Raw genomic sequence first — 72,089 nt, forward strand, 5'->3', positions numbered from 1 at the left:
TTGCTGTAAGGAAAGTGCTAAATAAACCTGAAAGTACCACATAAATGTGATTTATTTTTAGTAGTATAATGCTTCACATACAGACAGTAAGTTTGAAAGAATGATGGACTTCAGAAAGCAATATTAAGCATGCTTCCTCAACCATGCCTTCTCTGACCTTCTAACCAGTCTGTTAAAAGGGGAGGAACCCCCCTTACTTTCACTAGCTTTTGAGTCTACTGTACCCGAAATAAGTTGGGAATCAGCTCTTATTTGATCTTTAAGCATTGGGCATTGAGAACCTAAAAAGTTAAATCCCACAAAACAAATGATGGGAAGTACCAAGTACATGTACTCTTATGTGAAACAAACTACATAACAAATGAATCGCCGAGAACATGAATTTAGTCAACAAGAAACATACAAATTTATCAAACTGACTCCTATGTAATGAAAATAGCAGTGATCCTAACTAAGCATTTAAGCATGCAATTATTCCAGTTGAGAGTATTATAATGGAATTCAATAAATATCTATTCCAAGTTCAGGTTAGGCATAGGTTAGGCATGTCTGCCAAGACATGAAGCCATGCAGGCTTCCTAGCACCTATCAGAGAGAGGGAGCAGAGACAGACAGACAGAGAGGCAGAGAGAGAGAGACAGAGAGAGAGACAGAGACAGAGAGAGAGAGAGAGAGGAAAGATTCAAAGAAGTGGCAAAGTCAGGCCTCTGTTCCTGGCCTCAATTATAGGTTGAAGCAGATTCAGGGTAGTAAGCAAGATCAGGGTGTTATTACTCCTTTATGGTGGTCCATAAGGCAAGAGAGGCCCAAAGAACTAGCCAGAAAAGAGGAATTATTTTGGAATGAAGAGAAACTAAACCCCATTAAATCAACAAAAATCTGCCTCCCCTGTTCTGGTCAACAAGGTTCATTGGTGACCACAGTATTGAAGCAGGAAGGTAGCACCCCATATTATAGTAAAAAGTCACTGCCTTAAACCCTAGACCCATTTGGGGAACATTTCTGGGCTGGCCAGCGACTAATTTCATAGATATGATAGATTTGGAGCCAGAAAAGACCTCAGAGACTAATCCAACTACCTCATTTTATAGCTAAAGAAACAAAGGCCCAAGAAGGTCATCAAGTCCCAAGGTCACAAAGGCAAAAAGCATCAATGGCCGGATTTGAATATAGGTCGCCTAACTCCAAAGCCAGAAGGACCGTGTTAATCTACTGTTCCCTTCCCAAGCCTAATAGTTCGTGCAATTTGCCAGGGGTAGCTAGAGCACAGTGCTAGCCCTGGAATCAGGAAAATTCACCTTCCTGAGTTCAAATCTGGTCTCAGACACTTACTAGCTGTGAGACCCTGGGCAAGTCACTTAACCCTGTTTGCCTCAGTTTCCTCATCTGTAAAATGAGCTGGAGAAGGAAATGGTAAACTACTCCAGTATCTTTGCCAAGAAAACCCCAAATGCAGTCACAATGAGTTGGCCACGACTGAAATGACTAAACAACAAAAAAAGTTGCCAACTATTATACTACCAAGGAAGTAATGGGGAGTAACTCCTAACAAGTCAAAGGAACAAAACACTAGAAAATGCATCAAACCCTTTCCTTTACTCCTCATCTAAACCAAGTGCCAGGAAACAAAAGGAAAATTGTATTTTCCCCCAGTGTCAGAACTCTGAGGACTTTCAAGAAGACCTAGCCCTTCATCTGCTATGTTCACCAGACACAGGCATGTTTGGAGCTCTGCCTTCCTCACCCTGCAAAGCAAGATACCCCTTCCAGTCCTGCTTGTCTGCACCAAGAATTTTAAAATACGGTAAATAGCTCCAGTCCTGGGATCCATTGTCATATCCTGGTTGTGTTGTTAAATGACCCCACCCCGCCCATACTGAACTCCCTTGCTGTTTCTGGTCTCCCAGTCCAGACCCTATTCTCCAATCTATCATCTTGTACTTATGTTGAACACTTTCTGCTGACCCTTGACTGAGCAATGAAGAGATTATGCTTCTGCTAGAACTCCCCTTCCTAGACCGAATCTCTGGATACTGACCACTACCAAACCTGTATACTCTGACTCTACTAGTGTATTTGGCTTCCTGTCCATTCTTGATCTCTGACCCTGAATTGCCTTTTCAGACTCTGTACCCTTCTGCTGGCCTGATAATCCAGGCTGTGATCTCAGCTTTGCCCTCTGCATTCAAGGAACTAAATTCTTCCTCTGCATTTATGAATGGACACTTTCTCTTGCTGTGCTAGTCAATTTCATCATTTTTCATTCAACTATTTCCCATGTCCACTGTGTACAGAACATTATTCTAGGCTCCATAAGAAAATAAAAGTTTAAATAAAACGCAGTCCCTGCCTTCATCTTGCTCACAGTTTAATAGATGAACAAGAATTATGCAAGGAAATAATATGAAATAAAGCAGAAAAGATAGGACTGTAAGATGTATAGTTCCAAAGGACTTTAGAGATTATCTAGACTAACCTCTTCATTTTACAGGTGAAGAAACTGAATTTCACATGAATCAAACAACTTGCCCAAGGTCACACAATGACATAACTGGTATTTGAACCCACCTTTTCCAAATACAGAACATTTTTCACTCTATTATTGAGTACTGTCAGATTGTGAGGAGTCTTAAAAGCTTGGAGAAAATGCATATATCAACAGTCTGGCTCAGTTCCAGGCTTCTCCTGAACTTGCCCCACTCCACTACTGATCATGACCTAGTGTCAACAATCTTCTTTCCCAGAGTATAACTGCACATTTGCCTGGTAAATTTGCCTGGTAAATGGCACTTTGGGGCAATGTGAATACTTGGGAGTAGGGTAGGAGTAGGAATAGAAATGACCTGCCAACCCTTAAAAACTTTGGTATCCTGGGAATTAGTTCAACTTATCTGGTAAAGCCAGGAGAGTGGAGATGATATATCCTGCCCTCCACTTTAGCTAGAACTAACCCTTACTTCTACTTACCTACCTCTCACAATATGTCTTATATCAGTCCTCTTCTCTCCTCTTCCACAATCAATCTGGTTCTGATTCTCTTCACTTGTCACCTAAACGATTACAATAGACTCCTGCTTGAGCTCCCAAATCCATTCTCTCCCTCCTCCCATCCATACTCCTCACAGCTACCAAAGTAATATTCCCAAATCACAGTCTTCATTATGCCACTTCACTGCTCAGAAAACAATAGAGGCTCAACTCCCTTCACTTCTAGAATAAAACACAATCTTCTCTTTTGGCATTTAAAGCATTTCACAATCTAGTTCCACCACTCTTTTCTAGTCATATTGCCATTACCTTCACATACTCTATATGCCAGCCAAGCTGATCTACCTGCTATTCCTCCTACACAATACATAATATTCTATCTCTTATGCCCATATCTACCATACCTGGAATGCTTTCCTTCCTCACTTAAACCTTGTAGAATCTCTCATTTCCTTGAAGGCTCAGCTCAGGTGTAATCTCTTACACAAGACCTATGCTCTTCCTCCCTAGAAGCTAGTGCTCTCATCCACCCTAGAAATTACTTTCTATTTACTTTGTAGATATTTTATATGTAAAGTATTTATCTATACACATGTTGTTTCCCTCAATAGAATGTAAGCTCCTTGAAGGAAAGGCTGTCTTTGTTTTCACCTGTGTATCCTACCACAATTTCCAGCACAAAGAACATGCTTAATAAATATTTGTTGAATGACTATGGAATGAATGAAAACCTTTCATACAAATGAACTCTCTTCCCCAGCCAGAAATACATTTCTTTCCATGACTAGCTTTCCCTCTATTCTAGCCTCTTTTCTTAGTCCATTCTGTGCTCTTGCTATTTATGACCTACTTCCTCCCATTCTATGTAACAAATATTTAAGTCCTGCTGTGACAAAACACTGTGCTGGAGAAGATAAGAAGTTTAGATAAGATAGGTATGGTCCCTGCTTCCATGGAGGTCACAGTCTAATGGGGTCCATGGCATGTATACAGATAACTATATTACAAAATAGTACAGAATGAGTGGGGAAATGGGGGAGTACACTTATTGCCAACTGAGGGATCAGCAAAGAATTTTAATTGAACTCTAAAATCCCATAAGTTCATCCAATCTGGACCAAAAACAGGCAGTCAGAGAAAACTTCTTCATTACCCTCTTGACAAAAATCCAAAGCTGCTCATGTTTTTGCAAGTGACGCAACCACTGGGCCAAGTAAGCAATTTATGTATCTTCTACATGCATCTTTTAACCTTGAACCAATAGCACTTAGGAGTTTTTGTTTTCTCAATGATGCCATGGTCGGGGTGGGGGAGTGATGGGAGATGACTCTATATCTATAGCTGTGGAGGGAATGTTCATAAGACAGAATGTCCCACAGTCAGGAGACAATCTCAAAACATAGGGACAAATCCAGATAGACCTTTTGTGGACACCAACTAATCCACATAGCTGAAATCCTTCCCTTGACATGAAAGAAGTGAAGTGCAAGCTTCAGAGAGAGTTCTTCATTGTTTTTTCTATAATTTCAAGTCTTTAGGATCAGACAAAATTAATTCCAAGCTATTTAAACATCTAGGAGATATGATCACAAAACTATTGTTGGTGATCTTGGAGGAGTCATGGAGAGGTGGCAAAATATGGGAAATGGGAAAGTTCTGTCTCCATTTTTTTGAAAAAGTAAAAAGGGTGGATTATAGAAACTACAAATCAGTGAGCTTGATATTCACATTTAGTAAAATTCCACAATGCCTTATTATGAAAAGCATTTATGAACCCTTAAAAAAGAAGAAGCCAACATGGGTTCACTATGAACAGTCCATGAAAAACTAACTTCATTTCTTTTTTTGATATAATAATTCAACTGGAAAGTCAATGAAATGCTTTAGATGTAATGTTTCTGGATTTTAACCAAGAATTTAACAAAGCCTCTTATGATAACCTTCTGGACAAGGTGGAGAAGTGTAATCTAGGTGATTGTACAATTAGATAAACTAGTAAGTGAATGACAAGACAAAATGAGGGTTGGTTAATGGATCAGTGTCATTCATCCTGGAAAGAGTTGTCATGCTACGAGCCACTATTCCTACTCCTGTTCTGCTTTTTTAAATCAATAACTTTTCTGAAGACATTTATGGCATGCTTAACAAATGCTTGGATATCCAGAAGCTCAGTGGGATGACTTATTGGATGAGAAAATCAGGTTCCCAAAAGACCTTAAGTATTAGTGTCACAGGCTATTATCTAATAAGATGAATTTGAATAAAGAGAAAAGTAAACTCAAGTTATGGGAAACATTTTGCAAGTAGAAAATAGAGTGGAGAGGTGGGGCCTTTCATTCTTGGATCAACAGTAGTTAGCATGAAAAAAGATCTAAAGGTTTTAGTTGATTAAAAGTTTAATATTATTCAATATTAAATATAACTGTCAAATATATACACATATAAAATCTTAGTGTGTCTTAATAGAGGTATAATATCAACCAGAACAAAGGAAATAATAGTCCCACTGTATTCTGTATTGCTCAGATCATAGTGGAACAATATTCAGTTCTGAAAATCACAATTTAAGAGAGACACTGACTAATTACAACGTCTCCATAGGAGATCAGCCAGGGCAGCGGTTGGTCCAGAAATAAAGTCATTTGATGAACAATTGAAGGAATTCTGAAAAAGGAAATACTAAGTAAGGAGCATAATAGCTACCTTCAAATATTCCAAGGACTTCCATATACAAGAGTGATTTCAAATTAAAACCAACTCACATCATTCAGATGCCTTCTCCCAATAGTTCCTCCTTCATTTGTTTTACATGAAGAGATGATCCTTCTCCTTGCCAAGACAAGCCCCTCAGCATACTTCCTTGATCCCTTCCCCTCCCATATTTTCCAGCAGATTTCCCCTACTTGCTATTCTTCACAAAGAGCAATCCATCTCCTTACTTTGTATATTTACACACGCTAATTTCTATGCCCAGAATGTTCTCCCTCCTCACCTCTTACTCCTAGCTTCTCTGGATTCCTTCAAAATTAATTTCAAACCTCACCTTCTGCAGGAGGTCCTTCTTGGCTCTCAACCTTTCCCTATAAGATTTCCTTCCATTTACATTGTATAGATCTTTATATACCTAGTTATTTACATGTTGTCTTCCCCCATTAAAATGTGAACTCCTCAAGAGCAGGGACCATGGTGGGAGAATGTCCTTTCTTTGTATTTGCTGTGCTGAGCACAGTACCCGGAACATAGCAAGTGCTCTGCTTGTTGACTGGTTGAATGACTGACACATAGAGGGATTGACCTTGGCAAGGAGAAGGGTTTCCTTTTGTTTCAGAAACTAGAAGGAAGGAGTAAAGAGTGTGAAATTATATCCAAAGGTTTTAAAATGAAGAGGATGGGAGAAAATGAAGTTCATGTCAAACAGCCTCAATTTTACTCAGTACAGTATGAACTAGTAAGTACCACACAGGGAAAAATGATATCCAATAATCTACCCCGAAAAAAGTGAACATCATAGCATTCTAAAATACACAAAAGCCTATGTTTTATTCTAGAGGGTTTGCCCAGACATGTAAGGCCTGTCAGTACCCTCATGCCAACACCACCCCTCTATTTTTATTCCTCCCTTTTTGCTATTAGGAGACACTCTATTTTCCAGAACTAAGTCCCAGCAAGCAAGCTATGCCTTGAGCTTAACACAACAACAATCTTTTGTGCTCACCCTCTGGATGATCTCAGCCACAGTAAAATCCCAGAATTGTTTCATACCAGCATCAGATGGTCTCTGAGCTCAGACAAGCACCTGTAGTACTGTGTTCTGGTCACGAAATCCTGCTATGAATCAAATTCATCTCATTGTTGCTGTTACCCTTCATTCAGGGCAATAGCTCACCGCATAGCCACTAGTACATGTATTGAGATTTGCCCACACTAAAGCCAGTCTCCTACTAGAGGGCTCCCTGGCACAAGTATCTAGTTTCCCTCTTTCAATGGAATAAAGAAAACTTTTTTGCTTATAACCACTGTTAGCTCTTTAACTTTATTTTGTTTTATTTTATTTTTAGACTTAACTGTGGTTTTAATAACCTGTATGAGTTCTCTGGCTTTTGTAGAGTTAACAGCAGTTGCAGAGCTGCTGTGGCTCTTTGGCTATTTGGTCAGGGTTGCCAGACATCAGCCACAGCTTATATAGAAAAAGCCACTGGGTTCTTCCACTTGGTAGGAAAACATAAGGACTAGATTCTGAAATTATTTTAAATGGATTTTTTTCCTATGAAAGAAACTTCTCTTCATGCCTTATAACCTATCTCCCTACTTCACAGCATGCTAAACGGATAAATTATTTATCTGAATGTTATTTATCCCTTCCTATGTCTAGTTTTGTGCCCTCCAAACTAGAAGCATTGCTTCTATAAACACTCTAGTTGTGTGGCAGAGACAGACCATTAGCAAATTAATTTATGAGCCACATTTGTATTTCTGTAAAAAATGATCTTTTGTTGGTTAAAATAAGACTTTATCTGTTGGTCACTAGACTCATTATTCTTCCCTGATATTCTGTCTTTGGCTTTGACTTTTACACATGCAAATATATTTTAATTCCCTCGTAGTTGTCCTAATGATTTCTTTCATGTATCTTTGTCTCTTTCCCTGCTTCTCTCAATCAGAATGGTTCTTCTAGAAGAGTAAGATATTTAGCAACTATGCTCCAAAATAGTTTCTTGACCTTTTGTTAGGAATACATCTTCATCTTTCACAAGCAGATCATATCTCAGCTTGGTATTTAAAGAATCATCAGATTGCAGAAGAGAGGACTGTCAAGGACAATAGGAGCTCACTAACTAAGAAGAAGATTCCAGCTGAGTAAGTACTTGCCACATGTGCTATAAACCTTCAAAATCTTCCTTTCTAATGACATCAGAGTTCCAGTGAAATATAATCTACTGGGCTCCCATATTCTTGATTTCAATCAACTAAATAACTAAACACCTACTATGTTCCCTCACTCTATCCAAGGTGCTAATTTAAGATTACCTTAGATTTCTTCATATTTCTCCAGAATATAGTATTTTGGATATTGCCAAAACCATGCCACCTTAAGCATGTCGTACTTTCTTTCTTACTCTTATAGCCAACCTTCCCTAGGTTTATTTGTAACAAATCTTATTGAAGTTCTCATTAGCACAATTAAAGACATCCAGCCAAGATGGCTGAAGAAACAGGAGGCAGGTCATCTGGTACCCATATACTTACTCTAGTAAAACCCTCAAGTTTGTACCAGACTGAATAATGATCAAGTAGTCCAATGAGGAGCCATAGTGATGACTTCAAAGCTGTAGTGATGACTTCAATCCCACAACTGAGCTAAAAGTTGGACAGGGCACCTGCAAAGCCAGAACAAGGGCTAGATAGTCTCCCAGTGTGGCCAGAGATGGCCAGGGACACACGTAGCCTGCAAGGCCACAGTTGTGTCTGAAGACAGCAAGAACAGAAGACTACTTTGAGAAAACTCCTGTGTGGGCTCCTTGGAAGCCCTGAGAATTAGCAGTAGGCAGTGCCTGCTATATGGTACTATACAATGTCACAGCATTCAAATTGGGATAGACCAGGCCCAGGGGATCCAAGGTCCCTAACACTTTGTCTTGACATGCTAGAGAGGACACTGAAGATTCAGAAAACTAGACTTCAAATATTCTAGAAGGAAATAAACCCCAGGAGATGAAGGTCAACATAAGAACCAAGATCCACAGCAAGCCTAAGTAGAGCTTGCCACCAACTACTCAAAAATATACTCCGAGGGAGAAGCTAGTCCTGGCAAAATGCTCCAATTCATGAACTAAATAAAATTGCACAAATAAGTAAATTTTTTAAAAAGACACCAACTACTATCAAAAATATTATAAATCTGACTCTATAACAACTATGAGAGAAGATTCAAGGAAGAAAAATAGATTTTCTATAAAGATTACTTGAATATCTAGACTATATTAAGCAAGGGCTTTAAAAAAACAAAATTAAAGCTCTTGAGGAAAGAATTGGAAGTAGAATGAGTAGTTTAGAAGAGATGGTAGTAAACCTGACCCAAGAAATGAAATCCCTAAAAAATAGAGTAGACCAAGCAGGAATCAATAAGTAACTCCACAAGACAGCAACAAATGGGAAAACAAAAACAAAAAGTTGAAAAAAATAGTAGAAGAAAATGTTTATATATATATATATATATAAACATATAATTCAGTTCTGTTTAGTATATATGTGTGTGTGTATACACACACACACACACACACACACACTCACTCATTTTATCCTCACAATAACCCTGGAAGGTAAGTGCTATTATTATATTCCTATTTTACAGATGAGGAAACTGAGGCAAACAGAAGTTAAGTGACTTGCCCAGAGTCACACAGCTAATAAATGTCTGAGGTTACACTTGAACTCAGGTCTTCCAGATTATAGGCCCAGCACTCTATCCACTGTGTCATCTAGCTGCCCCATTATTTATAATAATCATGTCACTATGTCATTTTGTGGTTTGCAAAGGACTTTCCTCATAATAGTCCTGAAATACATGGCAGTTCAAGTACTGTTTTACCATTGATGAAGTTCAGGTTCAGAGAGTTTGAGATTTATGCAATGTCACAAGGTTACCCTGTAGAAGAGCTAAGACTTGAACCCCATTTCTTGTCTCCTAATGAAGAGCTACTTCCACCACTGCTTGCTGCCTAACTGTTTCATTACCTCCCTCAGATCCAGGAAGGCTCCAACCACTCAAATTACATTAGGCTAGGGCTTTCTGTAAGTATGACAGAAGAGCTGGGAAGAATTTTGACCCATTTTATAGTGGAAATTAATAACAACAGCTAGCATTCATATAGTACTTTGCAAACACTTTACAAACATTGTGAAATTTTATCTTCACAACAACCCTGAGAAACAGATGCCCATTATTATCCCTATTTTATAGATGAGGAAATTGAGACAAATAGGAGTTAACTTACTTACAATCATAAGGCTAGTCAATGACTGAAGTGGGAGTCTTCCTGACTCCAGGTCCAGAGGATGTTCCAGTATCCCTGCACCACCTAGATCTCCAACTTTTCTTCAACTGGGCTGGCCCAGTATAACTTCTCTATCTTATCTAAAATATTGTAAAGTCCCAACATATCAAATACACACCAATAGATTCTTTAAATTTTTTTCAGTTGTCAAGCATTTACTACTTTTTTCTCTTTCCCATCTCCCTCTCCATATTGGATAAGAAAAAGGAAAAACAAAATCCTTGTAATAACTAAGTATAGCCAAGCAAAATAAATACCTATATTAGTCATGTTCAAAAGTGTGCGTGTATGTGTCTCGGTCTGCACAGTCATCCCTCATCACTCCGACAGGAGGTGGGTAGCAGTGCTCCATCATTGGTCCTCTGGAATCAGGCTTGATCATTACTCAACGAGTGTTTTCTTAAGCACCTTTTGCCAGGAGTTGGGGATGCAAAAGCAACAAGGAAAGAATCTCTGCCCTCAAGGCGTTTACCCATCTCCAAAATAAAATTACAACCTCCCTCCACCCGCCCCCCAACCAAACAGAAATGACTGGAGACCACTCACACCCGACCCCCTCTCGCGTCGCACAGATTAGTTGACTGGCAGCACTCTTTGCTGACGCTGCTAGATATAGACAAGGTATGTGTGTTAGGGGCAGAGGGGGGAGGGCGGGAATCATCCCCTCTCTTCACCCAAGAGGCTGATATCATTGGACAACACAAAATCGGTATGATTACACTGCACTAATTTTAGCTTAAGTCAGTGTCCTCCTAAAAGCATTGCTCAAGTCTTCCAGACCCTGCTGACCGAGCTAAAGTTCACTGTTTTGGAAAAGGAGGGGGAAGAGTCAGCAACCTTCTATCCCAGAGAAGGAGCCGCTCTCCGGGGGCCGCTGATTCATCAGCATCCAAAGCAAACCTAGGGTTGATCCTTTTTCCGATCCTGGCCCCCTCCCCCATCCCTCCTCTATTACCCCACCCTGACCCATTTCGTCTGCGTCCTTCCAGTGGAAGTAAAAATGAGCTTCTCTTTTATGTCCATAGTCCGATGGCTGCCCGGGCCACAGCTGGACGGTCATGCTCGCCTCCCCACCCACCCCCGTTCGCGCCATTCTCCAGCATCTGAGTGGGTGTTGTTCCCGCTGCGCGATCTGCTTTGAATTACCTTTACAGCCTGAAAAACTTGCTCTGATCTTGCAAGGGGGGGTGGAGGGAGAGGGCGGGAGCGGGAGGAGGAGGGGGAAAGAGACGGTTGCCTCAGCCGCAGCCCTTTCTGCAGTTGAAGCGGAGTGGCGTTCTCCAGCTGCTATTTCGGGCATTCTCAGAGTAGCTCCAGCTTTGATTTTAAGCTAACCCATTTGGCACTTTTCCATGTGCCCAACCCACGTTTGTTTGCTGCCAAATTGGAATTCTCTTCACTTCACCAGCGCCCCTAGTATCTGGATCTTCGAGCAGTTTATAAACATAAATTAAGCCTCCCAGCACCATACGTCACTAAGTTATTCTGCAGACTGTCCCTGGGACCTGGAAGTGTGACAATCAATTGCAGAACTCAGGACCTAAGTCGTGAACTTGCCCCTTCCCATCCCTTGATGAGAGCCACATTTCCTTGCCTTGGATAACGTAGCTAACAGAGGAGAGCAGAAGCACGGGATGGGGGGAGTGGGGATGCCAATGTCTGATTCAAATACCATGTTCTCACACACACACCCTCTCCGGTATTTTTTTGGCCACCATTCTAAAGCATTTAACTCATATCACTAATTCAAGGTAAGCAAGGACTTGGTGCTACTACTACCAATGGCAAATAGAGAAACTGAGGCTTGAAATTTGTCCCCTGATAATTCAGTACCAAAGGTATAGTAGGACTTTTAATTAAATTGATTCTAGCTGGTTTCTGAGTCAACAGATCCTAAAGAATTTATTAAGGACCTATTGTGTGCCCGACTATTATTAGATAATGTAAATGAAATAAGGGAAGGAAAAGAAAAGGAAGGAAACAAGTGAAACACTGCCCTCAACAAATGATTAAATGAGATGTATATAAAGTGCTTTACAAAATTCCAAATACCATATAAATGTAAGCTATTAAATTCTTATACCATTTTCTCATCTTTTTCAATGGAATTCAAATAGACCTGGGACAATTCAAGTTAACAAACATTTATTAAGTTATTTCATACTATTTGCCAGCCCCCAAGCTAAGCCCTGGGAATACAAATTGTTGTTGTTCTTCCTTCATTCTCAAAAAGGACCAATTAACATCAGGAAGGCAAAGTCTTGACTTGCAAATGAATTAGATTTAAGTAAAGCAGGGCTATGCAAAGCCATCAGCCTCTCTCTGATCCTTCCTCCAGAGTCATCAGAGGTCAGGATAACTGTCAATGACCTGGAATGCAATGGGAAACCTTGGCCTTTCCCAGGTCTCAGTTTGTCTGAGGCATCATCCATTCAGTGACTAAAAGATAGGGAAGAATTGAGGCAAAAGATGGCCTAGTTTGACTCTCCAAAATACTCAGAGTTTCTGGCCAGAAGAGAAACTGGGAATACAAATATAACCAAAAAAAAAAGAGGGTCCCTATCCTCAAGGAATTTACATTCTAATGGAGGAAGAGAACACATAAAAGAAAGCTGAAAGGAGGGAGAGGGTCATGGTGGAGAAAGAAGTCAATTCAGGAGCAGACAGGAGAAGAGTAATGCCACTCTCCTGTTATTCACATGTGTGTGCATGAGCCTGTGCATGTACCCATGTATATATACATATACACATTATGGTTATGTATGTATGTTTGTATGTGTGTGTGTATAATGTCTGCTTGTTCCAAAATTATTTCATCAGATTTCAGACCTTTTTATTACGTACTCTGAGAATATCTATCAATACTATTCCTTTTGGGGGATAAGGAAGTGATGATATTTCTATGGCTACCTTAAGGTAATGAACCTTGTGTTTCATTAATATTATATAGATTTGTATTGTGATACTTTCCATATGGTCCATTTTACAGTTGCAAAGGTCTACATTGAAACTGGTATTACATAGTTATTAATAACTTTAAACATGTTATTCCCATTCTGCTTTGATTTTTGGATGCCAGTAAGTCTCTTAACGTATCCAGCCTCAGCCTTTCCCATAATATCATTATACTGAGTATGTCTTGTCTGGAGGACATCAAGGTATTTGTAGGTGTCATGTTCATCCATTGGTTCAATGTGACCTCTGCATTTAACTTCATACCCTTCAATCACTGCCTTTTTTTTTTGACATGCATTAAGAATTTTACATTTATATAGACCAAATGATATTTTGCTATCTGTGGAGAAAGATTCCATGAAATGAAAAATCACTTGATTTGTTTTAGTGGAATCATATAGCTTGATGGCACCAATGTAAGCAATGTATTAAGCATATTATTGTATTAAGTATTAAATATCAATGTATTAAGTGACTAATAAAGTGTTTTGATTTTTGTAAGTTGAAAAACATACTTTGTTCTATTTGGGAGAGATTATAATGGTATTAAAGCTAGGAAGAACCATAATGGCCTTAAACTCTCTCCCTGAAAAATTGTCCTATTTTATATGTTTTTGACATTACTGTGTTGGTAACATTTTAAATGTAGAACAGTTTTCCATGTGGATGTCAAACATTCTAGCATTTTCACTGTACTTGAGTCTAGTTTTGAAATCACGGAATATCAATAAGCCATGAGTGCAAAACTGAGTTAAAGACTTCTTGACAATCAACAAAGACAGGATCTATGTTCCTGTGTATTAGAGCACCTTATTCAACCATTAGTCATTAATTACTTACTTTTGACATACCCTGGAACTTTGGGCAAACCGTTTTCACTCCTCAACCAATGTATTGATTTTTTTTTTTGGTAAGCATTTGTAAATTTTTTCAATTATTCGAGCACTAAATACTTTTTCTAATGTACATAAACACAGAATTAGCCTATATTTGATGAGCCACTAGTATTTTCATCTTTTGATGATAGAAACATGATACTTTCTATTACTAAAGGTTAACAAAGACATAAATCTGAAGTCTGAGAAGAAGCTAATAAAGCATTTTGCTGGTAATGCATGTGCTACTGTGTAGTGTTTGAGTCAGTGATTAGGGTTTTTATCCACCCCTTTCATTTTCCAGTTTTTTCAATGAAGCTAGAATTTTAGTCACCTCCCTTGATACAACTCTTCTGTCATTATTTTAATGGTGTTCAATCTTTCTGTTTTTTATTTAATCCAACTTGGATTTTAGTTGTGTATTTAATTATGTATTTCATGCAACCATACATACAACCAAAAATTTCCCACATTCTCCTTTTTTTTGGTGGGGAGCCTGTCTCTCTTGCCTTTAATTGCTTTACTTCTCAGACCTCTGTATGAATTGATGTTGTTTTGTTCTTAGTGCTGCTTTAACTCCTTATATCACATTAACTTTTAACCTTTACTTTAAGCTGCTGGTTAAAGGAACCTAGCATTTCTGACATGCTTGGCATAACAACAATGCTTTGTGTTCTGGATGATGTCACCATCTGGCAAAGTGTATTCCTTTGACCAGCGCCAGGTGCTCACTGCCCCCTATTTCTGAGGTACCTGAGAGCCATCCATCACACCTCTTGACATGCTAACAATTCCTGAATTCCTTTACTTGTGAACCGAACCAGGTACTGCAATCCTGTTGTGCCAGCTAATTCTGGTTCTGTTTGTGTCTGTGAGACAATCAACTTGGAGAAGATTCCCATGTGAACTGGGAATGCCTGCATTGTCCACACATAAGCCTGCCGTGGGAATGGCTAAGAACAATTATATCATGGTTCAGCCCACTTATGTAATAAAGCACTTCCTTGCCCCAACATGTTAAGCCCTCCTTCTCAGGAGGGGGTCTTCTACTTGCAAGCGTTTCCTCACTTTGAAATTAAACTTCTGTTTGTGTCCTGATACACCTGCCTCTGGTCTCCTCTGTTTGGCTCTGGCCATTCCCAGGTTAAAGGCTGGCTCTGGTCCAGTTGCCATCAACTTAGATTTCTCCAAGGCTCGGGTCAGCTGCTATCTCCTATAGCCTTTTCAAATTTTCTAGTTGTAAATACTCTCTGCCTCCTCAAATTACCTTGTGTTTACTTATCTTTGCATATTTTGTGCCTCCCAGTAGGAAAAACAGAATGCTTCTTGAGGATAGAAATCATTTAGTTTTTTTTGGCTTTGTACTCACCCCTCCACCCCCCACCACCTCCAATGCCTTATACATAGTAGAACTTTAATGAATGTTCATTTGATTAAATTGGATTGAATAGATATTTCAAACACTGGTTCCCAGCACTTATTTAGAATCAGGACATTCCTAAGATTTCCTTAAGTGGAGTAATGCATCAGAGAGATACTTTTTAGTAACACTCACAAAGTTATACCCAGTTTCTCGTATCAAGATAGTTGCTCTGAAGCCAAATTTAAATCTTCTTAAGAACAAGAGCTATCCAAAAATAAAATGGACTGCTTCCGGAGGTAATGGTTTCCCCTTCCTGCAGGTCTTCAAGTAAATACTGGATGACCACTTACTAGGGATCCCTTCCTCCTGAAATTGAAAGATACATTTATCCATTTTTCCCAAAACAAAGTTTACACCAATAAGCACATATTCTCTAAAATCTTATCAGTTCAATTATGCAGTAATGCATTTGAGTTATTACTGCAACAAAAATAATTGGACATCACTAAAATATTATTTGTATTTGACAATAAGTCAAGCTAGACAAGTCATCTTGGTATGTATTGTCTTCCAACTTTGGGATTGTGTGATTTATGAACCCTCTCATTTTTTCTTCCTCATATGAATAATAGGTGTAACAACCAGGGTTTTCACTGGGGGTGGGCAGTTGCTCAAGTTTTAGCACCTTTTCTGTCTGGAATGATCAGGGAAGGCTTTAAAGAGGAGGTAGCAATAAAGGTACACCTTAAAGAACAGGCAAGATTTTAGACAGAGAGGAAGATGGAGTCTGTAACATTCCAGGTGGAGGAAATGGTATGAGCAAAGGAGTAAAATCAGGGAGATGTAACATACCATCAGAGAAGAGTACAACAGTAATATTACACACACTTTCATGCAAACATCACCATTTCCTAGATCTATATTGCTAGATTTACCACTCCCAAGCTCATGAATAAGATCTCGTCAACTTCCAATCATACCATTAAACCTAATGGTGAAGTTAAAAGTTATTATAGAATGTCTTCATTGCACAAAATAACTTTGGAATGTTGGTCTTCAGTAGAATATTTATATAACATTTACATCATGGAAGAGAAAAACTTCATCAAAAATGTCTTCTTTTACAAACCAGTCAAGTTGTCCTGTTTAACAATTATCTTAGAAGTTACTGGGCCTTCTGCCAGACATTCTCTAGGTTAAAAAGGAATTTCTGTAGTTGTGCCTCAAGAGAGTTCACAAAAGTGTTCTTCACTTGCCTTGATGATTTTGTTTTTCGTTAGGTGGAGAAAATGGAAGAGATTGGCTATTGAAGCAGAAATAATCAGAATCTTGAGAGTAAAGAGTCACTCTATGCTAGAATTCATAACACAGGAAAGTAAAGGTGATCGTAGCTAACATATGCCCTAAATTTGGGGAGATTAACTTTCAAAAGATTCAGAGAAAATATTGGTAGTATCTCAAGGATTAAATTTCTACAAGAGAAACCACACGAAGAGGGGTGGGAGGCTCTCTGAGGCTTCTGATGAATACTGAGGATGATATCAGGATAACTAAACTCTGGAATATTCAGTAGCATGGATGTTGTAGAACCTTTTACCAACCTGTATGTAGCTAAGTGCTACTGAATCCAACAGTGCTTGGTGGAGGCAATCCATAAAGTGAAAAAGAGTTTGGGATTATTAAGCAATAAGGAACATGAGTGAGCAGAAAGTTAAGAAGAATGGGGAGATTGGGAGGGGAGATAATTAGCTCAGTTTTGGACATGTTGAGTTTAAGATGCCTATAGGACATCCAGTTTAAGATGTCCATTAGGCAGTTGGAGATGGAATTCTAGAGGCTAAAAGAAAGATTAGAGCTGGATAAGTAGATCCGAGAATAATCAACACAGAGACATTTGAATTCATGGGAGCTGATGAGACAAGTGAAACAATACAGAGAGAGAAGAGAAGACCTAGGATAGAGCCTTGGGAGACACCCACCATAATCATGGATGAAAATTCGGCAAAGGAGACTGAGAATTGGTCAGACAGGTAGGAAGAGAATCGGTATAGAGTAGTATCCTAGAAACTTAGAGAAAAGAGAATATCAAGAAGAGGGTGAGCAATAGCATCAAAAGGTTACAGAGAGGTCAACAAGGAGGAGAACTGAAAAATGGCCATTAGATTTAGCAATTAAGAGGTCATTGGTAACTTTGGAGAGAGCAGTTTCAACGATGAGGTCAGAAGCCAGTCTGTAGAAAGGTGAGAGTTCAAAGGAAGTGAAAGTATTGAGTGTAGACAGCCTTCTCAATTTAGCAATAAAAGAGAGGAGACACATAGAATGATATCTAGTGAAGATGGATGGATCAAGTGAGGGTTTCTTGAGACATGGGCATGCTTGTAAGCAATAAGGAAGCAGCTAGTAGATAAGGAAATAACTATTTGATCAACAGATTGAGATAAATGAGAATGGGGATGATAGAGGGGCCAATCTGCTGGAGAAGACAATTGTGCATGTAGAGAGGTTTGCATTGGCAAGAGAAGGGCTACCTCTTCATGTGAAGGAGGCGATAGTGGCAGAAGGATCTGGATGATTCTGGCTGAGTACTTTCTGGACTAATTTGACCAATCAAGAATTATGTCACCTGGATTGCAATGATACATTATTTTCCAGCAGCTAATTCACATATGACTGTTTTTAGGATTATTCAGACTGAAGAAAAGAAAACTCAGTGGGGACATGATAACTTTCTTCAAATATTTAAAGGGAAAACATGTAAAAGAAGGATTTGACTTCTTCTGTTTGGCCCCAGAGACTAGAACTAGGGAAAATGCATGGAAGTTACATACGGATTTCTATTCCACATGAAGAAAAATTTCCTATAAAGAGCCAGGACAGGAAGTAGCATAAGGCAGCCAGGATCTTGACCCAAGTGCCAACATCCAGTGGGGCATGTTTACTCCCCCTAACAGATCACAGCTTCCAAGTAACCTGCTTCCTTACCCAGCTCAGGGGCTGCCACTCCCCAGGGTTCTGTGACCATCACAACCAACTTCCATAATGCTCCTCCCTTGAGCCCATTTTCCCACTGAAGCAAAGTGTCTCCAATGAACCACCTGGCTTGGAAATTCTTGGGGATGCTGGGGATTAGGGACATCAGTGCAAAAAGGCAAACATTCTATAAACCATAGTAACTAGGCCTAACCCTTTATCCTCTGTCCTCTTCTGCCCTCCCAGACAATGCTAAAAGAAAGAATTGGCATACCTCTTGCTCCCCGTCAATTTCAATCCCTACCTCTGCCACTATCATTTGGGGTTATCTCTTCTCCGTTAAAGTCCATTCCATCTTGTCTATTCACCTTGTGACTATCATCTGTTTGCCCCCCATGTCACTTTCCTTTATCCCCAATAATATCAGTTCTAGATCACAATTTTCTGTTCCATGCCAACCTCATTGAAAATGGCTGCATATTCAAAATGGAGTTCAGTGGCCTGTAAAGACTGCAGAATTTGAAGAGCTGGGAACCTAGCAGATTAATACAGAACTGCACAAATTAGCAAATTAAAATATGCAGTTTTGCTGATTGTTTCCTATTGTGAGTGTGCATTTATGAATGTATGTATGTACATTCACCCCAATTAGATTTTAAGTTCCTCATGGGAAAAGACTGTCTAATTCTTCATTAATCTCTCTACAGCAGAACACATAGTAGTTTTTGAATAACTATTTGTTGATCAACTGTCCCAAAGCTTACGCTTCCCTGTCATCTATCTGTGTTCCCTTGAGTGACTTATACATAGAGGCCTATGAAGGGAGAAGACATTAGGACCTAGGTTCATTCTTTTGAACTATCTTTATTCGCAGGCAAACCAGAAAGCTGTTCAGCAGTGATGGGGAGTTTTCTAATTCTCAGATGTATGTAATATGGAAGAAAAAATTGCAGAAAATAAAATACTAAGGACGTCAGAGGAAAAGAAATATGGTGAACAGATGCTATGCCTTGTTCCTCTCCATGTTTTAGCTTTTAAAAATACATAAAACATGAGTAGTTGAAGAGAAATAGTTCCAGCTTTTGGTGAATTTAGAAGGGGGCCATTTTATAGTTTGGGCTGAATTCCTTGTATTTTAGTTGTTTTCATTAGTTGACAAAATTAGAGAAAATCATAAAATTCTAAAGCAGGAAAGAAAGGCAAGAGTTTCTTGTTCCAGAGTGCTGCCTTTAGGTTGGAGGATAAACCAGTTAGAACAAATCATTTTCTTTATTTTTCCTCTTAAAGATTTCTAAGGGACAAGACTCCCCAAGCTACTAAGTGAATAGCTAGGAGGTACAGCGGATAGATTGTTGGAGTCAGAGTCAGGAAGACTTGAATTTGAATTCTATATTAGATCCTTCCTAGCTTTGAGACCCTAGGCAAGTCATTTAACCTCTGTCATCCTCAGTTTCAAAATAGTAGTTACCTGATAGGGTTGCTATGAGGACCAAATGACATAATATAAGCAAAATGCTTTGCTATCCTTAAAACTCTTTATGAATGCTAGCTATTATTATTATTATCATCATTACCTTGGGAAACCATTCTGTAGTTGTACTGTATGGATAATAAAGAAGGTTTTCCTTAGGTCTGAATATTGTCAGGTAGACTTAAAATTCATTTTAGGCACAGAAACATTTAAGCCAATTGATCAGCAAATGAATGACAACTGCAGTATACAGGGTGCTATGTTACAGGATTTGGCTTCTGCCTTCAAGGACGTCAATCTACTTGAGAAGAGTCAAAAAGAAAAAGGGACATCATATGATAGTTATTTTTTTTTTTTTAGCTAGGCAATGGGGTTAAGGGGTCACACAGCTAGTAAATGTCTGAGTTCAGATTTGAACTCAGGTCTTCCTGAATCCAGGGCTGGTGCTCTATCCACTGTGCCACCTAGCTGTTCCTATTGTGTGATATTTCAAATAGTGGTATAGGCAGTCAAAAGTGTAGGTCTTGCTCAGAAAAAGGAGAGCTCTCTGGGGACTGGGATGGTCAAAGAAGGTAGAAATTGAACTAGGTGTTGAAGAATGAGTTCAGATTAAATAGATGGGAATAGGCAAGGTGAGCAAGACAGGGAAGAGACAGGGAAAACTCTAAGCTTGTCTGGGGCCTTTCAACTTAAGTTCTCATGGTTCCAATATCAGTTATTGTTATCGTCTTTCCAAATTCTTGCTTCAGTTATTTGTTGTTGTTATTGTTTGTCTTTCATTCTTGAAGAGGACCACGACATCAGGAAGGTGATGCCATGACTTGCAAGTGAATTGGAGTTAAGTGAGGCAGGGCTGTGCAAAGTCACCAGCCTCACTTTCTTCTCCAGTGCTATCTGGGTTTAGTGACAAGATATAGATCAGGATGACTGGAAATGGTCCCTTTGCTTCAGTTACTACCTGTGGGAGGAGCATATCCCTCAAATTCTTTCTTCCCTGATTCCTTCCCCAAAAGTACTTTCCCTTAACCAACACTCTTGATGACACCTTCCTATGCTCTGCTCCTCTTCTGTGAGTTTCAGATGCTGCCTTCCTCTCCTCCTAGTTCTGGTCATGAGCTGGTCTAATGATCCCATGGAGTGTAAGCACTCTGAGTACTTCTGGAATTCCATGAAAAACCTAGTACAATATCAGGAGCAGGCAGACCCCACCTCCCTTGCCCCAGCAACTACAAGCTAGTGACAATAAAGGCCTGTGTACAAAGAGATCCAATGAAGCCCTCTCCTATATTTCCTGGCATTTCTCTCCCAGTCTGCTATTATTTATGGCTTAGCTCTGTATTGGATTATTAGACAATATGAGGCCTACAAAGGACCCAGCTGTTGTCAGACAGGCACATGCACACATATGCATATATACACAAACCCACACACAGATTAAGTAAAGAATGAAACATTTCAGTTGTACTGTGTGAAGGAGGTGAAGTTCCACTTTAGTGTCCTCCTTTGTCCCTTTGGATCCCCCCTTCTCCTCCAAGGGTCAACTTTGTTCCTCCATGCACCCCAGACACCTGGCTCAGTTCAGCAACCTGTCAGGTAATCACCACTGAACGGCACCCAGCTTAGACAAGAGAAATGACATGAATTTAGGATTAGAAAGGATTAGAGATATTTTAATCCATGGGAGCTGATTGAGATCAAGTGAAACAGTATAGAGGGAGAAGAGACGAATGCTCAGGACAGAGCCCTGGCCTTCACTCCCCATTATCAAGAATGATCTGGATGAAGATTCAGCAAAGGAGATTGAGGAGTGGGCATGTGAGTAGGAGCATCGGTACAGGGTGAAATCGTGGAAACCTAGAAAAAAGAGAGTATCAAGAAGAGGGTCTTTGATTGAGATTCAAGAGAAATGGGTTCTAGTCTAAGTTCTGCCATTAATTAACTGTGTGACCCAGGGCAAGGCATATTACCTCCCTAAGCCTCAGCTTCTCCTTCTGAAAAACCTTCAGTTCTAACATTTTCTTCTTCCATACCTTTTTGTGTCCCTGAAAACAGTAACTCAGGTTACGGCTACCCCAAATTGCAAGCATGATAAAAACACTACTTTTTTCTCTTTTTTCCTTTTTTTTTTTTTTTGGTGAGGCAATTGGCATCAAGTGACTTGCCCAGGGTCACACAGCTAGTGTCAAGTGTCTGAGGCTGGGTTTGAATTCAGGTCCTCCTGACTCCAAGGCCAGAGCTCTTTCCACTGCACCACCTAGCCTCCCCTACACTTGACTTTTTTTGACCATCATAACAGTTGATCACCAAGGAATGGATCAGTTACCATCATTACTACAATAAATGGCCATTTCATAATAAGCAAGGTGTATACACTGGAAAGAGGCAGCTAGGTCACCCAGTGGATCAAATGTCTAGCCTGAAGTCAGGAAGATTCATCTTCCTGAGTTCAAATCTGGCCTCAGCAACATAATAGCTATGTAACCCTGGGCAAGTCATTTAACTCTGCTTGCCTTAGTTTTCTCATCTGTAAAACGAGCTGGAGAAGGAAATGGCAAACCGTTCCAGTATCTTTGCCAAGAAAACCTCAAATGGGGTCACAAAGAGTCAGATGCGGCTGAAAAAATGACTGAACAACAGCATGATGTTCTGGGACTTGACACAATTAACACAAAGTCATTCGCAAGCCATACACATTCTTAAAGGAAATCTCTCTTCCATTTGGATTCTACACTGTATATTTTCCAAAACAAAGGTTTTCGGAGAGTCTGGTCTTTGGGGGAGGTTTATTGATTTTGCTCCTAAGCTATTTTTTTCTTCTTCCAATTCCTTGCTCCAGAGCTTTTATTTTGTTTTTTATTTCTTGCTTCTTTTCTTCTATTTATTCATGTACTATTTGTGGAAAATCATTTATCCCCTTGAGTCTTTGCTTGCAGTTATTAGGGAATTACTTTCTCCTTGGCTGTATTTTAGGACATCTGTAGATCTATTATAATTTTTATACTGGTTTTTCCCCCTTTGGTTTACTTGTCTCTCCAATCTTAATTCCCACATTGAAGCTTTGTGCCAGGACCAGGTTCCACCCTCTGTTACACTTTTGGTGGGGGGTCAGTCCCACTAGATCTTGCCCTGAGTAACCTGGGCTCCTGCACTGCCCATCGCCTCCCAGGGTCAAACTTCCTCTCCCTCCCCCCCAATCTTTGAGGTCCAGAACACTTGATCTTCAGAATGCTCTATGGCACCTCAGGGCAGAGTGCTAAAACACTTGGAGCCTTCAGGCATCTGGATTGTTCCAGTCTGAGCATTGCCACACCTCATTGTTTCTTGCTACTCACTGGGGCTTCCAATATCTCCTATGGGTTTCTAACTACCTTGGGTCTTTCTCTAGGAGAGTTTCGCACTACAGCTTAGAGCCCTGAGGGTAGTATAAGCCTCTCTGGTCTTTCTCGGGATATATTTTGAGGTTACAAACTTGTTTGCTTATACTGACAAAAGCCAATTTCCTTCCACTCATGGGCTTCTAACTAACTTTTTGTGCAGTTCTGGATTGGAAGAAAAGATGACTTAATGTAGTTTTTATTGGATTTATTGATTATTATTCAGTATGGTCCAATTTCAGTTTTGGGCTAGATTGGCTATGTGAAAGCTGAGTGTTCTCTCTCCATCCTATGATGATGGTAAGCAACTTTAGTTAATTTATCACTCTCTCTTTTATGCATGATACTAATAATTAGAAGATCATAGAACAGTTTATCTTTATTGTTCCATCTTTCAAGGAATTTTGTGTGATTTTTATATGTGTAATGAGAGAAACTTTAAGCTGCCATTAGATCCATCAAATGAAATACATATCACCAAAAAACCAAGAACAATTAAGATCTTACATTCTCTAAACCTTTCAATTAAGTATGGGATAGTAAAGATGGGGTGTGTTATAGAATATCATGTGTGAAAGCTTGTGTGCTTCTTTGCCACGGCTTCATCAAGGATATTTCCATATGTGCATAGATTAGTCATATAAATATTTTGTAGAGATGGAAAAATAAGCGTATCAGTCCATATTTATTGTTGTATTCTCCATTACCTTTTTTGATAGTAATTATGACTATTATTTTTTCTAGGTACCTTGTATCTCACTATGAGAACGCATACATCAGTGCTCCCAAAATTGTGCTGCCTACCTCATGGACCTTCTCAGTACACACTTGATCTGATCCAGTTGCTCTTCTCATCTCTAATCTTTTTTCAGTGATATTTCTACTTACTCATGCAGCACACTGGGAACTATGGTGTTAGGATCTATGTGTGGTCGGTGCCAGTGACAGGCACAACAGTTTGTTTATTGAAATGTGACCATTTGGTTTTTTATCTGTTTGTTGTCTTCCTTCCAATTTAAGCCTGAAATTCTATCAACAATAACTATAATAACATATCTGCAGGGTACTAATATCACTTGCATTCCTTTAGCAATGAGAGAGAGAGAGGGAGGGAGGGAGGGAGAGAGAGAGAGAAAGAGAGAGAGAGAGCACTTTAAAAAAAAACTTTAAAAAATTAAAAAAAACTTTAAAACAAAAAAAATAGAAAAACTTTAAGACAACAGGGCTTAGTGCCTAATTAGCAAGATAATCAGCTAAAATAGGAAGCTCTTTGATGGCACATTGGGGTGAGCTCCTCCCTGACCCCAGCTGGCTTCCCATTCTGCATATGTCAGCCTCCTTGCACAAGTGTTCCTGGGCCTCTTGTCTCACCACACCAAAGCGTACTGTCACTCCCTAGGCCCCTCAACAGAAGATGTAATTGATTCCATTTCCGTTTCCCATTCCATTACCAGCAATTTCTGGTACTAGCCCTGGTCACACACACAAAAAAATTCCTAGTTATAATTCAAATGATCGTGGGTTCTTATTATGATATGGCTTAATTGGATCTTCCAACAAGCTTTCTATAAACTCGTTCCACTGCTTCTCACTGTTTTATGAGGTGAATTCATAATCTTCTGTTCTCAGGAAGGTTTTACGAATGAGTTCACATTCTGCATTGATTTTTGTTTGCTATGTCTCTCTACTTGTCAAGGTGGTCAAGAGTTTTAAGATCGTAAGATGATAAATCTAAAGCTGGAAGGAAACTCAGAGACCATCTAGTCCAACATCTTTATTTTAGAGATAAAGAAACTGTGGCTCAGGAAAGATTTGCCTGCAGTTATATAAGTAATAAGTATCCATGGCAGCTTCTAAGCTTCTTTGGCCTTCTTCTGGCGACTGACTTACATAGATTTCTTAACTTTGTTTCCTAACTTTGATAGTCAGTTTCAATATCTTTTATTTTATCCATTTCCCATTTTCCCTCATTAATAGAGTATTTAAATAGGTTGGGTTAGATCATTTTAATTGAGCACATTTTCATCTTCTCATTTTAATTCTTTCTTATAATTTGGTATTGATTTTGATCTTTGCTCTAACAAGGAAATGGTCTGAGAATACAGAGAATGATAACTTGGAAATGACTGTCACATCAATACCTACTTGTTTCTTGTCCATTGCAACATTTCATTTTGTGTGGTGTTAATTATGTAATCACAATGCTCCTGAATTTCTTCTTCAAAAAACTATTCATGATAAATGGACATGACTCTTTCATTTAATTGTTTTCTCTGTATCCCCCATGCTTAGCACAATGCCTGACACATAGTAGGCACTTAGTAAATGCACATTGAATGGACAAATAAATGAATGAAATATATGCATGTTCTACAAGCTTTTAGTCCTTTGAATTTCTTAATCTTGAGTCATATGTTCCAACACATCTTTCACCATTCTCCTCTATGCCTTCCTTTACAATTGAGTCCCTAAGTACAGAGAAGGTACTAATCTGCATTGGTAAAGGAATTTTTTCAATAAGAACTCTTTTCATTGATGAATCACAGATCCAGTCCCAAAAAAAAGTATCAAAGCATATGTTGATTTAATTTGAAGGGTCCTATCAGGTTTTTATTAAAATATTTCTACCTTATCATGCCCTGCAACAGATGTTGCAACTATCTTCATGAATATCTTTTTCTAAATGTTCATCATGAGTACTGCAATGCCAGATGACCAAGTATCCCATGAAATTGTTTCTTGTTTTTAGATGCACAACAAAACCAACTCCATCAGTTCTTTTTTTTTTTTTTTGACTCTCAAAATAAAGTTTATATACTGTCTTTCCATATGGCTCCTTTTGACTTCTGGTTTCATTTATAATGAGAATGTCAAGATTGAAGTTATTAAATTCCTCCAGTAATGTGACTACTTGCTGGTCACTGGGCAAAGATCTCACATTTAGTATGCCAATAATCAAGTTCAGGTTTATAGATCATCTTAAAACTGTGTGATTCTTAGTACCCTCAGCCTTCTTTTCTGCCATTCTGTGACTATTACTTCAAAAGTGGAAGGCAGTTAAACAAAAACAATATGAGGGTTTTTTTGTTTTGGTTGTTTAATGTGTATTTTGTATTTTCCTTATTTCAAGGTTATCTATAAGGTAGGAAATGAAACCACTATTGTTCAGTACCCTGGTGATGAGCTGTTTATTCATAACTAAGCTGAAGCTATTATTATAGCTCACACTGACACAGCATTTTGAGGTTTACACCTCCACTAATATGTTGATCCAACATGGAAATGACCTTGGGTGCTAGGTAGTGCAGTGTATAGAGTGCCAGACCTAGGTCAAAACTTAGGTCAAAAAGACCTAAGTTCAAATCCAGCCTCAAGCATTTACTAGCTATGTGACCCTGAACAAATCACTTACCGACTCTCTAACTCAATTTCCTCACCTGTAAAATGAGGACCATATTAGCACCTACCTCTCAAGGTTGTTGTGAGGATAAAATGAAATAACATTTGCAAAGTACTTTGTAAACCTTAAAACATTATATAAGTGCTAGCTATTACTATCAAAAGAAGACAGTCAAAATTCTGCTAAGTTCTAGCAAGCTAGAAAAGATTTGTGAGGTCGGGCTTGATGATATAATCTTTGTTGTCCAAGAAGACATCCAGCTAGGGTAGTAGAGCCTCTTTACCAGAGAATAATCAATACAATGGGCTACAGAAACTCATTCAATCATGTTGTAATAAACAACACACATATCTATAACTTTTTGACATTTACGAAGCACTTTCCTATTCACTACCCATGAGGTAGAAAGTGCAGATATTCTGATCCCTATTTTACAAAATAAGGAAAGGAAGTATCAGAGCAGAGGAATGATATCACCATTATTAGAAAGGATTCCCAGACAGATGAAAACAAAGTATTTAACAAAGTCTTTCTATACACCAATACCCTGAAGTTCATGAGTTCAAGAATTATTAACCCCTATCCATCAATTGGGGAAGGGCTAAACAAGTTATGGTATATGATTGTGGTGGAATACTATTGTGCTATAAGAAATTACAAATAAGATGGTTTCAGGAAAACCTAGGAAAACCTATATGAACTGATGTAAAGTGAAGTGAGTTGAAACAAGAGAACATTGTACATAGTAACAGCAATATTGTAACAAAGATCAATTTTGATTAATATAATGATCCACAACCTAGGAATCTTAGGGCTCATGATGAAAAATTCTATCCACCTCCAGAGAAAGAAATGATGAATTCTAAGTACAAATTAAAACATATTTTTCAATTTTTTTAAGTTTTCGTGCTTTTTTGCAACGTGGCTAAAATGGAAAAATGTTTTGCATGACTCCACATGTATAACAGGTATCATATTGCTTGCCTTCTCAATTGGGGGGGAGGAGGAAGCTAGAAGGAGGGAGAGATTTGGAGCTCAAAATAAAAAAGAACGTTAAAAATAAACATTTTAAATGTTTAAAACATTTTAAATTCTTTTAAAAAGAATCATTATCCCCATTTTACAGAAAAAAGAAACTGAGGCACTGAGAGATTGTGGACTTTTCCATAGCCATGCAGCTAATAATTGGAGAAGTAAGAATTTCTGGTTCCTCCAGAAGTCTGGACTACATATCCAGTGTTCTTTCTACAATGCCCAGAACCCAGGTGCCAGTTATCTAGAAAGCTGCCTCCATGACAGCAAATAGCTTAGAATACTAGTGCTTCAAGAGACCTAGGGTCACAGGATCATTGAATCATACATTTAAAGCTAAAAGGAAAATCAGACACTATCTAGTCCAACATCCTCATTTTACAGACGAGGAAACTAAGGCTCAGAAAAGTTAAGTGACTCGTCAGAATCAGGATTCAAATCCAAGTATCTGGATCCAAATCCTATACTCTTTCCAGTATATCATGCTTGTCCCACTCCTCTAGTCTGTCCTCATTTCAGGAATGTGGTGCCCATGTAGAAAGAACAAGGATGGGACAGCTAGGTGGTGCAATGAATAGAGCACCGGCCCTGAAGTCAGGAGGACCTGAGTTCAAATCTGGCCACAGACCAAACACTTGATATTTATTAGCTGTGTGATCCTGGGCAAGTCGTTTAACCCCAATTGCAAAAAAAAAAAAAAGGATTAGATCCCAGGTCTTTTATCACTCAGTCCAATCTTCATTCTGCTATACCCTGCTATGAATATCTCTCTGCCTGCAAGACCACAGTAATCAAAATTAGCTTCCATAATTGCTGTTTATGAGTAATATACCTAATTGATGTTAATGTTATATCATCTATATTGTTAATGTCAGTAAGCGAAGACAGCCTCATTAACCTCTTTATGGAATTCTAACAATTTGGCTGTTTGGGAAAGGAGAACTACACATACACAGCATCTCTCTGCCTTGAAAGACTGATGATCCCTTGGTAAACAACCATAAACAGCTTTGACTCTCGTCATTAACAGCAAATCACCCTCCAAAAGTGCCAGCTGAAAGCTCTGTAATCCAGCACTGATGGGAAAGTAAACCCTGCCAGAAAGGAATAATTAGGAAAAATATGGCTGGATTAGATGTCATCTGATGAGTTTACATTCTATAATAATTTAAACAGTCATTAGATCCCTAGAAACCGCCTTCCCAGGCTCCACAATATTTCACATTTTATGGCTGCTGCATAGTCGCACACCCTTCCACCCACAGTCAGGACCTGGGATTTGTTTGGATGAACTGGATTTCCCGGGAGTAATTTGAAATAAATTAACCTGTGGATAGTCCTCTTCCCACTGGCCACCCAGTGGGTCCTTTGCTGCAAGTTGTTTTGCTTGTGTTTTCGCTAAGCACTTAGAAGCACTTTACAGCAGCAACCAAAAAAAAACAAAAAAACAAAACAAAAAACAAAAAATACCACATTATCATCATTCATCCGCCTGACCTTGGATAGATGATGTAATTACCAGATTGCACCAAGTGATCCATTTGTGCTGCAAACAAATAAATAGAATGCTGTTGTCAAATATGCAAAAGCAGCTAGATCAGCTACAGGGCTGAACTGAAGAAGATTAAAGCAAGGAATCCTGGAAACAGCAAGATTTCGTTGCCACCTAAATAATTTCCTATGGCCCTTTTCAGATTGGCAGCTACCCAGAGTTCATGCAACATGGATTCATGGAATCCTTGTGCATTATCATAAATCTTAGATACATCCACATGATACTTGTATTTTTTTGGTATTATTGCTCCTTCCCTGGCACCAGCTCTTTTTCTACCCCGTCCCCATCTGAGGAAATAGGATCAAGGAGTAAATAAAAAGGAGTCATCAAAATAAATTCCACACAGGAGTTTGCTCTCTCAGAAATTAAAAGGAAGTGAGACAGAGATACCACAGAAGTCAGTCCTGGAGAGTACCCATCCTACCAGTTCATGTCCTGCTATAGGCACTATTGGTTTGTAGTAACATAACATGGAGCTGTCTTTCATCTTGCTCTTTGCAACAAGGTCCTCTTCTGAAAATGCAAGTCAAATATGCATTGTGCCAAATGTGACTTTTTGGATGCATCTAAGAGATTTTGTTACATTTTCCAATTAGCACTGGTATTTGGAATCAGACAATTTTATACCTGAAAACAGGGACTTGCTAGAGTCAATTCACATGTGCTCTTGAGAGCTGACTTAAATTTTCAGTATGTACGTTTACAACTTGAAAATCTTCGACTACTACAAATCAGAGTTTGATGTATTATTTTGTTGATTGTTTTGACTTAAGAATATGATAAAGACAATGTTAATGATTCAGATTAAAAGTATGAGACATCTTTATATATGTTTCTGTATATGAGTGTGTGTGTATATATATTCCAATGTTGTTGTTGTTCAGCCATTTTCAGTTGTGTCCAACTCTTCGTGACCCTATTTGGGGTTTTCTTGGCAAAGATGCTAGAGTGGTTTGTCATTTCCTTCTCCAATTCATTTGACAGATGAGGAAACTGAGGCAAATAGGGTTAAGTGACTTGCCCAGGGTCATACAGCTAGTAAGTGTCTGAGGACAGATTTGAATTTATTCCAGTTATCATGAAGGCAGCTAAAACAGGCACTGTGGAGCACTTAGATCTTGGTCAGACATCAAAGATGCCAAGGTCATCTACTTTATCCCAGGCTAACACCAGTCATCCTGACTTTTGTCTTGTCACTAGACTGTGATGACTCTGAAAGAGAGTGAGGCTGATGACTTTGTGCACCTCTTCCTCCCTTAAAATCCAATTCATGCACAGGTCAAGACTCTTTGAAAAAAAAAAAAAAGAACAATTGGGAGCAGCTAGGTGGCACCATGGATAGAGCACCGGCCCTGGATTCAGGAAGATCTGAGCTCAAATCCAGCCTCAGACACATAACACTTACTAGCTATATGACCCTGGGCAAGTCACTTAACCCCATTGCCTAGGCCCCCCCCCAAAAAAAGGAAAATAAAGAACAATCAACAGTTATTGGGAGATAAAAAAATAACCTATACAGATTGAGATTAATAAGAGAAGGTTTCTTGGAAGAGGTAAACAGAGCAATAAGCAGGATAAGGCTAATTGCTTTTGTCATTCCCAGGAGGGCCTCAAGCATGGAAGGAATGACCACTTGTTATAGTTAGAGTGGAGATTCCTTTGGGGCCTGGGTTGAACTAGATTATTACCCTTGAGGTCTGTTCCAAATCTAAATTCCATCATTCAGTGATTCCAGGATGCCAAATTTAGAAGAAATTTATTATCTGTCAGCAGTGTAGAAATTACCAAACTTAGCACATAGTTAGCAAGAGCTATTAGTTAATTTTGACTTGGTTGGTGTGTCCAGTTTTACTGGATTGTTTTTTTTCTTTTCTTTTTTATTCCATGTTGGAAAGATTGACTCTCCAAGTAGATGAGGGAGAAGTGATATATTTGAAAATATATGTACTATAAAAATGTTATTGATATCAACAACATGTTGAAGAATAATTAATTTACCTAAAGGAGGTCTATAAAATTGTGCATACCTTTTGATTCAGCAATACCTAGCAAATGCTAGGTCTATATCCCAAAGACATCCAAAAAAAGGGAAAATGACCTATTTGTACAAAAATATTTATAGCAGCTCCTTTTGTGGTGGCTAAGAAATGGAGATTAAAGAGATGCCCGTCAATTGAAGAATATATGATTGTATGATTATAATGGAATATTATTATGCTATAAGAAATGACAAGTAGGATTATTTCAGAAAAACCTGGAAACACTTACATGGACCTGTGCCTAGTGAAGTGAACAGAATCAAGAGAATGTTATACATGGTAATAGCAATATTATTTGGTGAACAATTCTTGAATGACTTAGCCTTTCTCAGCAATACAATGATCCAAGACAATCCCAAAGGACTAATGACTAAGCATGCTATCCACCTCCAAAGAAAGAACTGATATTGTTTGAATAAAGATTGAAGCATGCTATTTTTCACTTTTTTTCTTCCATTTTTTCTTTTATTCGAGTCTTCTTGTACAAAATGACTATTATGGAAATGTTTTACATAATTATACATGCATAATCTATATCTGATTGTTTACTATGGGGGGGAGGAAGGGAGAAGGGATAGAATTTGGAGCTCAAAACTTTTAAAAAAATGTTAAAAAAATTTTTAAAGAAATGTAAATACTTATGTTTATTTGGTTTTTCTCATATTCAAAGTTAAGTTCATAATAATTTAGCAAATAAATAATTACTGTATGAGGAAAAAAAGAATAATTAATTTAAATGGAAGTTACTGAAAAGCAGCACAACCAAGTGACGTGGCAGAGAGAGGACCAGTCTTGGAATCAGGAAGACCTGGGTTCAAGTCCAATGTCGGACATATCCTGACTGTGTGATAAGAGGCAAGCCATTTGATCTCTCAAAGCCCCAGGTAATACTCTAAGTTACAGATGAGTGGATGACTAGCTGTGTGACCCAGTGAAAGTCATTTAACCTCTGTTTGCCTTAATCTGCTGGAGAAGAAAATGACAAACCACTCTGGCATCTTTGCAAAAAAAAAAAAACAAAAAAAACCCACCATGGACAGTACTGGTGTGCTATGCTACATGGGTCACAGAGTCAGACACAACTGAATGGTTGAAGAATAACAATCAGTAGAGGGAGTTTCCACACCAAGAGTTCCCCAAATCCATGAAATCATAGGTTGGGACCAAAGGGGAAAAAAAGAGTAAACTACCAATTGGCAGACTGGGATGGGCTCCACGCTACCATGTGGCAAAAGCGTAACATTTGGTATCCTGATGTCTTTGCCTCACCTCACCCTCACCTGAGACTTTGCTTCATTCCAATGTGTTTGTAGTACTTTCCCAGAATGCAGGCATTTCTAGTTACAGCTCTTAAGACCAAACACATTCCAGCACTTAAAACCCAGCTCATAGTTTATAAGAACCTAAGGCCTGGGAATCTGGAGGAACTCGTGGCTGCGGTAGGTGGACAACATTCAAGAAGACACTTCCCCACACATCTTTAGAAAACAACAGAGCTGGGGACTTTTTAGCCTCTTGCTGGTGTTTATGGGTTCTTGGAGACATCACCATATAAGATTAAAATTTAGGAACTTGGCAGGCACAGGAAGAATGCCATAAATCCCTCAGCAGGGATGCATCCTCTGACTCGGTATCAACTTGGTGACTTCAGGAAGTTATGAAATGAGTTGGAGCATTTGGTGGGATGGGGGGGGATGCTCTAATCTTTCTGAAGTCATTTCCCAGGGATCTTCAAAGAAAGAAAGCAAATTCAAGAACAAACAAACTAGAGATTTCAGGTCAGTCAATAGTTGGTTTCTGGTGCAGAAAATCAGGACTGTTCTGCCATGGTTTAATAGTAAACACTCAGACTGTGTCTACATTGCACCACATTTGAAGGAGAGCTGTGAAAGAGAAGATCCCTCACCAGCTTCATGGGAAAGGAGTAGAGTCAGCAGTAGACTTATCCATTTCAGATTTCTTCACACACAAATATTTGGCAAGGAATTAAAGAATTCAGGTATAGATAGCAGCATTTCTAAATTTCTAAAATTGGTGTACCTTGCTTTCACAACACCTTTCTATCCAAAAATATCCCTCCTTTCCCTCATGAAAAAAAAACAAAAATAGAAATGAAAAAGGGTGGGAAAAGAGAAGTAATTTTGCATTACTAATCCTTTCCAAGTGACCTCCATAGAACATTACTCTATTCCATTATTTGGTGAAAGTACCTCACCCCAAGCGAACAGCAAAGCTATACCTGCCCTTACAATATGCACCCTCAAATTGACTTTGCTATTCGTGATATGAAAAAAAGATTTAAGACAAATATTATACATCAGCTTAGTAATCCTACCCATCCTCCATGCCTGCAGTCCAACAAAGTTTTAGTTAAGTAGGTTTTTCAATACTCTTGCACTATCAAGGTTTCAGGACTTTTATAATCTTGGATCTGAAGGAAGACTGCATATCACAGCATGACAAACAACATCCTTCTATCCCCAACCACCAAATAACATTACTCACTGCATTGGCACTAGTCTACTAGGGTGTTGAGTCAAGGGCCTTTATATCAAGTGTAAATCTGACTCCCCTCAACTTTTATCCATTGCTCCTAGATCTTTCTACAAGGCTACCCAGAATGGGTCTAATCTATTTTCTGCATGACAACCCTTGAAATACTTGAAGATAGCTACCATCCCCCTCCCTTGGTACCCACTCCCTACCAAGATCTGTTCTGCAAGCTAAATGTCCAAAATTCTTTTGGCTGATCTTTAAAAAATTTGCTCCCCAGTCTCTCCAGCATCACCATCCTTGTCTCTCTTCATTAGAATATAAGGGCTGTGAAGTCAGGGACTCTTTTCACTTTTGTATTTATATCTCAGTGCTTAGCACACAGTGATTGACACGCAGTAAACACTCAGTAAATGTTTTTCCTACTTTTTTTTAAATGTACCTCTTTCCCTCCCCCATTGCAGGAGTATCCTATTATTAAATCAAAAAAGAAATTTATTTACAAAGCATTGTGGGAAGTTAGAGTTCGAGTAAGTTATTAAAGATATATATATCTTTAAAATGTTAAAAAATTGTTTTTACATGTAACTGGGGAAAAATAAAATACTAAACAAATACCAAAAAAAGAAATATATATACATACATATATATATATATGTATATATCTTTAAAATGTACTTACCTGTGTACATGTTGTGTAACCAATAGAATATAGACTCCGCCAGGGCAGGGACCATTTCATTTTTGTTTGGCATCCCTAGCACCTAGCACAGAGCTTGGTACATTTAGCAAATGCTTATTAAATTGAATTGAATTGAATATAGAAGGAGAGCGCAATTGAGTTTGGAGTGGTCAAATAGGTTCCACAAAGGGGCTAGGAATGCATGGTGACTGGCTTGAACAAAGCCGTTGAAAGAGGATTTATCTAGAGAATGGTAAAGAACATTTCAAGGCACAGAGATTAGGGGAGTAGTGTGAGCAAAGGCTCATGAGCAAGAAACACAAAGTTTGTGTTGCAAGAACAGTGAGAAAACCAGACCAGCTAGAACAAAGGTTTCATGGATAACAGTAATCGGAAATTGGGCTAGGAAGGTAAATTGGGACCAGATTGTGAAAAGCCCTGAATGTCAAGCTATGGGACTTTATCATATAGGCAATGGAGAAAGAAGGGGGTGGTGACAAAGTAGAAGAGAATGACCTTGATACTAGAGATAATTTTATTTTGGAACTAACAAACTAATGAGGGCCCCTTCTTTTTTTAATTTATTTTATTTTCAATGCAAAGAACAAATCAAGCATTTCCATAACAGCACAATAAAAAAGATGATTGCACATGAAACTGCAAACAGTTTTTGTCCTGGGCCCAGAATTTAAACTTGCTGACTCTTAGGTCCCACTAACAGATCTGGAATCCCCTGTCTGTGGCCTATAAAGTAGTATCACCACCATACAACACTTTCCCGGATGTAACATGACTCAGATTCAGTCTCCTGGGCTGTATGATAATGAAGTTTCACTGTCAACTGAAAAGGGTTAGCGGAAAAAGGGAACAAGTCCCAGTCGGTACAGGACTAAATGCCCTAGTAGAGGAAGCACTGTCCCCATGAATACAACCAGCTGGGTGTCTGGACACTTCATAAAATTTTATTGTGAAATGCACAGATGATGAGCCCAGCTGCAAAACATCAGGAGTGTTTATCATGCTCTCCCCTAGAGTTCTGGGTGTGTTCCCCTTTGACACTATTTATGTAGGCTTAGCCTAAGCTGATTTAGATGAAGATGTCAAAATTGCTTCAAGGTGCAATCCATTGTGAGGGGAGCCATCAAATGGTCCCCTGATCCCATCTCTATGTGTCAAAATGGCATTCTTCTTTATAGGTGTAATGGGAGAGTCAGACCACTAATAACAAATGACTCCTATCTGACCTCATTTGCCCATAATGAACGAGGCAAAAGAGTTAGTATCATTAAGGCGAAACCCCAACATGTCAGAATCCCATGAGACTTATGCCTAGACAGACATTGCATGAGGAGGTGTGAATTTTGGAAGGACAGTCTACAGACAAGGAACTTCAGGAAGAAGCAACTGAGAGTCCTGAGGAGTTCTTGAGTTCAGGCAAAACGCCGAACAGGAGCAGTCTGATGTCAAGCTTTTTCTGAGCAGAAAGTGCAGATGCAGCAGCCTCTACTTGACATATTCAGCCTCTGGCAAGTGCAGAATATAGGAACCCAGGAGGCTGATACCATGTGGAAGGAGGTGGCAGCCCAGAGCCAAAGTCAAGGTAAATATAGTTCCAGGAGATTTCAGAGACCTACTTTTGACCAACTATTACAGGATTTTTTACAGGGAGATATTCCATTGCTAATTTTTTCCCATATGAATTACCTTGCGATTCTGCCAAATATTTTGCTATTTGATTGGTGGATTTTTCCTGGCCTATGAATAGTGAGCTGCACTAGTAGGGGCTCAAGCTACTGTTTGCATGATTGTTTACGGATACAGTCCACATTGAACCTCAGGAATTAGCAAAGTATTCTAGAGATAAAATATTTGTGGGAGGGTTATGGGGTACTCTTGTTGCATTGGCAGGACCAGTAAACCAGAAAAAAGTAACAAGTAAAATAGGGCCTCAAAGCATCACGTCATCCTTATTGCCCGTATCTTTTCCTTCTTTTGTATTTAGGCAGCAGGTAGCATAGCGGATAGAGTATTGGACCTGTAGTCAGGAAGATTTTAGTCCAAATCTGAGCTCAGATACTTCCTAGCTGTGTGACCCGGGCAAGTCATTTAACCTCTGTTTCCTCAACTGTAAAATGGGGATAATAATAACACTTACCTTAAATGGTTGTTGCAAAGATAAAATGAGATAGTACTTATAAAAAAAGGTTGAGCACAAAGCGGGCATTATCTAAATGTTTATTCCTGGTCATTATTTCCTTGTAAAGTAAAAACAGGGACAATCTTCTCTAAATTTTGTATCTCTCCCAATCCTAGGACAATTATCTGCATAGGGTAGGGACTTAATGTTTGTTTAATTGGATATCTACCATTCTACCCTTAGCAAGTCATTTCTTTGGAATAGATATTATTCTCTCCCTGAAATTCTCTTTTAAAGTGATATGGAGGATATAACATCTTAAAGTTGAAAGAAAGGGACCTTCGCCTTCCTCCTTCCTCCCTTAGTACACTTCCCTCACCCCCATGTGGATTCTGTTTGAGATAACCTTGCCATGCAGGAAGGAATTATAGAATGTGTCTTCCTGGGGCCTCCAGGGTATTTTTCCCAACTGTTACTAGGTCTGGGACAGTACAGCACCAAGCAACTAGGTGCACAGTAATGCATTCAGACCATCATCTGTTGTTTGAACTCCAGGGTTCCAAAGAATCAGCTGAGTTGCAGCAGTGCAAGGATTTAAGACATCTCCAAAGGTCTCATGATGGAAAATGCTATCCACATCCAAAGAAAGAACTATGGAGTTTGAATGCAGATCAAAGCATCCTGTTTGCTATTTTTTTCTTGTTTTGTTTTTTTTTTCTCTTTCTGGTAGTTCCTCCTATTGGTTGTAATTCTTCCTTACAACATCACTATTGTGAAAAGATGTTTAATAGGAATGTATATGTATAGCCTATATCAGATTGCTTACCGTCTTGGAGAGGGAAGTGGGGAGAGAGGGGGAGAAAAATTTAAAACTCAAAAGCTTATGGAAGTGATTGTTGATAAATCAAAATAAATTAATAAAAAAATGAAATGTTTTACATCAATAAAAGAAGAATCAGCTGAGTTGTTGGGTTATTTCCCCCAAATTAATTAGGGTTGGGGGGAGGGCTTTGTTTTATAATGAAAGGTAGCATGGTATGGTGAAAAGAGCCCTGGAGGTCAGAAAGGCATGGATCTGAGTCTTGATTCTCATACTTCCTTGCTGGGTGACCATGGGCAAGTCACTTTTCTTTGAGCCTCAGTTTCTTTATCTACAAAATGGAGATAATAATAGTTGTAGTACTCATCCCTAAGAGTTATTGAAAGCATCAAACCAGTAACATATATAAAATCTTTTACAAATGCTATCAAAATAAGCTATTTTTTATTTTGGGGAAAGGAGTGGCAATCTCACATAGAAAAGAAAAAAGAAAAAACCTGAGGCATCCTTGTGCTACAACACAAGACTGTATAAGATTAAAGGATCCTAAATTTAAACTGGAAGACAGATCGAAGGACAGCTAAGAATTAAGAATAAAAATAGAAACAAATAATATTTAAAGTTTATAAAGTGCTTTGCATATGTTATTTAATTTGATCCTTACAGCCACCCTGCGCAATAAATTTTATAATAATAAATTTTACAGTTAAGGAAACTGAGACTGAGAGAGGTTAAGTGATTGACTTGCCCAGGGTCTCATTGTGAATAAATGTCTGAGGCAGGATTGGAATTCAGTTCTCAGTGACTCCAACTCTAATCTCTATTTTCTCTACCCATGTAGTTAGCCCTTCATTTTATGGATGGGGAAATTAAGGTGCAGAGTGGTACAATGACTTAGGATCATCGATTTGTTCTCCAATCTAATCTCTTCATTTTACAGATGAGGAAACTGAAGGCCAGAGGGATCAAATTACTTGCCCAAGATCTGAAACCAAGTCCTCCTACTCCAAAACAAGTGCTCCTTCCACACTTCCACCCAGGTGAATAAAACATAATCCTTGCCCTGCAGGAGTGTACAATCTAATTGGACAAACAGGACCTATACACATGAAAAGTTAAATCAAGACAACAACAAAAAAGAAGTTAGAAAACGTTATGATACTGGGGGTGGGGAGTGATAGGGAGTGGGAGGAAGAGGTCCAGACCTGTGATTTATAGAGGGCTTACAATTTTTTAGGCAACTTCCATGTTTTCAACAGCAGCTATGCTTGGCTTGGACTCCATGGGATACAATTCTGCTTTCCCCGCCCTTTCCCCTCCCACTCCAGGAAAAAGCTGATCACCTCACATCCCTTCATCATGCAGATCAATTCAGGTTTTGATACTCAGCACCTTCTCAACTCTTCCTCAGTTGCTTGTCCTCTCTGATTGAAAGACTGGAGGGCAGAGCATTAACCCCCCCTCCAAAAAACTTTCCTCACAATTGTTCAGGTTACTGCATTTTCCAGCAGAGTTTCTCCTTGGCTTGACTCCATAGGAACAACGTATCCCCCTGATGGCCTGAGCACCAAGCCAGGGTGTGTCAGACAGAGGCCTTGATCTCAGCTCTTCCTGGCTACTAGGCTGACCCTCAAGCTGCTATGCCACGTGGATTTTTTTTGGTAGTTTTTTATTTTTATTTTTATTTTTTATTTTGTTCTTGATTTATTTATTTTTAGTTTTCAACATTCACTTCCACAAGATTTTGAGTTCCAAATTTTCTCCCCATCTCGTCCCTCCCACACCTCAAAGTGGCATGCATTCTGAATACCCCTTCCCCTAATCTGCCCTCCTTTCTATCTCTCCGCCCCTTCTCTTATCCTCTTCCCCTTCTATTTTCTTATAGGGCAGGATAGATTTCTATACCCCATTTCCTATATAATGCCACATGGATTTTCAAACATGACTGAGTATATATTTATCAAAGTAAGTGATATAAGCATTAAATGCTATTGGGTTCAAAGGGAAAGGGAGAGATCACAAAATCACAAAATCTAAGAACTGTGAGTGATCTCAGCAGCTTTCCAGTCTCACTCACACAGGAAAGAAATCTCCATTATAATATAACCAGAAAAGTGAACTCTACAGCCTAGAGTGTTACACTGAAGTGAGAATAGGAAAATGCATTTTTAATGCCAGAAAATTATGTTCTCTTCATCTTGAGTATGATAAGTCATCTATGTGCCAGTAAGGTTTCAATGCCTCCAGGGAAGGGCACAATTTTTGAATACAAGGAGGACAACTTTTCAAACACTGTCTGGAAGACAAAAGTCTTGTTCAAGCCCTGGCAGTCAGTTACTTTAAGCTTATCCTAGAAGTATGGGCAGTACCTAGATAAAAGAGAGTCTTGTGAGCAGAAGGGTTGATATTAGCAAAAGAACAGAGGCCAGAAGGAAGACCAGCAAAGAAATGCCTCCAGCTGGAGCAGAGGTTTGTATGGAAGGGATAAAGCTGGAGAGGGTTAGGGGCTGGATGCTAGAAAACTTATTAGTGGCAGGCTGAGGTGTTTGGATTTTCCTAATGTAGGAAATGGGGAGCCACTGAAGTCTTTCGAGGAGGAGAGTGACATGATCAAAGTAAACATCTACCAGCTCCCCCAAATACGGACATACTGGCACCATCAAAACATTGCACTATTGAATTTACCTGACTGCACCACATTATTTTCAGAGACAACATTGCCACTTCTTCAGAATGGCTCCAAAAACACCAAAACAGAGCCATCATGTAGATACCATCACAGAGAAGCAGCATCTATCTAACTTGTGAGATTGATTTGGCAGAGGAGACAGGGCTTCAGGGAAAGCTACCTCAGCCCATGACCTCTCAGGACTGTCCTGTGCTCATATATCTTAAAAGTAACGGTGATGTCTGGTCTTGCTTCCTCACATCAAGCCCAGGCTAGGTTGTCAAGGGCCAAGTTTTGGCCAACAGAGAAATTTTTGATGGTATTATCAACCACAGCTACTGAGAAGTTGGAGAAACAATAATATGGCATAGAAGTCCACTGGGAGGTAGCAGGAATCTCTGGTCCCCATGGAATCATCTTCACACCTGCCAAGCTAGACTCCAGAGAACTGTCAAAGAGAAACCAACTATGGAAAGGAGTGAGCATATCTGCAGTCCTGAGACAACTGTTCTAGCTAGAAACCTGGCCACATCAACCAAAGAAGGAGTATATTTATCTTCTTACAAAGGTTGTATGTACTATAACATTCATCAGAGGTGTAAAATCATTCCAGAAATATCTTTTTGGGGGGGAAGAGACTAGGCAATGAGGTTAAATGACTTGCCCAGGGTCACACATCTAGTAAGTATCAAGTGTCTGAGGCCAGATTTGAACTCAAGCCCTCCTGACTCCAAGGCTGGTGCTTTATCCACTGCACCACCTAGCTGTCCCCAGAAATATCTTTATTAAATGGAAACTCAATCATGGGTATTTGGGGACAAAGGGAGACATCAAGTGAATGGAGATGATGATGATGATGATGATGATGATAATGAGCAGCATTTATATAGCACTTGTAAAGTTAGTAAAGTTCTTTATATACATCATTTCATTTGATCCTAACAACAACCTAGTGAGGTAGATGTTCTTATCTCCATTTTACAGATGAATAAACTGAAGATGAGATACATTAAATGACGAACCCAGGGTCACACAGCTAGGAAGTACTGGGACAGGACTCCAATTCTCAGGTCTCCATGATTACAAGTTCAATACTCTAACCAATACATTCTATCCCCTCAGTGTTTTTACCTTGAGCCATGAAACAGAAGACTGTCTACCCCTATCACTCTCAAACTCTATGTGCCCCATCCCACCTCTGTATGTTCACTCCTACCATCCACCATGCCTGAACTGTTCCTCCTACTCATCTCTGCCTTTCAAAAATTTTCATCCTTCAGGGCTCAGCCCAAATGCCATCACCTCTACAAAGCCCTTCCTGATTCTCCACGAATGAAAAAGACACCTTTCCCCTCTCAAATTTCCCTAGATACCATTACCTAGACCTCTCCTTTACCCTATCCCACTCAGCTGGCTATTATCCTTATCTGTGGCATTGATGCCACTGCCATCCCCAAAGACCATAATCTCCTTAAGGATAGGAGTGATGTCATTTTTGGCATTTTTATCTTTGCATCCCTAGCACCTAGCACAGTTCTTGGCAAAGTGCTCCTTGAGGACAGGGACTGCTTTGTATCTGCCTTTGGATCCACCAGCACAGGGCCTGAGACATAAAGGGCACTTCATAAGTACTTTTGGACTGATTGATTGATTGATTGATATTGAATTTAATGAATGATTGTAGGATTCCGTTGCCTGTCACTACACCACAGATCTTCTTCAAAGCTCACTGTCTGGGAACTGGGATTATAAAGTCCAAGAGAACAAAGACCTTATCTCTGTCTCTCTCTGTCTCTCTCTGTCTCTCTCTGTCTCTGTCTCTCTCTGTCTCTGTCTCTGTCTCTGTCTCTCTCTCTCTCTCTCTCTCTCTGTCTCTCTCTCTCTCCAGTACTTGCTTTGTACATGGGAAGAAATGGAACTAAACCTGGGAATTTCAACAGAAAAGAAACTGCTGATGAAGAAATTCCATTTTCCTTTTATAAATTATCCTCTTTCATTAGAATGTAAGCTCCTAATTTTTTTTAATATTTTTTTAAAAAGTAAGCTCCTTGAAGACAGGGACTGACTTTCTTTTTGTGTATATTCATATACCCAGTTCTTAGCACAGTGGCTGCAACAGAGCTAGGTAACTAGCCTAGGATCACACAGGCAGGATGTGTCAGAAACAGGATTTGAACCTAGGTCTTCCCGGTTTTAAGGACAATTCTCTATCCACTATACTATGTTGACTGTCATATCTTTAATATGACTCTAAAATAAAAAGTTCTTAACCTGGGGTCCATAGACCCACGAGGGGATAGCTTTCAGGGGGTCCATGATTGTAAATGGGGAAAAAATGTTTTATTTCAATATTAACTCATTTCCTTTGTAATCTTATATATTTTACGTATTTAAAGACATTATTCTGAGGAGTCCATAGGCTTTACCATACTGACAAAAGGGTTCATGCAGAGGACTGTTGGGGTCATCTATAAGAGAGTCAATTGTTAAATTTTGAGTGTGAGTATTTACACCTTGGAAATCAATAAATGCTACAAAGCAAGACTTGATTTTATTGTTTTGTTGATTGTCTAGATTTAAGAAAGTGATGGAGAACATGCTAATAATGTAGATTAATCTTTAAAGTGTGTCCTGCATACATCTTTTCTTTAAAATCTGGTTGTTAAACATGTACCAGCATACCACTGGGTCCATATCACAAAAAAAAAAAAAAGGATTAAGAACTCCTGCACTAAAATAATAGGAAGCTCAGTGAAATGGAAAGAATGCTTAATTTGAAATCAGAAGATTGGGTTCAACCCCTCAGTTCTGTGATATGATAGCTATTATGACCTTGGGCAAGAAATTTGTCTCTGAACTGCTCAGTTTCCTCATCTATAAAGTGAAGGAGTTGAAATGGATTGTTTATTCCAACTCAACACTCTACAGTTCTATGATCCTAAGCATTCTCTTCCATTATAAATACTTAAAAAACAGAGACTATTATCTAAATCACTTTGTACAGTTTCTAGCAAAATGTCCTGTGTTTAATCATGGCCTTGCTTGGTGCTGGTGATACAACTACAGTCTCTAGCCCTCCACCTGTGCACACCATAGTTCTTTCCCGTTTCCTCACTGTGGAGGTCCCTTCTACCCCTACTTTCTCCATTCTTCCCCACCCTTTAGTTGATCCCAGATAACTCAGAGTCCAACCCAAGTCTAAATCTGAAGGATCTCTTCTCAGACTGTCATTTGTCAGTGTGAGTTCACCCCATGGGCACTTTTCATTAGATTCCAATTAGGTCAACAGCTCATTACCCTTCAGCTCACCAAACAGTTGCCATCAGATCCTGAGGTCAGGTAAAATGGTAGGCTTGAATAGGTGGCCATAAAAGTGAATAATTCAATATCTTCCTCAACAAAGGCCAAGTCAAATTACCTCCTCCAGAAAACCTTCCTGATTTTCCCCTCCAATGAATTCCTTTACTGTGCTATTTCTACGTCTTTCTCTATGTGGGTTGTATGCCAGTAATTGACACTTGTTTACACATAGTTTTATCAAAGATTTTGTTGTATTAATAAGTACTATATAACCACCCAACTAACTTGGAAACTCACTGAGGGCGGGAGTCATTATTTCTACTATTTTATATTTCCCATCCCATCCTCCATGATGCCTCATGGAGGACTTTCCTCAGTCGGTGTACCATGAATATTGTTGACTGACTAACCTTCCTCAAGCCACCAGTACCAACTCATCCAGGTCAAATTCTTGATATTTGCTTTTAGAAATGTTTGACCTTCCATCCCTAGTCACCTTTTATCTTGTAAGGAAAATCCTAAGTAGCAGGTGGTTGAGCTGTCAATTATGCCTGCAGATGGCAAAGCACTCAGCTAATTGCTTTTCAGGCTTCCAAAATCTAAATTGGTGTGGTAGCTCAGGTTCCAAACACTTCCCACCTCCCCTCCCCCTTCCCCTAGCCCTGCTCCTGAGGATGCCACCAAAAAGCCCCCTGGTCCCTAGAGAGAGAGATCAGCAGTTTGAGCTGTTAAAAATAAATTGTTTGGACCCTGGCCTGACATTTGTGGGGAAGCTAAAGAAACCATGTGTCTTTTTTGATTCCCACAAGTCCACTGTCATGAAAAAGAGGGAAATGTTTAATAGACAGGAACAGCATTAATTTTAAATTTACTTCTCATCATTAAAACTATCATCCTGATAATTTCCTGATTCAGGGTGAGGTAAAGGAATAACTTAAGAGGAGACAGGAAAATCTCAAGAACATTCAAAACACTGTTATTTATCTGTGGGGCAAAACTCTGTGTCAACTCACTGTTATGAGTTAACAAGGCTTTTAAAAATAAATGGGTGTATATCTATATAAAAATGTGGTATTTCTTTTTTCAAATAAATAAACAACTCCATCTCCCAGTGGCTCCAGAAACCATCTGGTTTTCTGAGTTCTCCCTCTCACAGATGTCCTTCCTGAGTCTTAAACCACGATATTGGCCCTGACTTCCTGTTAGGAAGTATTGGTAGGTAGCAATTCAAGGGAAATAACATCAAGGCATATTTTTAATTGCTGTTTTAAAAGCATGTGGCATGTGACACATGCCTCAAAACATGCATTTACAGGTTGACATTGCTGAAGGTTGTCCCACAATTTACTTCTTAGTGGCCCAAGAAAAAGGACCCTAGCTCTACCCATAATTCAAGAGAATTGCTTAAGCCTACAAAGTCATTCAAAACTCACGGTGACAGGAAGATGGCTCCTGAAAATTGGTGGCTTCTTGGTTCACTTCAGTGGCTTGTCAAATCAAGTCAGCAACATCTATTAAATGCTTACTATGTGCCAGGCACTGTGCTATGCCCTGGAAATACAACAAAGGCCTGTCAAAGTATTGCTGCTCAAAGAATGTTACATGATAGTTGGTTCTATAACATCCCTCAATATACCATAGATTCAGTTGTACTGAGGGCGCAGATCATATCCCCTGAAGATATTATGTACCCAGGTGTAGTGCACAGAGAGTTAAAGTTCAAGTCATAGGAAGCGCAAAGATGTCAAGAATTATATGGTAGCATAAAGAACTTTTATTGAAGGGGGAAAGCTCACAAGTCCAGTAGTAGCAAAGGAAAACCCTGGTAAAGACCCTGTAAAATGGAACGTGCAAGCATCACTGGCTCAATTCAGATGGAGCTTTCTACGAACCTGATTAAGGTGGTCCCTTTTATTCCAACCACCCCTGAGTATGAAACCTAGAAAATCAAGTAGGTCTCTTCACGTTCAGTCATTTTTCAGTTGTATCTGACTCCTCGTAACCCCATTTGGGACTTTCTTGGCAAAAATGCTGGAATGGTTTGTCATTTTCTTCTCCAACTCATTTTACAGATGAGGAAACTGAGGTAAACAGGGGTAAGTGATTTGCCCAAGGTCACACAGCTAGTAAGTATCTGAGGTCAGATTTGAACTCAGGAAGATGACTCTTCCTGTTTCTAAGCCCAGTACTCCATCCACTGTATCACCAAGTTGCACAAGTAGATCTCTAGGCAGTTATTAAATATAGTGAGCTCTAGAGGTCAACTGGATACAAGCTATTCTCTCTATGTGGTTGAGCAGTTACTGATAGTTTTGTTGCCTAGATTCAGGCAAAGTTATTATTAAAACTAAAACTGAGTGTTCTTTCAGTCACCCTGTCTGTCCATATAAAATCTACAAAATCCCTGTCTCTTATGTGCCTATACAATGAATGGCACTCCATCTCCCATCTCTGTGGTTTTACATTGGCAGTCCTCCATGGCCAGCATGTAATCTCCCTCCAAATCTACTTCACAGAAACCTTTTCTTTTCTTTCTTTTTTTTTTGGCAAGGCAATTGGGGTCAAGTGACTTGCCCAGGGTCACACAGCTAATAAGTATCAAGTGTCTGAGGCCAGATTTGAACTCAGGTCCTTCTGACTCCAGGGCTGGTGCTCTATCCACTGTGCCACCTAGTTGCCCCTTGAAAACCTTTTCTTCCTTCAAGACACTGCTCAGATGCCACTTTCTACATGAAGCCTTTCCCAATGCTCCCATCTGCTAATGCCATCCTTCCCTATCTTATACTTATTTGGATTTATTCCTCCTATATTTATTCTATAGATTCTTACAGATTCATTTCTTTTGCTCATTAGGATGCAAGTATCTTGATAGTAGGAATTATTTCATTCATTATATTTATATCCCTGGCACCAAGCCCAGTACCTTTCAAATAGCAGGCATTTAATACATTTGTGTGATTTGATTGGTTGATTTCTTGATACCAGTATTACAATAGCAACAAAATTTAGTAGTAGTAGTAGTACTTTGCTACTACTACTACTACTACTACCTACAAAAAAAGGTTACTAGAATGTAAGTTCCTTGAGGGAAGGAATTTTTATTTTCGTCCTTAGGTCCCAGCATATAGTAACCACTTAATAAATGTTGGTTGAATTGTCATCTGCTAAATTGAAGAAACTGTAAACTTATAAAACAAATTATTCACATTATAAAACCAGTCTTTGCTCTACCAAAGGACACCTAATTAACTATCCCCCTTGTCAAAATCTGGAGCTCATACATTCAGAGTCTTGGAGATTATGTAAGACCAACCCATTCATTAGACCCTCCTATTGCCAGTACTTGTAAATGTAGGTTTCCATATTACTAAATACTTAACAAGAAGAAGGAAGTTGCAATGAGGGGAAATATACAGTGCTGGAAACCTGTAGTCATTTATGATTGATGAGAAATGAATATAAAACATTTCTGCATAACCATGTAAATCAATAGGATCACAGATTTTAGAACTAGAAGGGAACTTAAAGGATATATTTTGGTCTAACCTTTTCATTTTACAGATGAGGAAATTGAAGCCCAGAAATGCTAAGGGACTCACCCAGAAAAACCAGGATTTGAATTCAAGCCAGAGGATCATAGAATAGTGGATTTCAAGGTGGACAGGAATTCAATGGCCGTCTAGTCCAAACCCTTCATTTTACGGATGAGGAAACTAAGGTCCAGAGAAATTAAATAGTTAGTCCATAATCAGGCAATAAGTAGCACAACTAGTATTTGAACTTGGTTCCTCTGACTGCAAAACCACTGCTCTTTTCCACTGTAATGTCCCCTATAAGGAAATGTGATCATAGAATGCATTCACCTATTCCATGATACTTCCTAAGGATCCTTCCACCTCAAGGATCCTTGCATGGTATGACCAACTTTTCTAAAAATGCTTCAAGTGCTCAAAATGATGTTTATTGGGATCTTATTATTGATAATCATCTTGGTGGTAGAATGCACACAATATATAGTTTTCCTTTTCTCCTCCTCATTTAAGTCCTGGTGCCACCCTTTTCTGAGCCAAAGCCTTCCTCTTCCTCCCTCCCAGATTCTTTACTACATGTCAGCATGCACAGAAGTACCAGCCATCTGCCACATTAACACACATTTATCCCAGTGCACAGCTCCAGGTGACAATTGGCAAAAGAGTACCTCCAGAGAACACCTGCTTCCTGACCCCTTCCCTGGATCTGAATCTTCCAAGACAGCAGGTCACAGTTGTGTTAGTCTCAGCACAATCACAGAATGAAAGTAACATTCTCCTTCCTTATTCCTGCCACAAGCAAGGTAAAATATTGCATTTTTCTTCAAGTATAATGATTAAGCCACTGACTCACCAGTAGCAGCAGTACATGAAGTGTGAATGTTTTTCCTAGTAACAGTGACAGAGTTACACTGAGAACGTAGCACATTCAATCCCTCTTGTATTTGACCAACAGCACATATGTGCAAGACAGCTGGCTGGGGTTAGGTAGACTATGGTGATAGATTGGGACAAAGCTAACTGATCCACAGGACTATTAGACTTTGAGCTCCTAGATGAATTAACTTCCTGCTCTGATTGACTGAATTAGTCATAAGCACACAGGTTCAATAACTATGGATAAATCCAGGGAACTGAGCAGTCAGGCAATCAGCCAACAAGCATTCGTTTGGTACTCACTACAAACCAGGCAGCTAGATGGCTCAGTGGATGAAGCACTGGGCCTGGAGTCAGAAAGACCTGAGTTCAAATCCAGCCTCAGATACTTACTAGAATGTGACTCTGAGCAAGTCATTTAACCTCTGTTTGCTTTAATTCACTGGAAAAGGAAATGGCAAACCATTCCAGTATCTTTGTCAACAAAACCCCATGAACAGTATGGTCCACAGACTCATGAAGAGTCAGACACAACTGAACAACAACATGGGCCAGGCACTGTGCTACGTACATAGGATACAAAGATAAAAATGAAACATCCTTTGCCTTCAAGGGGTTTACATTCTAATGGAAGAGGTAATATACAAACACGGAAGTATACACATAGTACATATAAAATGAATACAAGGTGGTTATGGGAAGTAGAGCATTAGTAGTAGAGGGATCAGGAAAAAAGGGCTTCATATAAAAACGCTGAGCCTTGTAAGAATCCAATGATTCCAAGAGGACGTAATACATTTCTTGTATGAAGAAGCAGGCAGTGCAAAGGAATAATAACAATAATAATGGCTAACATTTATATGTGCTTTAAAATTGACAAAGTATTTTACAAATACTATCTCGTTTAATGCTTACAATAACTCTGGGAGATAGATACTGTTACTATACCCACTTTACGGATTAGGAAAGTGAGGCAAAGAGAGATTGAGTGAGTTAGCATCCTATAGTAAGTGAGTATCAGAAGCAGGATCTGAACTCGGGTATATCCTGACTCTGGAGTCCAACACTCTAGCCATTACCTAGCTGAGTAGAGATGATGTAATGGTAGATGGAGTATTGTATTGTAAAACAGTGAGTTTTACAATGAGTTTTTACAGTGAGTTTCCAATATGATTGGAAGTAATATGTAAGAAAACTGAACAGGTAAGAAGAGGCCAGGTTATAAAGTGCTTTAAAGGCCAGAGTTTACATTTATTCCCGAAGGCAGTAGGAGCCATCAGAGTTTGTCAAGGCAGGGTTTGATAGGATCAGACCTGCATTTTCAGAAAATCACTTTGGCAGCTATGTGGAAAATGGATTAAAGTGGATCCAAGGAGGCAGATTAAATAGGAGACTAATGCAATAATCCATGTAAGAGACAATGAAGGCCTAAACTAGAGTAGTAGCTATGAATGAAAAGAAGAGGTCAGCTACAATTAATGTTGTGCATATATCAATCTAACTCCACTGTTCTCTGTTACACTCTAAAATCCAAGATGAAAGGAAAGGGTATAAGCATTTATCAAGCTCCTAATATTTGCTCAGGCTTTGAGCGAAGCACTTCACAAATATTTCATTTGATCCTCATAATAACCTTGAGAGGTAGGTGTTATTATTATTATTATTATCCTCATTTTACAGTTGAGAAAACTAAGGCAGACAGAGGTTAAGTGACTTGGCACAGGGTAACGTAGTCAATAAATATCTGAGGCCAGATTTGAAATCAGGTCTTCCTGACGATATGCACAAATATCTATCCCCTACATCACCTGGTTTCCTCTAAAGCCTTTGAATTAACCAGGCAAAAAGGTAGTACCTAAAGAGAATGGCTTCCTCTGAGGGCTGACTGCACCAGATATAGCCCCGTATTAGGAACTGCGAGAAATAAAAAGGGGAAAGAGGGTCTTCTCAGTGTTCAGTCTAACTGGGCAGGCACATTGATGGAAAGAAAGAAAGGCAGTAGGAGCAGAGGACAGAAACCATGATGGGGGAGACAAGAGGCAAATAAAGGAAAGGTGCAGAGAGTGGTTAGTGGTGGAAAGCTTCATGTCACTTTGAGATACTTCAAGGAGTGAAAAAGGAAATTAGAAAGCTTGAAAAGAAAACTATAAATAAATGTAGAGTAATCACAACTTTATTGGACTATGACTCAGGAATTAGTTACCTATAGCCTTGTATTTATTCTGCATATATTTATAATGTGTATATATATGTATACATATACATATATATATTATATATATATTTGTTGTTATTGTTGTTCAGGCATTGCAGTTGTATCCAACCTTCATTGGGACTCTCTTGGCAAAGACACTAGAGTGTTATTTCCTTCTCCAGCTCATTTTATAGATGAAGAAACTGAGGCAAACAAGGATAAGTGACTTGCCCAGAGTCACACAGCTGGTAAGTGTCTGAGGCTAGATTTGAACGCATAAAGATAAATCTTCCTGATGCCAAGCACAGCACTCTATCCACTGCACCACTTAGATATATGTACAAATGCATAGAAAAGTACTCTCCAGTGGCTATAGTTTCTGGCACTGTGTCAGTTTCATGGGGGAGATACTTGGAAAGAGGAAGGGAGATTTTCAAAACTGTCACTCAGACCACAGCACTAGACAATTGTTGACTCTAGAGTCAAAGGACTAGGTTTCAAATTCCATGTTTTTATGATTACTGCATGTGATATTGGGCAAACCACTTAAACATCTCATGCCTCAGTTTCCTTATCTGTAAAGTGAGGGTATTAGACTGGAAAATCTCTGAGGTCTCTTCCACCTCTAGGTCTATGAGCCCATGTGTAAGGCCTGCCATATTTAATTGGACCTCAACATTATCACAATTTTTCCTACTGAACCCTAAAAAATTATATTGTTCTCCCTAGGGAGAAAAGAGACAAGAAATATAGCTACTGATCAATAGGTATGTGTCCATATATATACAGACAGTATCTTTGCAATTCATTTATGAATGGCTTTCATGTTTTATAAAATTATTTCTACATCCTTCTATCCCTTGATCTCAGAATGTCGATCATTTCCAATTATAAATTGATAGAGGATAAGAGATGTCAGTGTAATTCTATTTTCACAGATTCTAGCAGAGTGCCTTACATTGCCTACCAAATAAAATCCCAATGCCTAGCATTCAAGACTTTCACAATTGGACTCCAAGGTACCTCTGTACTCATAGCTCACATTACTTCCCTAAGGTACTCTATACTCTGGCAAAAAGAGATTACTCCTTGCTTCTGAATATTCTCAGCACTTTCCCACCTCCACACCCATTCCTTTTGCCAAGAATTTCCACCCCTCCCTTTCAATATCTGAGTGCTGAAGTATCATCCATCTTTCAAGACCAAACTCAAATGTCATTTTTTCCTAGAGCCTTTGCTAATGTCAATTATCATTATCATCATCATCATCATCACCCCAGCAAGATGTGATCTCTCTATGTATGAATAATCACAGAACTTCACAGATATGCTTACTGTATCATGTTCTATTGTGGATTATAGTGATTTGTGTTATTAATTAGTGTCCCTCACTAAAATTCGACTCCCATCTCCTGGCATAGAGGTGATCCTGGATCCCTGAATGTTATATCAGCAGTGTATAAGCCTTGGTAGATACTAACTACCAAGCTGGAAGACCTCCAGCCTGGTAATGGACTTTATCTCTATCACTGAGATCTAGTAACACTGGCCTCCTTGCTATTCCTCACATAAGATCCTCCATTTCCCAATTCCTAGCATTTTCACTGACTGTCCCCATGCCTGGGAATCATCTCTTCCTCCTGGTTTCTCTGCCTTCCTTCAAGCCCCAGCTAAAATACCACCATCTACAGGAAGCTTTTCCCAATCCTCCTTATTTCTAAAGCCTTCCCTCTATTATTATCTTCAATTTGTCCCTTATAAATCTTATTTTGACATGTTTGTTTGCATGTTGTCTCTCCCATTAGACTGTGAGACCCTTAAGAGACTTTGTTGTATTCCCAGAACTTAGCACAGTGCCTGGCATGTAATAGACCTACTTTCTAGTATGATGCTGAATAGTAGCATTTGCTATGCTTCAAAAATATTTATCAGCTTATCGACTATAATCAGAGGACCAGACCAGACAATTCAGAGAGTTACAATGCCACATACAATGCCACGTTGGCTGTAGTGTGATTAAGAATCTGGGCAATGGCAACTCTTAAAGATAGTCCACTAAGAGATAGGGGTTATAGTGAGCATTAGTGACGTCACATCGTTGAAGTGCAGGGGAATGTTCAGGTTGAGGGAGGAGAGAATACAGAGGTAGAATAGGAAATAGAAATGTGCTAAAACACACACACACACACACACACACACACACACACATCCTAAAAGTATTGAAGGTAATCGCTCACATGTGGATCTTACCTCAGATTTCAAGCTCCTTGAGGTCAGTTATATCTTTGTATCTGAATTCATTCAACAAGCATTTGTTAATGTTTAAGGCTCTAGGGATACAATGACAAAAAGTAAAAATGTATTCTGCCTTTAAGTTCCATGTATTCTACTAAAGAGTTACAATACAATACACAAATAGCAAATAAAAAATTATTTGAGGAAGAGGGCACTGACAACTGGAGGGGTTCAAGGAAGTTTTCACAGAAAAGGTGGCACCTGAGCTGAATTTTGAAGAGAGCTTAAATGTTCCTAGTATAGCGTTGCACATTATGCAGTAGATATTCAATCATTGCTTCTAAAATGTTGAGTATGTAATGCTGAATGATGAGTGATAATTAAAAAGTACTATCTTTTCTTGTGCTGCCCATAGATGAAAAATGATCAAAAGCAAGCTTTGGGGTGGAGTGTAACTAAAAGAAAGATCTGGCTGGCCTCTCTTCTCACACTTTGTAAACCCAAGTGCTTTATCTAAAATAATAATCCCGCCCAGAGTGTAGTAAATCGCGGAATTTACCTCCACTGCCCCATGGCCACCCCCTCCAGAGGTCCCAATCAAGTGCTGTTTGTACTACTCCATCGCCTTTATTTGTTTAAGAGGCCAGACAAGGCAAACACTTGTGATGCCTTGTTTATCCTGTGGCTTTCACTAAAGCTTATTAAACTCATCGTTACTTCATATAAGCTACAGATATGTGGTTGGGCCCAGCTAGTGCTGACAGTAAGTAACAGACACCCTGCCACAAGGTAACATGTTTATATACTCGGTTGGATGCCTGGTGGATTTTGTCCCTGTAAAACCATCACAGATAATGAAGCTACTATCAGATAAGTGACTATAATAAATGACCACGATTAGGGTTCTGGCTGATGAAAACACTTGGTGGTCTCTCCAGATTGATTTGGACAAACCCCAGGCTCAGTTCACTTGGAACAAAAAAAAAAGTGGGAGAAAAACATTTAAAAATCATAATATAAGAGTTCCTTTCATAGGCTGCTATATTTCTAACTGGGCAAAGGAGGTCAATAGAGGCAGAAAAAAAACCTCTCCTTTTAATTTTCTAACCTTCCTCTCTACCACCCTAGAAAAATAACTTAACCTCCTAAATTCATGAGGAGCTATTTGTACCATTCTAAAGCTATTCAGCATATCACCTCTCTGAAAACTTTCTCTCCGCAATTCCAGAGCCAGAAGTCCAAATTCCCCCAAGAAGAGTGGGAGCAGAGATCTTTAAATCAGTGGAGCACCCTAGCTAGATATTTAAAAATAAGGTCATTACCTGACTTTCCAGGGGCTTCTCCAGGAGCCCACCTTATGTTTAAAGCAACTGTCCTTTTTTTTGGCTGGGGGGGGGGGGGGGGGGGGGGAGTGGGGAATGTCCTAATGGTTTATTGATACCTTTTTTCTATATAACCATCACTTCCCAAAGATCCACCCCCTCCCTGACCCCAGTAGAATCCTCCCCTGTAACAAAAAAAGTGCATTCAAGCAAATCAAACACACAGGCCACATCTGACAATGCATTCTGTAACCAGTCAGCCATTTCTGTGCCAGAGAGTTATTTTCAACATTAGTCATCTAAAGTCAAAATTGTTCATCAAATATCAGATTTCTAAATGTCTTTTGTTGTTGTTTTCCTTTACGTTATAATTGTCATTAAGTAAATTTTCTCTCATTTCCATTTATCTCACTCTGTATTACTTTGTATAACCTGGGACTCATCAACTTTTGATATATACATATATGTATAAATTTACATATATGTATATACATGTATATTTGCAAATATAGTTGTATATTTTCCACCAGACTGCACTCCTCTGAACTTCACCATCATACCCCAGAAACCTCTTCATCTTCAAAGAGGATGTCCTGGAAACCTCTTCAGCCCAGGAATTCACCCTGTGAAAGTACCCTTTACCCATAAGGCCCTTCCCTGGGATTAAAGGATTCCTCCCAAACCTCCATTTGAGGAAGGTGGCCAGGCCATCAGTCTCCTCATTTTCCACCAGATTGTATTCCTCTGGACTCCTCCATCTTAGTTCAAGGCAAGGGACTATGATGAAAAGTAACTTCTCATCAACTCCCCTCTCTCCCTACTCATTTGCTTGTTGTCTCCCCCATTAGACTGTGATATCCTTGAGACGAGGATCAGCTTCCTTTTTAATGTGTTGTCTTCCCCATCAGAATGTAAACTGCTTGAAGGCAGGCACTGTCTTTCTATTCACATATATTTATATTTCCAGAGTTTAGCACAGTGCCTGGCACAAAATAAGGGCTTAATATTTATTGACTGGCTAATGATTTGTAATCCTATTTATTTTATTTTATACACTTAAGAACACTAGTCTGAGAAAGGATCCACTAAGCCTCACCAGACTGCCAAAGGAGTGCATGACACAAAAATGGTTCAGAACCCTTAATGTCTTCCAAAGTTTCTCTGAATTCTTGACATTCACCATTTCTCACAGTGAAAGAATGTCCCATTATATTTATATGCCACAGTTTGTTCTGCCATTCATGAAAATGGCAATTTTCATTTCATGAAAATGACAATTGGCCATGAGGCAAAATGACTATTCCTCCACCCTAGGGAAAGGTCCAAAGTGCCATACATACCAAAATAATAGGCAGCATAGAGTAGGGTAAAGGTGGCTATCTCTGAAATCAGAGGTTCTGAGCTTAAAGTCTGCATCTCTCACTACCTCTGTTACTTATCTCTTGAGACCTCAGTTTCCTCACCTGTAAAATAAGGAGGTGTTGACTAGATGACTAGAAAGATCCTTTCTAGCTCTAAATTTTTAGGTTTCAGGATCTCCTGAAACTTGGGTCAGTTTTGCCACACTGATCAAGTCTGTTGTCAAAGACCGAAGTGGCAGCTCACAAAGCATTTCCATAATCACTTGTTAAGGGTTTCTGTTTATACCAGACAAGCTCTCATTACATGATGGAGAAATAATAGTACATCATTTAAGTACCTCACTGAAAAGGTCTTTAAAAGACATTTATTTCTTTGCATAGCATAGTTGTTTATGGGGTGACTTACAGATTTACAGTGGGATATATATTGATATATATATATATATACATACATACACATATAACTTGAGAATGTGCTGAAAGAGAGATTGCACTGACTTTTTAGAGACATTTAAAGATGATACTAGCAAAGCTGAAAATGACTGGCAGTAAAACATGTGCTGAGATGAATTATTTTTCATTTGTGACAACAATTTTGTTTAAGTCATGTCAGGATGGCATGCTCCAGATAGCTTCCCCTTTCTCTTCTGCCACTGTTCCATCAAAGTCTGCCTCCACTCCCATCCCACTTCCCCCACCCACTATGCTCCCCACCCTTTTCATCACAGTTCCATTTTCAAAATTGTCTAGAGGGGAAATACTTTCCTGTAAAGGTATGTTGACTCTGGGGGTTTCCATTTTCATTTGATTTAATATTTCCTAATAATAGTTTTAAGGGAAATTACCCAGAATAGCAGAGTGATTCCCCCCCAGGAATAAATGCTTTGTGGTCCCAGGGTGATTGATGGGGCTTCTCTGTATCGCTGTTGCCAGAAGATCTCATAAACTTAAGAAAGCTGCCAGGAATCAGTCTGTTTACCTTTTCACGAGTTTAAAGGTGATTTATTTGACCTTTGGAAACTGGGATCATACTTCTTGCTGAAAACAGCACTCATTTCAGCATTAAATGGAGACTGTCAAGACACTGAAAGTTTGAGTTTGAGCTCCCTTTATCACTTCTCTACCTGTTCTAATCTGGTTGAGGACTATCCACTGAATTTTAATTAAATATATGTTTGAGAAATAGCCTCTATGTTGAGAAAAGTGCATATTTTATTTGCTACTTACATGTCAAATTTCCATATTTTTTAAAACACCATTTTAGTTTAATCCCAATAAAATTCCCATCTTCCACAGGAAACTCATCCCACCTCCTCTTAATTCTAATGCCTTTTCTCTTTTAATTATTTCCTATTTATCCTCTATCTAGCTTGTTTTTACATATTTGTTTGCTTGTTGTCTTCCCCATTAGACTGTGATATCCTTGAGATGAGGATTTCTCTTTTGCCTCTTTTTGTATCCCTAGCATTCAACACAGTGTCTAGCTACAGGAGTGGGAATCCTGTGGGCTCAAGGCCATATGTGGCCTTCTAAGCCCTTGGGTGAGGCCCTTTGACTGAGTCCAACTTTTACAGAACAAATCCTTTTATTAAGATGATTTGTTCTGTGAAATTTAGATTCAGTCAAAAGGATGCACTTGAGGACCTAGAGGGCCACATGTGGCCTCCAGGCCACAGGTTCCCCATCCCTGGCTAGCACATAATAGATGCTCAATAAATATTTGTTGACTGACCTCTGCATAGTAAATAAATATTATTAGATTAAATCCTATGAACACATCTGTATATTCTGAACAATTCAAAAATTCATTCAACAAATATTTGTATTTTTATTATTGATCCTTCACCAAATAAGAATATAACTTTTGATTCTTCATGCTTCTGACACCTTGCAAATCAATAAAATCATATATCTAACTAAAGGAATCCAACATAATTCTGAAATAATTCCCAGAACTACAGTGGTATCATTAATTATACCATTACTTTTATAGGAAGAACAGTGATTTTTATAGCTTTCAGAAAGAAGCAAAAAATGTTTTATGTTCTTCTCTTCTTGTCTTTTTAATCAAAGCTTGCTGGTGGGGTAGTTTAAATGAACCTGAAGTAGTAACCACGGGCATGATAGAGTTTGAAAAAATGCACTCATCCCGATTTAAGTAGCGTAGTAAATGTAGAAAGTTGTGGTTGAGTCAGAAATTAAAGAGTTCAAAGGCAGACCACCTAGAGCTAGAGATTTTGCTGACTGGCTAAGTATAGCTGTGGGTATGACCCACAAAAGAGCTGAAATATCCTAAGAAGTTATGGTGAGATTTCTTCTACATAGAACAGTTGTAACATGTAACAGTTGTAGTTCATCAGAGAACCGGAAAACAGCAGCACCATGAAGGATCAGCCAATAGCAGCAGGGTAGAAGAAATAGATCAACAGAAGACATTGGCAGTGATGTAATCAATGCAGCAAGTGGCATGATTAAACCATGAGAGATTCCAGATAGCAACAAGAATTGCTCTGGATACACATGTTCCCTATGTGAGTGCCCTCTCCCACAGGTGGCAAAAGAATTTAGGGAAAAGTCCATGTGTTGGGTGAAGGAGTTCCACATTATTAGTTTATATCTTGCTATGCTGTTTTATTAAATTTCTTTTACTTTGGACTCTGTTGTCCAGTAAGCCTGATAAAAGAGAATCATCAATAGGGGCTCATGAGCTGTAGGTTTTAATATACACTGACCAAAAGTATGACTGGGTAGCTTAATAAGAAAAAATTATCAAAACTCAAAAAAAATGTCTGGAATTGTACGAAATGATTTCTCAAAGACATCTTAAAAACAAACAATTTTGAAAGCTGTAAGAATAAATCAGATCAATACATTGACTATTCATGATTCCAGAGGACTAATGATGAAATATGCTATCTATTACAGAAGGGCATACCCTTTTAAAATAGCATAGGGTACATTTCCACTGATGATTTTTGCTGGGTTTCTGGAATTACATGGTAACTAATACAATAATCTGGGACTGGATACTTGATCTTCAGCAATTTTAAAGGGTTTTGGAGTTGGTAAGGAACTCAGAAATCATTTAGTTCAACCCCCTCATTCAGAGAGGTAAGTTAACTTATTCGAGGACACAGAGGCAGGGCTATGATTCAGTCAGGAGATTTTAACTTGAAATGCAGGATTTTTCCACTCTACCAGAAGAGTTAAATATTCAGATGACATCAGAAGGGCCCAGATTACTCTACAAGACCCAGTCTTCTTCTGGTTCTAACCCATAATCCTATGATCCACTACCAGTTTTGGACCAGAGTTCATTCTTCCCATTACACATGGAATATGAGGTCAAATCATCCTCTACCAACTTGGTGAAAGTAAGCACTGCATCCCTGTCATTGCTTTCACAAAACCCTAAACCATTCACACACATAAAGAAACTCAGAAGCACAGCAGAAGGTGCCATCAGCAATTTATGCCCTGACATAGAGCACTTCCTCTTTTAGAGCTTAAGCTTTCCAGAATAACGACTATGTACATATTCAAGGTACTACTGAGCCTCATTCTCCCTTTCAAGTTTAATACTTTCAACTTATGTGAGTCCAGATGGGACATCAGTGTTCCTTTTCCTCAACTTCCATATTCCCCCCCCCCCCCCGCCCTGGCCAGATTTGAACCAAACAAAAGGGAAACTAGCCCAGCTGCTACCAGCCACAAATACAGCTTCTGAGAATTGACACCCACTAGAAATTCAGTGCCCAAGATGGCCAATTCTTCATTCCTGAAGTCAGTAGTGTTCTACTGCCCTCACCACCTCAATTTAGAACACTAGGAAACCTCATCCAATCCAACCTAATCAATGTGTAAAAAGGTCCAGAGAATTTAAGTGCCTATCCCAAGGTCACATAGACAGTAAGAAGAGTCTGTGTTCACACCAATATCCTCTGACCCTGTTCTACACTAGAAGAAATAAAGTGGATTATAACACCATCTGTGTGGTGACTATAAACTGGCTCTTGGGGATGTTGTCATCTAACTAATGTCATCAGGCCATAAACTCCAGATTGATCGACCTCCCTGAATTTCTTCCTCGGAAAACTCAATGACCTTTACTTTTCACACAGGATCTTGAGATGTAATGGACTTCAGAGACCATCTATTCCTATTCCCTCCTTTTGCAGATGAGGAGAGCGAGGCCCATGGAGTTAAATGAATTCCCCAACATCACACAGGTAGTAGATATAAGAGGTCTGATTTGAACCCAGTTCCATTGACTCCTCCCAAAAATCTCTCTATTAGGAATGGGAATTGAACCTAAGTATATAATCTTAAGTCAAATACCAAAGGCACTTAGCCATCCTGCTATAGGTAATATACTTCCTCTAACCATGAATCAAACCCTGGCCATAGCATTCTGAACCCTAACTGCTAGATCACCATGGAGTTATGAAAAGTTTGTCCTAAGACGACAGAGTGGATGAAGGAAACTTTGCCTAGCTGTTGAATATTTGTCAGACCCTGGACAAAGTGTTTTGATTCGTGACAAGAAAACAAGGGCAGAAAAACAAATCTGCTTTGTCCCAAAGGCTTCCATCAAGGCATCTGTGATCTGAACGGAACCATCTGTGTAAAGTAGAGGGATATGCTAGGATACTGGGAGAACTTGTATTTTTCAGAGCCTGAGAAGATGGGGGCTGTTGGATCTGTCAATAATAATCCATGTTGGCTCCCACATCACAGCTAATTATCCTGGCTGGGGAACATGGGGTTATTTATGTGCTTGAAGAGGAAGAGTTGCATAAAATTGACCCAAACTTGAAAGATTTCAGGCAAATGGTATTTCAGTGTTCTGGCAAAGTTTTATGAGGACCTAGAAGCAGAGAATGACGAGAAGTTAACAGTGAACCTAATTGTAAAAAGTATCAGAGACACCAAAGAATTTATTAATTTATGAATAGAATTAATTAAATGAATTGTTACATCTTATCTCCCAATGTTTCCAGTAAAGTGACAGCAGGAAGTGACTTAAAATGGAAGTTGTTATTCTAAAAATTGAGAATTTTTACAGCTAATCTGAATGATTTAACAGGTCGTAGACAAGGACATGGGCCTATAAATCATAACATCGTCATGGCTATGACTGACTATGAAGCCAATTCTCCCATTTAACTCTCAGGCATGTCCTGCACATGAATGTTGCCAGAAGTTACCAGAATACCTAGAGTTTATAATGATATCACCATGAGCTAAGACCAGGCGTTTGCTGGTAAATGTTTAACAACTAGCTCTTGGAACAGGGGAAGGGGAAGGGGAGAGAGTATAGGCAACAAACTTTTAAGCTTAATCTGCATTATCAACATTTTCTCCATTACTTTCCTAAATCTAGATAATCAATGAAACAATAAATCAAGCCCTGATTGGTAGCATTTGCTTATTTCCAAAGTGTAAAGGCTTATCTCTGAAAATTTAACAATCAACTCTCCTAAGCCTGTTGCTAAGACCCTTTAGAAGACCTAATAAACAGGTAACTTCCCCTAAAAGCATGCAAGGCAGCTAGGTAGCACAATAGATGTAGTGCTGGAGTTGGAATTAGAGGTCATACAGCTAATAAAGGACTCTGAAATTCCCATATCTGACCATAATCTTTGACTTCACAGCTCTTCTTCTGCCTTCCCATACTAAATCCTACCCTTGGTCCACATCATAACTTCCTTTCTCTAGACACCTCAGTTCTCTCCCTGGCTATCACTCCTCTACTAGCCACTCTTCTCTTCACCCCATCTTGACCCCTTGGTGTCAAGTGTCCCCTTGTCTGGAGTCCCTGATCCCCTTATCATATCACCAGTTTCACACTGCCAAACTTTAGTCTTGGATTCACTGCCACCATACACTGTCTTCATTCCTACACATGTACTAAATGAAAGTAGAGAAAATCATGCCGCGATTCTGGCTAGGTCTACTACAAATATATGTTAGGCAATCTCAATTGGGCCCTCATTGGTGCTAAGCAATCCTTCTACACCTCCTATATCACCTCATTTCCCACTCTCCAGAGTGTATGGGGTGTTCAAGGAAGGCTAGGACTTCTGATGTGAGGGCTTACCAATCCTTTTCAGGGCTACTCATCCACATTTGGTGTTCACTTGCACTGAATTCTCACCTGTGGCTCCAAGAATCTGTAGCATGCACAGCGGCCATATCCCAGTAAAAACTGTCTCAGCAGATGGGTTAAACCAAGTTGAAAGTAGGCTCAAACTCATTGGTGACTTAAGGGGGTATGTACCCCAAGCAGGTGAAGACTTTCCCCAGCTCAATGGGAAAATGAAAGCAATTTGTTCCAATGGCCGTGAAAGCAGCTGAAGCAAGCTCTATGGAGCACTTAGAGCTTGGTGAGATGTCAAAGATGCCAAGATCATTCACTGCATCCTGGTCTTTTGTCAGGACACCTCCTTCTGTTGTTAAACTCCTTGAGAAGGCCATCTATAATAAGTGCCTCCACTTTCTCTTTTCTTACTCTCTTCTTACTCTCTTCTTAACTTCTCACAATCTGGCTTCTGGCCTCATCATTTCACCAAAACTGCTCTCTTCAAAATTATAAATGATCTTTTTTCTTTAATTTAATTGTAAAGTAGTACTATTTCACTTGATCAGCTTCATGGATTTAATTACCGTTACTATGCTGACATTCACAAACCCACCTCCTACCCTAACCTTTCTACTGATCTCCAATCTTACATCTCCAACTGCCTTTCAGACATCTAGAATTGGATGTTAGTAGACAGCTTAAATTCAACATTTTCAAAACTGAACTCCAAAATCACCCCTACCCCCAAAACTTCCCTATAACTGGAGAAGTCAACATTATCCTCCTAGTCTCTCACTCAGGCTTGCAACTTAGGTATCATCCTCAATTCCCCCTTTTCTCTCAGCATACCTCTCCCATATCTAGATTGTTGCCAATGTCTGTCAATTTCACCTTTGTGCCATCCCTCAAATAAGCCCCCTTCTTTCCCCTGACACTGTCACCACTTTGATGCAGGCACTCATTGCCTCAGCAGTAGCCTACAGGTGACTTTGCTGCCACAAGTCTCTCCCCGCTGCAGTACATCCTCCATTCAGCCACCAAATTCAGCATTTCTTAAAGCTCAGGTCTGACATCACCCAAATAAACTCAATAAACTCCAATGACTTCTTATCATTGCCAGGATCAAATCCAAAATCCTCTGGCATTCAAAGCCCTTCATAATCTATCCCCCCTCCCTCCCTTTCCAGTCTTCTTACATCTCACATCCTTAAACACACAAACACACAAACACACACACACAATTTGATACAGGGACAGTGGCCTCTTTGCTATTCTCATAGAAGACACTCCCTTATAGAAAACACAGCTCTGGGCATTTTCTCTGACTGTGCCCCATGCCTGGTATTCTCTCCCTCCTCAACTCTTTCTGCTTCCTTCTCAGGCTTCTTTCAAGTCCTAATTAAAATCCTACTTTCTACAGGAAGCCTTTTCCAAACCCTCATAATTCTGGTGCCTTCCCTCTGTTAATTATTTCCTGTCTGGCCTATATATAGCTTGTTTGTACATATTTGTTTGTTTGTTATTTCCCTCTTAGATTGTGAGCTCCTTGATGTCTGGAACTGTCTTTTGCTTTTCTTTGTATCTTCAGAGCTCAGCACAGTGCCTGGCACATAGAAGTTACTTAAAAAATGTTTATTGACTGCCCGATTTCTGAGGGCCAATATTGAATCATGCAGTCTTATTACAAAGACATGATCAAGTTAAGGGTACAAAATTCTATGTAAACCTACATATATGTATATTTTTGTAGCTATATTTATGTGTGTGTATATGTATATATATGCCTACATATATATTTCTGTATGTGGAATGTTGCATGCACTTTCAGTTGATGTCGTTGTACTGTTAGTTTTACATAATTTTTATTTTTGTTACAAAAGACCTCTCATGAAGTAGGAGCAATCTGTAAGGGTTCATAATGTAAAAACAAAATACATCAATAAAACTTTTAAAAATACAGTTACCAAACTATTAAAAAAAAAAGTTTACAGCCCTTAGGTTAAGAATACCTGCACTAAAGATTATACCCAATATGGTTAGAGTAATAAGGGTATCTGGAGACTACTGATGTATTTGACCCTTGGGACAAGGCACACTTTTAAATTTTTACCAGGATAGGGAAGGTTGCAACAATTGCCAGAACAATGGGTAGAGTATTGGATCAGAATTCAGGAAGACCTGAGCTCAAATCCAATCTCAGACAGCTCTGTGACTTCCAACAAGTCACTTAATTTCTTGTCTGCCTGTTTCCTCATCTGTAAAATGGGAGTGATAACAGCACCTACCTTCCAGGGTTTTTGTGAGGATAAATGAGACTATATATATATACATATATGTATGTATATGTATATATAATTTTTACAAGCTTTAAATTGCTATTTAAATGCTGATTATTGTTATTATTATTGTTATTTTTAGAAGCTGTTGTTCAGTCATTTCAGTTGTGTCCAATTGTTCATGACCCAATTTAGGGTTTTCTTGGCAAAGATATTAGAGTGGTTTATCATTTCCTTCTCCAGCTCATTAGAAGCTGTATCTTCTCAGTCAGCATTGGGGAGAATATCACTGTCTGTTTCTTATTCTCCCAAAACTTCTCCAGCAGAAGAAAACCACAAACTTGAGAAGATTGATTGAGGAACATCTTCTGTCTCTCAGCAAAAAGGTGATGGACTACAGGTAAGGAAATAAGTAATACATTTTCAGACCCAGCCAATGTGTTGATTTTTCTTGATTGACTGTCCTTACTTGTTACAAGGAGAGTTACAATATGGGGGATGAGGAGGAGGCTGTGAGAAGTATTGGCGATGTTCCAAAAAAAGAAAAGAATATCAATGAAACATTTTTAAAAGAGCACAAAAGAAATCACAAGCTTGCCATAGAGTGATTCCTCCCTTCAGTCCAGCCTCCAGACCCCTCCCTAATCTTAATTCTGACATCTTCTGAGGGCTTCTATCTACTATCCTTGCAAAGAAGATAACTACTTTCTGGCATTGCAGGTCGACCACCCAAACCCCCCAATGTGAAGAAGTGTAGCCACCATCTCCTCTAATGAGTGCATATAATTTATAAGCTGTTGTATTTCTTCCTAGGACATGAAGATTACATGTTTTCAAAGGAAAAGGATGTAGGACCATTAATCTTCAGCCAGGCAGAGAAGATCCTGATTTTAATTTAGTTTAACTGGATGGGTGAGGTGGATATAAAATACCTCAGGGCAAAACTGACAGGATTATTAACGGTTGGTGGAGTTATTTGTTTGCTAAACTACCTCAATACATGGAAGGGCTTTAGCTGAGCTGAACCTGGATTCAAAGAGAGTTTACAAAACAGAGTTTCAGACAGATGTGGCTAATGGCAAACCTCCATACTTCCAAGGAGAAAGAAAAGGACTTTTGTGGTCAGAGGAGGAACTCAAGTGAGAACCAGCTTAGTGAGCTGGCTGGAGTTTAAAAGGTCAGGGTGAACTCTGAAACATCTCTCCCCTGCACCCACAAAACGGAAATGGTGGAACTCAATCACCCAAACCCTTCAACCCCACCCACTTCTTACTCCCCACTCCATTCTAATTTTCTTTTGGACGAGGTGATTGGGGGTGGGGACCCCACAGTTCTTTGTGCAGGTAGAACTTACGACCAGTCAACTTCACAGGAAAGGAAGACAGCCACCTAGGGTATAAACACAGGGAGAAGAGGCATAACAGGGATGCTTTTTAATATTCCTTTTTATACAAATGCACACGTTTTTAATATCCAAAATGTCTACTCTCTGTGACATTTATGTATATCATTTGTAACAAGCCATCTGTAGTTCAGTGAATAAATAAATGAATTCTTTAAAACATTTATTAAGTGCCTACTAAGTGCTAGGGATTGAAGATACAAAGACTAAAGTGAGTCAATCCTAGTTCTCAAATAGCTTACGTTCTAATAGAAACTAAAAGCCCCTAGGACCAGACTCCTTAACTTTTTTTTGTGAACCCCTTTGGGTTCACACACCCCTTCGTGAACCTTTTTGGAAGTCTAGTGTAGCCGATGGGCAGCTTCTCAGCATAATGTTTTTAAATCCATAAAATAAAATACATGAATACAAAGGAAACCAGTTATATTGAAATTTGTTGTTGTTCAGTCATTTCAGTCATGTCTGACTCTCCATTACAACATTTGGGGTTTTCTTGGCAAATACGCTGGAATAGTTTTGCCATTTCCTTCTCCAGCTCATTTTACAGATGAGGAACTGAGGCAAACAGGATTAAGTGATTTGCCCCAGGGTCACATAGCTGCTAAGTGTCTGAGGCTAGGTTTGAACTCAGGAAGAGGCATCTTCCTGATTTCAGGCCCAGCACTCTATCCACTGTACCACCTAGCTGCCCTATATTGAAATACAATTATCAAAATATTTGATGGTGGTAGGGGAAAATATCAGGATAAAAACCTTTGCTCTAGAAGAGAGTAGTAACACATGAGAGAAATAATATTCCAACTTGATGGGATAGTCCAACTTTCACACCTCACCCAAAGTGAACAGAGAGGCCTTATTTTGGTTATACATGTAACCTTTTTTTTTTCTGTCCCTGGAAGAAATCCCTATCCGCTCCCTCAGTCCATTCATGCTGCTGTTATCTACCCCAGAGAGGCTCTCTGAGGAGTGTACTCTTTAGAGGACCTGATCTTGCCAGAAAAGGCATGGTGGCAAAGGGGTTAGGAACTCTACCATGTTCTCTGCCATCCCACTACCAGAGAGCCCCGGGGGCTATCCACAGGGCCACTTTTTATGGAGAAATACCCTAAAAGCAACTGGCAGTCACCAACATCCCACCCAATAGAGGAACAAATAGAGGAAAATGTAGAAAAGTTCTTTAGATTTCCTCTCCCCTGGCCTATGTCAGGGCTTAAGCCCAGAGGCACGATAAAAAATGTTTATCACAGCTAGAAATCATAGATCATAGCTGGAAAGCAAGAAGGGACCTCAGAGACCATCTAATCCAACTCCCTAGTGTTACATATAAGGAAACTGAAGCCAAAGGAGGGAAAATGATTTGTCCAAGGTAGTAAAGTACTAGTAGCAGTAGTAGCAGTAGCAGCAGCGCAGTAATAATAGTAGTAATAATTATACTAGCAGTAATAATAGCATCGATAGTAATATAGTAGTAATAATAGCAGCAATAGTAACAGTAGTACTAGCAATGGTAGTAGTAATAATAATGGTAGTAGTAGTAACAGTAGTAGCATCAATAATAGTAGTAGCAGAAGCAGCTAGCGTTTATATAGCACTTTAAGGTTTATTTAGTACTTTCCATGTAGAAATTTAAAAAAAAAGTATTGGGCTTCACAAATATTATTTCATTTGATTCTTACAACCCCCTCCCCTAGATGTAGGTGCTATTATTATCCCCGTTTTACAGATGAGAAAAGTTTAGGTTGACAAAAGTTGTGACTTACCCAGGGCTCCCAGCTAACAAGTACTTGAGGCTAAATTTGAACTCAGGTCTTCCTGACTCCAGAGCCAACTTTCTATCCACCAATGAAGCTAGCTGCCACACAGAGAGTTTATTTATATCAGAAGTGGGAATTGAAACTAGGTTCTCCAACTCCAGAGCTTTATGTCGTATGCTTTATCTCCTACCTTTTGCTCCAGTCCCTTGCTCCCTCCGCTCCAAAAAATCAAACAATGGGTAATTGACCAAAAGGGAAGCTTATATAGGGTTTTTAAGGTACTAATTCTAATCTAAGACGAGTGACTATTAACATGCACTTACCAATGCCTTAACATTTTGGGGGGTTTGATGTTGAAGCATATATTTAGAGCTAAATGTGACCTTAGAGTTGAGGTATAGTTGTACCTCTTGCTACTTATTATTAAACTAGGTAATCCAGTGGATAGAGACCTGGACCTAGAGTCAGGAAGACCCAAGTTCAAATCTGGCCTCATCCACTAGATGTATGATCCTGGCTAAGTCACTTAACATCTGCTGCCTCAATTTTCTCATCTGTAAAAGGAGCTTAATAACAGTACCTACCTCCCAGGGATGTTGTGAGGATCAAATGAGATAATAATTGTAAAGTGCTTAGCACAGTGCCTGGCACATGGTAGGTGCTATATAAATGCTAGCTATTGTTATTAATTATATCACTGCTTGAGGCTTCCTCCTCTTCCTCTAAGCTGCATCAGTCCTATGAGCTCATGACCATTGGTATCTTCTAAGAATGTATATTGTGTGCCCATACACTAACCACACTATCACCCAACAACACTGACCTGAAGCCTGAATTCCCTACATTATATTCTATTCCCCTAGTGCTCATTGAGATTTTGAGTAGCCTCTTAGATGGTCTCCGCCTCAGTTTCCCTATCTGTAAAATTGAGGAAACCACATCTGCCCTCTTTATTTTATAGACATCTGGACACACCTGGTAAAGAACCCACTGCTGGTCAAGGACATTGCTGTGCAAATAGAAGACTTTATTAAATAGTTAAGTTGGACAGGAGGTGGGAACTTTGCCTGAATTGTTAAATTGGTCTCAGGTGTTCCATCTGCTAGAGGCCCTTCTCCCTCAACAGCATACCAAGTAGTGACATGGGAGCAAGAAAGAGGAATGACTTCATGCTCAATAAACACTTCTTCACAGCCTGGCTGATTTACTGGAGGAAGATCCTAAGAATTCATTTTTTGTAGTTAGAGGAAGAAGCCTTTTGGTAAATGTCTATGCCACTTTGGCCCTCCCTACAATTAGACTTAGGTGGGACAGACCTCTCTCCTCAGAACCAGCCCCTCCTTTGCACATTTTCTCTACTCTTTGCTTTCTTTCGCCCATGGCAAAAAGCATTTGCCAATGAGTAAGATAAGAGGAATTCAAAGCTGGGCAAAAGGGAAAGGATGAGTGATGAGGGCGTGGCCAACTCAAGGACTCTGATCCATCCCTTTATATCCACTCACGTGACCACCACCCTAATTTAGGCTCCCAACACCTCTTACCTCTCCTCCTTCAATAGTATCCTATTTAGGTTCCCACTTTCCTGGTTTCTCTCCTCTCTAATCCAACCTCCACTCAGCTGAGAAAATCAACTTCGTGAAGTATAGGTCAGACCACGGGGCTCCCCTGCTGAAAAATTCTTCACTGATTCCCTATTGCCTATTGCAAACTCCCCAACCTGGCTTTGAGGACCTCTACAATTTAATTCCAACTAATCCTTCCAGTTTTATCCCAAATTATTCTATCCTAGTTCCAGACAAACTGGACTATAGCTGTTTCAGAAACAGCATTCCACCTCTCATCTCTACATATTTCCAAAAGTCATCCCTCATGCCTCTGTTGCACTCTCTCCTCATTGTTGCCTCTCAGAATGTTTATCTTCTTTCAGAGCTCAGCTGTAGTAGTAGTAGCAGTAGTAGTAGTAGTAGTAGTAGTAGTAGTAGTAGTAGTAGTAGTAGTAGTAGCAGTAGTAGCAGCAGCAGCAGCAACAATTAATATTTATATTGCACTTACTCTGTGTCAGGTACTGTGCTAAGCCTTTTACAATTATTTTCACATTTGATCCTCACAACCACCCTGGAAGGTAGGGTGCTATCATTATCCTCATTCTACAGTTGAGAAAACTGAGACAGATAGAGATTAAAGTGACTTGCCCAGGGTCACACAGTAAGCGTCTGAGGCTGTATTTGAATTTAGGATAAGCCTTCTCTGATCTCTGCAGTTGTTAATGGTTTCTCCCAACTTGATTGACTTTGTATTTACCTATGTGTGTAAATGTTGTATTCTAACTCCTGCCCACAAATAGAATTTAAGCTCATTGAGGATAACAGTATTTGTATTCCTAAATTGAAAGTAAGTGGGATTAAATGGGTGGGTAGGTATAGAACAGTACAAATAAATGTTGTATTTCCACTCCCACCCCACAAATAGAATGGAAGTTCCTTGAGGATGGCAAATATTTGTGTTCATCACCTCATCACCTAGGATAATTTTATTGTTCAGTCATGTCTGACTCTTCCTGACCGCATTGGGGTTTTCTTGGCAAAGGACTGGAAGTGGTTTACCATTTCCTTCTACAGGTCATTTTACGAATGAAGGAACTGAGGCAAACAGGGTTAAGTGACTTGCCCAGGATCACATGGTTAATAAGTATCTGAGGCCAGATTTGAATTCAGGAAAATGAGTCTTCCTGACTCAAGGACTGGCACTCTGTTCACTTCAGTACCTAGCAGCCCCAGCTAGGACAGTGTCCAAACCGAAGGCACTTGAGAATGTTAATTGAATTAAATCTTAAAGACAGCACTGCCTTCAGTGTTTCTAGTTCTAAAAGTATACATATGATCTGGGGTTGGTTAGTTAGAATATGATGCCAAAGTGAGCAAACACAAATTAGAGCTTTTTAAATATTCTACTATGGTTTGTAAGCAGAAAGAAAAAGCATTTGCTGACCCTCAGCTACGGTCCTGACCCAGCCTGCCCCCTTACAAAATGCACAGAGACTGAGTGGAATGACTTCCTAACAACACACATCCCCACTACAAGAAATAGCAATTCCAATTCCAGTTACTTGCCCTAAAACAGCAGTTCAGTAATGTCATCTGAATGTAAGAACAGGATCCAGAAAGTTATATCAATTAATTTGTCTAGGTAGTCCTGCCAAAGGTCTCCATTTTTTTTGAAGCCTATTTGATTCATTTCAGGAAGTGGGTTTTCAGCAGGCATTTCTCTTTTATGAAGAGTCAAAGCTTCACCTCCAGTATTCTTCATGACATTTCACCTATGGTTCCTTCTATTTCTCCTCTTCTCCATGTTCTTGGATGATCAAGCTAGATCACTATTGTTTTTCCATCTATTTTGTTTTTTATTTCCTCTTTTTATTTTGTTTTTAACATTCTTTTTTTAAATTTTGAGTTCCAAATTTTCTCCCTTCTCCCCACCCGTTTCCCACCCATTGAGAAGGTAAGCAATATGATATCAATTATACAAGTGAAGTCATGCAGAATATATTTCCATATTAGCCATATTTTTCCACCTACTTTGAAACATGTTAGGTACAGCTCCAAAATCACAACCTTTTAGGCACTGGGGAATTCCTTATTTGCCCAAAAGCTTTCCCATATCATGTTCTCTTTTTCCAAGCTCAAATTATGTCTGATAATGACAAAGATGCTTAATATCCATATAGTACCTTAAAGTTTGCAAAAACACTTTATTTCTATGATATCATTGGAGCAAGGAATAAGGAATGAACATTCTCCAAGCTTTGTGAAATCCCAGTAATGCAGATGGATTTATGTGGGGCTTCAATTAGAGCGGAAAGTAAGTGGGATTAGGTTGGTGGGTACGTACAGAACAGTACAAATATCAGTAGTGGGTTAATGACAAAAAAAATGGGGACAGGGCAGACAACAAGGTCCCAGAAGTGAGAGCCAATCCAACGGGTAGGGTAGAGAAAATGTCTTAGTAAAACAGAGAGAGAGTTAGTTGAGAAAGAGAGGACATTCAATGAACAACTATTCAGAGAAGGAACTGAAGTGGTAACCATCATAAGAGAGGAGGGCAGTAGAGCCTTGGGATCAGGAAGGAAACAAGAACAGCCCACAACGCTAATGAGAACAGGAGCCTGTCTTCTGCCTCAAGGATGCCTTTAGGCAATTTATTAAACAGACTGCCTTTCATACTTTGACTATAGATAGGCTGTTCAACCTTCTCCCTGAGCTTAAGCACCCTTCTTAGTATGAGGAAGAAGAGGGCTGGTAGGTATGTGTGCCATTTCTCAGAATTAGGTAGTTTATTTAACTAATTTAATTTATTTATTTAAATAAACTATTTGTGTTTATGCATAGTGAATACAATGAAGGCAAAAACTAGAATTCTTAGAGTTCTAGTGGCACCCATTAGCCATCTTGATGCCTAACAAGCAGCCAAATCCTGGAGGACATAACTTTTTCAGTTCTGGATCTCTTGCCCTGGGTCCCTACTATACAGATTGATGAATACTTTTCGTGGCCCATTCCATCTAGGATGGAACTAGACATGCTCCACTTTATTTCCCGGCCATCTACTTGTCATCTATGGACACTATACACATACTCTCTTTTCCCCTAAACCCTCCCCACACACACACCTTCCTTATTACTATAGAGGGCAATATCATCCTCCCAATCCCTCAGCTCACAACCTAGGAGTCATCCTCAACTCCTTACTATCACTCACCCCCCCCATATCCAATTTGTTGCCAAGGCCTTTGTAACATCTCTTGAACACCACCCCCTTCTCTCATCTGACACTGCCACCACTCTAGTGTAGGCCACCATCACCTCACACCTTGATTATTGCAACAGCCTTCTGATGGATCTACTTGCCTCAAGTCTCTCCCCATTCCAATCCATCTATCATTCAACCAACAATATGGCTCCTAAATTGAAGGTCCTACCATGTCAACCCCCTGTTCAATATATTCCAGTGGCTGCCTGTAGTCCCACTAGCAAATATAAAATCCTCTGTTTGGCATTCAAAACCATTCCTGACCTAGTCCCTTCTTGCCTTTCCAGGCTTTTTACACTTTACTCCCTAATATATACTCTTTGAGCCAATAACCCTCATCTCCTGGCTATTCCACCAACAAGAAGCTCAACCTTTCAGCTCTGGGAATTTTCTCTTGTTGACTCAATACCTGGAATGCTCTTCCTTCTCAACTCTGCCTACTGATTTCACTGGCTTCCTTCAAGTCCCAACTAAAATCCCATCTTTTACAGGAAGCCTTTTCCAACACCTCTTAATTTCAGTGCCTTCTCTGAGAACTATGATTTCCTGTTTATCCTGTATGTAGCTCATTTGTACATATTCTTTTGCATGTTGTCTGACCTATTAGATTGTGAGCTCCTTGATGACAGGAACTATATTTTGCTTCTTTTTGTAACCCCAGCACTTAGCACAGTGCTTGACCCATAGTAGGTAACTAATAAATATTTTCTGATTGATTAGTTGGTTGACTTCCCCATGCCTTCTCCCAACTTCCAGTTCTAAAACCATAATCAAATCAATACTCCCATTGCAATGGTAAAGGATGTGCCAATCACCAGGGCTCCATTCACCATCTCTGTAACTTTTTAAACCCAAATACTATCTTCCCCTATTGGAATATAAGCTTCTTGAGAACAAGTATGTTTTTTGATTTTGCTTTTGCATTTGCATCTCTAAAATTTAGAAGAGTTCATGGCACATATTAAGTGATCATTATATGCTTTTCCATTCAATCACTAGTAAGAAAATGACCAGAACATTCGATAAATAGTTATGTGTATGAGCATTCACATATACTTACACATAATAGCTTAG

This window comes from Vombatus ursinus, unplaced genomic scaffold, assembly GCF_900497805.2.
Source record: "Vombatus ursinus unplaced genomic scaffold, bare-nosed wombat genome assembly UNPS02014798.1, whole genome shotgun sequence".
In the NCBI taxonomy this organism is placed as follows: domain Eukaryota; kingdom Metazoa; phylum Chordata; class Mammalia; order Diprotodontia; family Vombatidae; genus Vombatus; species Vombatus ursinus.